Source organism: Chenopodium quinoa, unplaced genomic scaffold, assembly GCF_001683475.1.
Source record: "Chenopodium quinoa cultivar QQ74 unplaced genomic scaffold, ASM168347v1, whole genome shotgun sequence".
Classification (NCBI taxonomy): Eukaryota; Viridiplantae; Streptophyta; class Magnoliopsida; order Caryophyllales; family Amaranthaceae; genus Chenopodium; species Chenopodium quinoa.
Genome location: NW_018743331.1, coordinates 6,733,192 through 6,805,280, shown reverse-complemented (window position 1 = coordinate 6,805,280; position 72,089 = coordinate 6,733,192). Strand labels below are relative to the sequence as shown.

Here is a 72,089-nt window from a genome sequence, read left to right as displayed (position 1 = left end):
CTTTGCTACTGCATGAGCTTAAGCATAGGTGGTACTTCCTGCTTCATCATTAGGCTTTGAACACTTATTCACATAATGCCGATGGTCACCACAACCACTGCACCTATTTTGTTTTTTAGCTCTGTTCACATTTTTCTCAACATCTTCTTCTGGTTCCTTCACCCTTTTCTTGTTGCTGGGTCTTCCAACCATTTTCTTGCAATGTGGGGGCAAAGGAGCAGGGTATGGTGTCACATCCCATTGATTTTGACCTGGCATAGCTTTGAATGATGGTGCATAAGCCTTTGCATATGTCTCAACATGATATGCTGGATGAATGTAATCCTAATGGTTCAATCTGAGCATCCTAATACATGTTAAGGCATGCCAGCATGGAATACCCATCAATGTCCACCTGTAGCATCCACATTCATGCTTCTCCAAGTTGACTACAAAAGTGTCACCCTCATGGTCCACCTCAAATTCATATAAGTCGGCTTGATTAATTCTCATATTAAAGACCTCATCATACCCCCTGTTCACCATCTTCATCACAGAAGGCATTATAACACCCACATAGCCCCTTATTCATTCCTTCCTTTTTAGAATAAAATCTCTGCATTACATACCTCCTTATCCACTCCATTAGCTGCAGGATTGGTTTAGATCTTGTCTCCCTCAGTACATTATTGAAAGACTCACAACAGTTATTCAATAACATACCAAACTTAGATGATGAGCTGAACCCATGCCTAAACCAGCGACATGTTGGAATTGCTGCCAAGTATTCATATGCCTCAAAATTCAATTTCTTGATTTGTTCCATATGAGCATTAAAAATGATGTTGTAACATATTTGACAGTATACCAAAAAGAGATTATAATCCAGACAAGAGAACAATAAACATAATTGCATATGACAATTATAACACCAAATTACCTTTGTTGATGCTCTAGCAACCATCCAGAAGTGCTCCTTGAATATTACACCAGGGAATTTGTTTTTGAAGTTTGACCAAATATGCCTACAACAATACCTTGTTTCTGCACCTGACATTACTTGGTTGAATGCTTCAAGTAAACCCTACAAGTGTGTGATAGCAAATATGGGTAATGATGTAAATAAGTTTTGTATCAAATATTTGAGTAAGGGTAGTACCTTCTGTTTGTCAGACATATAGGTAAGCTCATCATCTTCATGGACCTAAGTGACAAAATCAGCAACATAAATGATATCATTCCTCAACAAATCTAAGAACCAGGACCATGTCTCTATGTTCTCAGTCTCTACAACTGCCCAAGCCACTAGGAAAATATTATTATTCCCAAACTTTCCCAGTGTAGTTAGAAAAATACCAAGGTAAGGGCCTTTAAGGTGTGCCCCATCAACACCAATAATGGGCATATAACCAGCTATGAAGCCCTCCTTGTAGGCTTGTAAACAGACATACAACCTCTGGAACAGGGGAGGTGGCTTCTTTATCCCATCAACCTTCACTACAGCAGTGCTACCAGGGTTGTATATGATAATTGCTGCAGCATAATCCCACACCTTCTTGTAGTCCTCATTGGCATCCCCAAAAATCATCTTCAAAGCCCTTGCTCTTGCATAATATGCCTTGTAGTATCCAATATCCACTTTCACCTCTCTTCTCACCCTTTTAATGAAGTGCTTCAACTTCCAATTGGGGTCATCTTTCCAATCCTCGAGATATCTCTCAGCCGCCAAGTACTGAGATGTCACTTTAGGGTTATAGTATTGATGTCCACAAATATGGTCAGGCCTATACTTCTTTATTTGCCAAGTCTCCTCATCCTTCAACTTCCTTGAATGAATTTTAAACCTGCACTTTTTCTTATCCCCACATTTACACATTAAAAACCTGCCTTTCTTCCATGGACAACTGCATCTTTTTGCACAAAAGACTGTCACCTTGCTCCTGTTGTTATGCAGAAAGTAGTAGTTGTACCCATTCTCTACAACATGGTGCCTTATAGCCTTCCTCGAAATGATGTTTGATGGAAATTTCAACCCCTTGCTCAAAACTATTTTCCCTTTGAAATTTACTTGAGGAGTAAATACAGGGTAATATACGCCTTCATCATCAGATCCCACTATGCTATCCAAATCATCATCTGAATCAATCAGATCTGCCTCATCCTCCAAATTTACATGATCCCCATCTTCTTATTCATCATCTCCCTAAACCACTACCATAAGAAGTTCCACTACCCCCACCTAGACTCCTTATAACCTTTTCACTTATATCATGATCCACATGTTCCCGGAAAATATCATCATCACTATCATCTTCAAAATCATCCTCACTTAGAAGCACATCACTGTCTTGACTGCCATCACTCTCAGAACCCTTACTCCCTCACCATCTTCACCATCCTCTTCAAACCCCCCTGAAGGTTCTTTACTATGTGCAGGAGAAGTGATTGTTTGGTCATGGGGACCAACTCTCTCTTTAGGTCTTTTCTTTGTGGCAGAGATGGTATGTAGTTTCTGCCTACCAGAATGTGAACTGATACAAGGTTGGTTTACTGTCTGATATTTAGGTGAGGTTATTGAGAGTGAATGGTTCTGATTTGGAGCTTCATTGTTTGAGGGAAAAGAAGGGGAAGGGGTGGGAAAGTTTTCGAGAGGTGAGTAATTTTTTGGATAGGAAAAGAAGCTAGAGGGGGTTTTAAATTTGGACTGAGATTCCAAAGGGATAACTTTATCTCCCTTTTCATATCAGATTGAGGCTTTTGACCACTTGTGCTGACTGTGTTAGTTTGTGGACCCCCGATTGAAGTGTGTGGCCCCCCATTACCCCCACTATTACTCCCCCTATCACTATATACAGATTCACTATCTGTATACCAAGTCACATGCTTCCTATAGACATTAGGATTCACCCTATCTTTCTCCTTCTCTGGATGCACTAAGTACAGATGGTACCAACCATCACTTTTAGGTGCATCTAAGAACTCATGTACATCAGCATCTCCCATAATTTGTTTCCTCCCATTAGCCAAGGTACAACCATGTCTCCTAAACCAGATTTCACCCACCTCTTTATAATTTTCACTCATTCTTAATCCAATCCACAAACTCAAAATAACAAACTTCCTCTACTATAGGATGCAAAGAAACACCAAAGTAATCACTACTCCCCCTTTCATATGTGGTTTTCTTATTTTTTGTTACAAACTACCCACCATAATACAATCTGATGTTTATAGCCTCCATCTGTTTTATCAAAGTGTATTTACCATTAAACCTAAAACAACAAATCAAAACAAAACATTCACTACCTTAAAATTAGGGTTTCACAGCAAATACACATAAACAATTCACAATTACCGACTTTAATCAATAAATTACAGTAAAGTACAGTACTTAGTCATCATCAACAGCATAATCAAGACAATTAATTAATTAAAATTACACATGCACTAAAACCAAACAACTACTTTTTTCCCCACAAATCGAGTTAAAAATTCATCAAATACAAGTGTATTGGTACTTGGGTTTGTCGATAATGTTGTAATTAGTGCCCTTCTTCTTCCTTCGTCTCAATGGAGCTGCTCGTTTTTTCTGTTTACCCATGGCAGAAGAAGAAAATTAAAATTAGAGGAAAACCTACCCAAAAAGGAAAGCTTTCCTCTTTCAAACAAAGAACAAATTGAATTCTTACTTGGTGGTTGACGGATTAATAAGGGCTTCAAGTCTCTGCCATTAATGAGGGAGCAAGGAATGACGTCTCTGCCATGAATTAATTGAAGAGCAGGGGAGAGAGAGAGAGAGAGAGAGAGAGAGAGAGAGAGAGAAGGAGTGTCAAAGAAGAAAGGGGTTTTTATGTGAAAAAATTGGAGGGAAAAGGGGTGCAATTAGGAGAAATGCGTGTCATGTGTAGCTCACGTGGGAGTCAACGCCGGATTCCGATGAGTCAATGCCTGAAAGTGTGGGTTGGTTGTCCTCAACAAAATTTTTTTTTATTAGGGTCTGACTTTGCCAAGAAAAAATTTACAAGGTTGTCCTGGACAAAAATTATCTTTTAAAAGGTTGTCTTAGACAAATTTTTCTGTATTTTATTTGTGTTATAATGTTGTTTGGAAGGTTATTTTTTTGATAATGTGGTATGTGCCAAGCATTATAATTATAAATGTATATATATATGCCTATTTTATTCTATTTTGTATTAGCAGATATGACTACAAGAAAAGGTCGTTTGTGGCTTAGAGGGACATCTACCCACATTGTTGATGATGAGTCTAATAATGAGAATCAAGAAATGGATACTGAAGAGCAATTTGAAGACCTAACGGAAGAACAGGAAAATGATCATAACTCGAATGATTCTCTTCCCACACTCGATCCTACAGCGCATTATGGTTAGTAATTATAAAATAATTCTTTTTTCAACCTACTGGTACCAAATAAATGTTGTAAATGTATGATGTCTCTAATTTAGAAATTTATAAAAAGGTTTGATCATCACACTCTCTCATATAACATCACAAAAATCATACAAAGCTTCTATGATGAACCATACACATGCTGGAGCAAGGCAAAAAAGCATGCTAAAGATTTCTAGTGGTTTCAATTTCAGGTTTGTCAAATTGGATTTCTTATTTCTACATGATTCTTTTATCATAAATCGAATGAGTATGATGTTTATGCATGTATCTTGTTTGCAATAAGATTAAAATGCACACATAAATTGGTTTTATTTTGTTTGTTGTATTGAAGTTCAATATGTCGTCCAGGGTTTAAAAAATAAAAAATAAAAAAAATCAATCGTCCTCAGTTGTGCATTTCTTAATCCTTAAAAATCAATTAGTACTCCCTCTAATCCTTTTGTTTGCTTAATTGGAGTAATGTCTAGGAAAGTCATCTAAGCTTTATTTTATAGGTACCATTTTATAGCATTTTTTGTGCTTTTCTTTGAAAATTAATTAGTACTCCTATTTTTTTAATTTTTTTTTTGCTCAATTGGAGTAATGTCTAGGAAGGTTATCTAAGAATGTAATTGGAGTAGTTGTTGATAGACTAAAAAGTGCAAATTTACAGACTCCATTACTCAAGTATCTTATATATGACACTGACATTAAATTTAATATGAAGAGCTTATAAAATACTAAGTTTTTTGAAAGCGTGTCAACTATAAATTGATATGGTTGCAATGTTTTTGTTACTATTACTTTGTAGTATTATTTCTTTTTTAATGTTGATGATTTGTTAATTCCTTTATGTCTATATGTGCAGCAAAGGTATAGGTGGGATAAGAAACATGCTTCATTAGTTGAGCAAGGCTTTAGGAAGATGAGCTGGTGGCATTATCAGAGACGCTGAGGGACTTTGTATGATGGGTAAAGTGTGGAAAACTAAAGCTAGGAACCCGGCCAAAGCGGAGCTCTTAGCAATAAGAGGAGGAATGCAAATGGCCTTTGATGCAAAGTTTGAGGGGCTATCATCGAAACTGATGCAAGTTCTCTCAAAAGCACAATAGAGGATGTAGGAAAGTATGATACAAGTGAATTGGTTGCCATTCTCAAGGACATGGAAGTTATACTTACCAAGGGCTGTCACTTTGAGTTTAGCTACGTTCAAGAGCGGCGAATGGTGTTGCTCGTTGTCTAGCCAACCTTGTAGTGGATAAGGATGCCATTGATGGAATGGGGAAATTGTATGACGCTCCTCCTTGCAGCATCAAAGACGCCTATGAAGGAGATCTTGCTGGGATTGTGGTGTAATGCAGGTTGCGACTTCATGGCAGTAATGTGTTATTTTCATATTAATTTGTATTTTGGCCTTGCGGCTTTACTTATGTATGGTATGGGAACTAGGAACTCCATATTGTTGTTTTTGTGGGATAAAAGCAGGTGGCTTCGTTTGTTATTTGCTTTGCTAGAATTTTGAACTAAGTTGTACTTGAACAAGTTATTTTAAGTTAATTTAATATCCTTTTCATTAAAAAAAAAAAAGGCTTTAGGAAGAAAGCTGATGTGTGTCTTAAAGCCTTAGCCTCTAGAGCCGGATTGACAAATGATAACAAAATTATTCCATGGTTATCTGAAGAAGTTAGGAGTGAGCTTAAAATTTTACATACGGAATACCGAAGATTTTAAAAAGAAATCAGACCAATCTACTCTGAATAGGTTGGAAGGAGAAAAGAAAGGTATAAATTAATGTCTTTTATTATGTCAAATTTTTTTGAACTATCATTTTATCTAATAAATTATATGTACATATAAATAAATTGTGTAGATGAAAAAGACTGGAAAGATCATTTCTGCTCCTGATCTTTATTTAAAGAATCATACAAAAAAGGATAATACTATGACTAGTCCAGAGGCACAAAAAATATGGGTATGTTTTTTTTTATTTTTTATTTATTTAGAAAGTTCAATTACATATATATATATATATTATTTTTATTTAAATTGAACGACATTTGTTGTGGTAGGATGATTTTCAATCTTGAAAAGTTGCTGCACAAGCAAGTGGGTCAACTAAGGGAGATGAAAAGCTTTTTTATGAAGCAGCAGGTGGATATACAAAGAAAGGAACATTCTTTGGATTGGGAAAAAGTGTTGAAAACTATTTTAAAAGGCCAAGAAAGTCAATAACAATTGCAAGTTCAACAACATCTTCATTAAGCATTGTCTCTCAACTCCAAGGTCAACTAGAATCTACAACTATTGAGCTCAATGAAGCAAAACAAAAACTTTCAGATGCTTTGAACAAGATAGGTATTATATAAAAAATGCAGGTTATATGGAATAGTAAATCATGAATGTTTCGGATGAAAACAATCGAATCTCGGAAGATCCTTTTATCTTGAGGGAACTTGGTCTCGGTCCGAACGACGCAGGAGCCGAGGGTTTCCTGCACAACAAATACACGTAAACTAGCCTCGGGGGGGACGCCGAGGAAGGCCCCTCCGATGCTTAAGTCAGTATATTAGAGAGAGAAAGCTGTGCAAGAGTTTAGTTGCTTGAGGCTTTATTGTCTTTGTCTTCCACTTCTTTGTTCTTTTTCTTACTCTTACCAAGAATTGACCAAATTGTTGGCTTTTATACCTTGGCTAATGAAGGAGGCGGATTGGGCCCGGAAATCAGTTGGGCTGGGCCAAGCTGATTGGGCCGTTGACTGACCTTGACATGGCTTTGAGGATGTTGATTTTTGACTTTAGCATATTTGGAGAGTTGAACCTTTGCCTTGGGCTTTTAATTGGATCATTCAGTGACCAGGCCCAATTGGACTAAATTGGACCCAAACAACTTGCCCCCCAGACCCGATTTGGAAGGATGACGGGTCGGGTTTGATTTAACCAGAAAAGGAGGGAAGTGAATGATTTGCTGATCCAAAAATGTGAATTTAAACCGTAATTAACCCATGATTAATGAGATAACAACAGTTAATGTGGATGATTGCGGAAGTTGGACGGGTAGTGGGCGATTTAACTGCAAGGTTGTGTGTTTAACGGTTACTTAGTGGGGTGCTTGAGAGAAATTGAAACGCAGACTCCTTGAATTCCCATTTCTGGAGATATAAATAGAGGCGCGTCTTCTCTCCCCACTCACTCATCAACACAAACCCAGAATTCTCAAGAACGCTCAAGAGCCCGCATCAAAACTTCGCAAATTCCCCGAGCATTAAGCTTAGAAGCTGAGACTTGTCACTACCAATTCGTAAATCGGCGGCTTTTGCTTCAGATCAAGGTAAATTCCTTTGATTTTATTTCATTTTTCCTCGACTTTGCACTCTTTCCCCTTTTTCGACTTTTTCCTTCGAAATTCGTCGATGGTGAGGGGAGTTAGAGGTGGAGCCCGTGCTCCAAGAAGAGCAAGGCTAATCCCCAATCCCAGGGACAGGATTGGGACCTGGAATGGACGAAGGACAGAGTCTGACCCTGCTGAAGGGGTTAGGGCGACTCCCATTTCTTCGGCTCCTCCTCAGAGGGCTGAGGGGGTGAGAGCTTCAGGACGGGATGATGAAGTTCCCGCTGTCCTTTGGGATATCCTCCCAGGGTTTTCAGAGTGGGAGGATGCCGAAGTAGCTTCGGCCATGATAAAGAACCGTCCCTACTCATGGTGGGTAGAGAACGCCGATCAATATCGATTTGCTGAGCAAATTGAGTTGCACTACGGCATTTTTGAAGCTGATGGATATTGGTGCCGAATGCCCTCAGCATCCGATAGAATCCATCGTCCACCCCCGGGGTATGTGGGGGTGTACACGAGACAGCTTCAGTATGGGCTGAGGTTCCCTTTGGACGTATTCGTCCGAGACTTGCTGATCCATTACAACATTTCCCTGTGCCAGCTGACCCCCACCAGCATCCGAAGGGTAATGACGTACTTATGGGTCTGCAAATTCTTCAGATACGTGCCGAACCTGCACTGCTTCAGAAAGCTCCATCGGCTAGTGCCAAATATTCAGAGTGGGCACGGAAGCCATGGTTCTGGGTGGTATCGGATTGAGTCTCGGCCCCCGTTCCTAACCATGTGGCCGAACGACTCTTCAGACAAGGACTGGAGAGGTCAATGGATTTGGGTTAGGGCGCCCACGGAGCCGAGCCATCCTTATGTTTTCAGCGCTCCCCGGTATCTTGCCGAGCCGGATCCTGATATGGGAAGTTTAGGTCCTCCCGAAGATAGCGGGCCAGACCCGAACCTTAATCAGCAGAACATCTTCGGCAAGCTGCCGAACCGGGGAGGCAGCGGCCGAATGCAGCATATCCCGGAGACTTGGCTCCCCGATACGCACTATGTTTTCCAAGAGAATATGCTGGCAGCTGTCGGCCTCAGCCGAAAGTTTAGGGATGGTAATCTTCTTCGGCTGGGGCCGAGGCCTTTTAATTATCTCTTTTCTTCTTTCATTTTGCTTTCTTGTGATGTGCCGAACTAACTGAATTGACTTCTCCCCTTTTCTTTTTCAGAACGGGACGAGACCAACGTCGGCATTGATTACGCTCGCCTTGGCGTCAACCGAGAACGAGTCGTAACTGATCGGGCTCCCCCTATCACTGAACCAAGGCGCCGAGAGGTTCACCTAGACTCTTCCCACTTCCAAATTGAGGCTGTTGCTCTGTATCAGAGGCAGAAGCCTTGGTGGAAGAAGAGGGATCCCTTGTTTCAGCTGCTGGAAGAAGAAGCTGAAGCTGCCCGTACAGCCGAAGAGGTTGCACGGGTTATTGAAGCTTGTGAAGGAGGAGAAGGGTCCTCCAGAGCTGCTGAAGCCGAAGCTGCAGCTAGAGCAGCTGAAGAAGACGAGGCTTTGCTGAAGACCTCGGTGAGTTTTTAGACAACTTTTTTCTTTCTTTTTTTTTTTTTTTTTTTTACTCACACTCTTACTCTTCTTCCCCCCTGTCTGTTACAGTCTGAAGAGAGTAACAGACACAGAGAAGGCAAAGCTCCTGTTCGTCCCGAAGATCAAATACAAGAGTCTTCAGACTCAGATATGGACGAGCAGCCCCTTCTGAAAAGGCGCCGAAGGATGGCCATCATCGGCCCTCATGATTTTCAGCAGAGGCCGATGACCATCGGCGTCGCAATAAGGGAACCTGAGGAAGGCAATGGATCGCCGAGGGTTCCCCAGCCAACACCCCAATCTCCTCAAAAGACCCCTCCACCACCTCCTGAGATGGAGGTGGATCAGAGAACTCCCGGACCTAAGGGAGGGGTCCAAGAAGAAATCAAGGAGAGTGCTGCTGAGCACGGAAATAAAGATGCCGTGATGTCAAGTGCTGAAGGCTTCACGGCAGATATCGCAAGAGAGGTTGAGGCTTTCGTCCTCACCCCTGAAGAAGAGGAGGTCATAGTACTTGACTCCTCTGAGAAGGACGATGCTGAGACAACCAAAGCTAATCAAGCTCCATCGTCGTCCTTCCCTTCTTTCCAGACTCTGCATTCTGGAGAAATGGGTTTCTCGGCCCCCCGAATTCCAATCCCAGATCACATCTGGGACCTCATATGGGGTCAAAACCGAGAAGGAGCTGCAGCCTACTTCGGCAATTTTGCTGGCATGTCCGAAGTAGACAGGGCAAGGATCTGGTCGCTGAAGGCCACTGCTGGGATGGGCGAATCCAGTAGATCAGTTCCTGACCCAGCCAGGTCTAACCAACTGCTGATGATGCAGGTAATTTTCCTTGCCTTGATTTCTTTCTGAACTCAACCTTTCAGCTATTATTTTTTACTTTTTAACTTGTGCCCCTGTTTTCAGTTCGTGCACAATCAGACTCTCACTGTAGAGCTGATAGATTCCCTACAAGATAGGGTGGACGCTGCCGAGCACGATCAAAGGGTAGCCGAGGAAGAGCTAAAGCTTGCTAAGCTGAAGCAGGCAGCAGCTGAAGAGAAGCAGCAGGAGGTTGAGGAGTACGGTAAAAAAGCTGCCGAAGCTCTGAAAACCTTCTGTGATGCTATGGAGATGGAGGTTTTTCCCCCACTGATGGAAGGGGAAAAATTCCTCCAAGAGCACCTGGGGGTGGACATCTCCAAGTTCAAGGCTGCTATCGAGAGCCGAATCCAAGGAGCTGCTGCACAGGCTGAGGTGCAGCATCAGCTAGAATCTCTTGAAGCCAGCAGAATGGCTGCTGAAGAGATGCTCCAAGCTAGGGATGTCCAACTCTCAAGGGCTGCTGCTGCTGCTGAAGCTCAAAGAGCTAAGCTACAAGAGGCTGAGGATCAGCTCACTGCCAAGAAGGAAGAAATGGTCCAAGTTCAGGCCGAGGCTTCCCAGGTTCAGCAAGAGTTTACCGAGCTGAAAGGCTCCTCCTCCAAGCTCGTCGATGAGCTGAAGAGATCCGAGGAAGACTTGGAGGAGACGAAGAAGAAGTTGGCCGATGCTGAGGCTCTACTCAAAGTCCGTATCTATACCCAAGAAGAGTATGAAATGGGTTTTAGAAACGGGTTCAGAGTGTGCCGAAGGGTCTGCCTTCATGCTGAGCCGAAGCTGGACTGGTCCAAATGTGCTGAATGGGTCCAAGATCCCGAAGACCCTCACATGAAGTATGCCACTCCAATCGAAGCTGAAATCCTTAAGGCTGAGGAAGCCGAGGAAGAAGCTGAGAGGATGGAGTTGGAGGCTGAGCAGAGGGAAAGGGAGGCTCGGCAGAGTGCAAAGCCTGCTTCTTCTGCTGCTGGAGCTGAGACCACCATTGGGCCCAATGAAGCTGATCAGTCTGATCCTCAGGCTGAAGCATAGGAACTCGGGCAGTCGTCTTCAGAATCTTGCGGTTCATCATGCGTTCAACTTTAGACTTGCCGCTTTCTGAATTTTTGCCTTTTGTTTTTTTTGCTTCAGCTTGCCTTATCGTACAACAGCTTATTATATTTTTATTTTGCCTGTACGTATTTCGGCAGCTGTTACTTTCCGCTTGTGGGCGGCTGCCGACTATTTTTGTAATTCAACATTTTTATTTCAAAGAAGTTCACTTTCTCAGCTTTCTTGTGTATTTTTTTTTTTTTCTTCGCTTTACCAGTCTTCGCACTTTACTGCTTTCTTTGAATGATCTTTCAAATATTTGCTAAGTGCAGAACTTCGGCTAGCGAGAATCATTTCTGCTGAGACTTCTTTTTGCCGTTTGTACTCGGATGTTTTCAACTTGTGAAAAAACTGACATAAGTATCAAACTTCGGCTGAGCTGAAGGGTATTAGATCAGTTGTGCCATTTCTCTATTTCCCTCTGCCCCCCCAGAAATCTGAAGATGAGGTCTTCTGAATTCTGGAATGGCTGATAATTTTTCTCGGCTAAGCCGAGGATCTTTGAACACCTTGCTTTATTTTCTACATCTGTTTTTAAAGTACTGATTTCCCACCTGAGAGTTTTCACTCTAGAGATGGTACTCTTGTGACACTTTCTTCAATTCATCCAAGGGAACAACTATCCGAAACACCATGCCGGGGCAGCAGTTTATCTGAAGTACGAGGCATCATCATGCAATACTTCAGAGTTGCAACTACCACCCGGAACTGATTCATCCGAAGTACAAGGCATCACTATGCAATACTTCGGGGCTTTATCAGTTCCTATTTTTTAGGCTATGTTTCGGATAAGTCTATGGCCTTTTTGCCCAAAGGAACAGATTCTCCGAAGTACAAGGCATCACTATGCAATACTTCGGGCTTGTATCCTTTTTTGGCAGGTTTTACGGCTTGCCGAGGTACAAGGCATCATTATGCAATACCCCGGACAGCGCCGAATGAAACCTTGAATTTTTGAAAAACCGTAGAAAGCATAAAGACTTAAAGAATACACGCAATCTGAATGAATACTGGCTCGATGGCCTTTTTGTAAACAAAATCAGTGTACTTACATAGATTGTACTATCCGAAGGATTTACACATAGTATTTTTTGAGCACATCGGCATTCCAATGGTTTTTCAGCTCGGTGCCATCCATTTGTTTGAGTCTGAAAGTACCGGGCTGAAGCTCTTGATAAATTTCATAAGGTCCCTCCCAAGATGCTGAGAGTTTGCCATGAATGCGACTTTTTTGAACAGCTGCAGCATTCCTCAGAACTAAATCCCCAACTCTGAGAGGTCGTTGATAGACTCTTCGGTTGTAGGACTTACTCATTCTGAGCTTGTGTGCAGCCATCCTTTCTCGGGCTAGATCTCTAATCTCGTCAAGGAAGTCGAGGGACTCTTTCATGAGCTGCTCATTTTCCTCGGCTGAGAAGAGATTCACTCGTAGGCTTTCTGAGCCCACTTCCACTGGAAGCACTGCTTCGGATCCATACACCAGCTGAAAAGGTGAATGCCCCGTTGCCTCCTTCTCGGTTGTCCGGAGTGACCAGAGGGTTCCCGGAAGTTCCTCTACCCACTTGGACTTTTGATCCTCTACTCTTTTTCTGAGAGCGTTAAGGATCTGTTTATTTGCGGCTTCGGCTTGGCCATTACTCTGAGGGTGGCAAACCGCGGAGTAAGCCAATTTTATCCCGAATTGATCAGTGTATCGGCGCAAGGGCAGGTTGTCAAACTGTCTGCCGTGGTCGAACACAAAAACTTTTGGGATGCCGAACCGAGTTATTATGTTCTGCCAGATGAACTGTCTGACAGTTTGCTCAGATATGCTTGAAGCAGCTTCCGCTTCAATCCATTTGCTGAAATAGTCGATTCCGACTATCAGCCACTTTCTTCTGTATGGGGCCTCGGGAAAGGGTCCCAGAATATCCAACCCCCATTGTGCAAATGGAAGAGGATTAAGAATTGGCTGGAGATCTAGGCATGGCCGATGGATTACCGGTGCAAATTTTTGGCATTTCTCGCATTTTCTGACCATGTTCTTTGCATCCGAGATCATTGTAGGCCAAAAATACCCTGCCCTGAGAGCTTTGTGGGCTAAGGTTCTCCCTCCTATGTGGTTTCCGCAGATGCCGAGGTGAATCTCTCGGAGAATATAGTCGGCATCCGTTGGACCCACGCATTTCAATAATGGAGCGGAGAAGGATTTTCTGAGGAGTTGGCCGCCGAAGACGAGGAATCGTGAACTGATCCGCTTTATCTTGGAGGCCGAATTCCTATCCTCGGGGAGCTCGTCCCTGAGTTTATAAGCCAGGATGTCATCCATCCAGCTCGGCTCGAGTGCAGCGCAGCAGATTGATATTGCTTCGGCTACACTCTTTTCTCGGCGCACCTCCACATAGACAGAACGGCTTAACTCAGTCAGAGTTGAGCTTGCAAGTTTGGAGAGTGCGTCTGCTTGAGCATTTTGACCCCTTGGGATCAGCTCTACTTCGAAAGATCTCAGCTTCGCAATTGTCGATTTGATCCTTGTGAGGTAAGCTGCCATTGAAGGCTCTTTAGCCTCATACTCCCCCCGGATCTGATTGGCGACCAGCTGAGAATCTGTCTTGAGGTAGACATGCTCGGCTTCCAACGATATGCACAGGTCTAAGCCAGCAATGGCTGCTTCATATTCGGCCTCGTTGTTAGAGGCTTTGAATGAAAATTTTAGTGCATACTCGAAGGTTTTGCCTTCGGGAGAGGTAATGACGACCCCTGCCCCCGAACCGTTCACGGTGGAGGACCCATCCGTGAAGACGGTCCAGATTTTCCTCCTTGCATCCAGAGTCTCCTGATAGGAGCACTCGGCCAAGAAGTCTGCCAAGGCTTGCGCCTTGATGGCTGTTCTCGGCTGATATCCGATACTGAACTCGGTGAGCTCGAAAGCCCACTTTGCTAGTCTACCGGATTTTTTCAACCTTGCCGAGGACTTTCTCTAACGGCTGATCAGTTAGAACCGCTATTTGATGAGAATCAAAATAGGGTCGCAACTTCCGAGCAGCCACCACCACTGCATAAGCCACTTTTTCTAACAATGGGTAGCGCGTCTCGGCATCCGTCAGGGTGTGGCTGACGAAATAGATCGGCTGTTGAACTTTTTCTTCTTCCCTTAGCAGCACCGCGCTTACCGTGGCTGGACTGACCGCCACGTATAAGTATAGGATGTCTCCTACGACTGGCCTTGCCAGTGTTGGGAGTTGAGCCAGGTGTTCACGGAGCTGCTGAAAGGCTGACTTTTGTTCGTCTCCCCATTCAATGCCTTTTGAATTTTGGAGCTTCAGCGCCTTGAAGAAAGGGAGCCCTTTGTCTGAGGCTCGTGAGATGAACCTGGACAAGGCAGCCATTCTCCCGGCTAGACGCTGAATATCCCTTTTTGTCTTCGGCTCGGGGAGGTCTAAAGCAGCTTGTACTTTGGCGGGGTTTGCATCGATCCCCCTCTTGCTGACCATGAAGCCGAGGAACTTGCCTGACTTCACGCCGAAGACACATTTCTTCGGATTCAGCTTCATTTTGTATTTTCTGAGGGTGGCGAAGGTTTCGGCTAGGTCCGTGACATGATCTTTTTCTTTTATGCTTTTGACGATTGAGTCGTCAACATAAACCTCCATGTTTCGGCCTTTTTGCTCGGCGAAAACCTGATCAACCAACCTCTGATATGTTGCCCCCGCATTTTTCAATCCGAAGGGCATCATTCTGTAATTGTACAACCCGGAACTTGTTATGAACGCTGTTTTAGCTCGGTCCTCGGGGTGCATGAAGATCTGATGGTATCCCGAGAATGCGTCCATGAAACTGAGCAGAGCATGCCCGCTTGTCGAGTCGACCAGTTGGTCGATCCTCGGCAGCGGATAGGAGTCCTTGGGACATGCCCTATTCAGGTCCGTGAAGTCAACGCACATCCTCCAGTTACCATTTGCCTTCTGAACCATTACAACATTGGCCAGCCACTCCGGATACTGACAGGGTTCAATGAACCCAGCATCTAGGAGCTTATCGACCTCAGCTGCGATGTTCTGGTTCTTTTCGGCGGAGTAGTTCCGCTTTTTCTGCTTAATGGGTCGACTGGAGGGGTCGACATTAAGCCTATGGGAGACGAAGTCCGGATCAATCCCGGGCATTTCTGCGGCTGAGAAGGCGAACACGTCTCCACTGGCCCGTAGGAGTTGGACGAGTGCCGCACGGGTGTTTGGCTCCAGTGACGACCCGATGCTAACACATCTGTTCGGATCTCCTACGGTCAGCTCTATTGACTCGGTCAGGTCATCCGTCTCCATGCTCTTAGAGTTGGATTCCTCGAATTCCGGCCTGCTATCAATATTAGCAGACTTTCCTGACCGCGGCTGGCCATCAGAGTCGTTCGGCTCTGAGGCGGAGTCAGCCTTTTGGCCCCCATCAGATTTCTCGTTGTCTGGGGCTTCATTAGCCGAAACGTCTGAGCCTCTCGGCTTTTTGGCGTTTCGGTCCCGGTGCTTTTCCTCCCCGTCGCCACGGTCGCCTCGGCGAGACGTGGATGGCTTGAGGTGATTGCATCGGCGGGCTTCTTTTTGACTGCCCTTTATTTTCTCGGAGCGTCCCTCGTCTGAAACGTATATCATGATTTGATGATACGTGGAGACGACTCCTTGAATGCCGTGAATGAGGGGTCTCCCCATGATCACGTTGTATGCAGATGGAGCATCTACGACCAAAAATTCGGCCATGATATTCCTAGCTGCTCGGCCTTCGCCGATGGTGACAGGAAGTGTAATCTTCCCGTCAGGATACGATGAAGAGCCGTTGAATCCAGACACCGGGTAGGGTGCGGGGTCCAGGTGCTCGGCTCCCATCCTCAGCTGGTCGAACGCTCCTCGGAAGAGGATGTTCGCCCCGCTACCGCCGTCGACGAGGGTCCGCCAGACGTTGCGGTTGGCGATGCCCAGAATGATTACTAGTGGGTCATCGTGGGGGTATACCACCCCCTCACAGTCTTCGGCTGTGAACAGGATGTTCGGCGCCGGTGACTGGGACTGCCGAAGCTCAGCCTGATGAATCTGATGGGTTAGACCCCTCAGTTGGCGTTTGGCTGTGCCTCGCGAGATTCCCCCGGAAATAACTAGGATGTCGAGGGACTCCTTGCCCTGAGGTCCCTTATCCTTCTTCCGAGCGAAGTTGAGGTCCTGCCGAGAATCTTTTTCAGCTTTTTTCTCCTCGCGCCTGTCCGCGAGGTATTGGCTCAGGTACCCCTTGCGGACCAGATCCTCAATCTGGTCCTTCAGCTGGACGCAGTCCTCGGTGCGATGTCCGGGTGAGTCATGGAACTCGCACCACTGGTCCTTTCCCCTCGTCTGATGCCAGGGAGGCAACGGACGAGGTTTTTTGAATCTCCCCTCGTCCTTCGTCGTGCTGAAAATCTTAGCACGGGGAAGGGAGAGTGGAGTGTATGAATCGTACCTTCCCGTGTAGGGAAAGTGTCTTTCCTTCTTCGGCTCGGCAGCAGAGGACGGTTCTGAGGCCTTAGCCTTCCCTTTCCTCTGCGCCGAGACTTCGGGCTGCTGCCCTTTCGGCTTGTCAATTCTCGGACGAGACTGAGACCTGGATCTGTTCCACTCCTCGGCTCGGATGAACCTATCCGATGCTTCCAAGGCTTCCTCCAGGGTCTGCGGGGGATGCATGACCATGAAGTCCAGGAACTTTCCAGCTTGGAGGCCGTTCCGTAGCGCGAACACGGCCAGGCCTTGATCCAGGCTTGTGATTCCGGATGACTCGTTGCTGAAACGAGTCAGATAGTCGCGGAGGCTCTCGTCCTCCGCCTGCTGCAGACTCATTAGCTCTGCAGTGGTCTTCTCTCGGCGGTTGGCCGTAGAGAATTTGCTCTTGAACTTGTTGGAGAGGTCGCTCCAACCGGTTATGGAGCCTTCCTTGAGCCCTTTGGTGATCCAGGATTGGGCAACACCTTTGAGGGTCGTAGGAAAGTATTTACACCAGGTAGCCTCAGACCTCGGGTTCAGATACATGTGCCCCTCGTAAGAGGCAATGTGATCCTTAGGATCTGAGGTACCATCGTAAGTAATATGTGCCGGGATTTTGACCGTTGGCACATGCTCTTCCAGAATCCACTTCTGGAAGGGCGAGTTCGATGGAACCATGACCGCCTTCCCCTTGTACCCGGCCTCAGGGACCTCGCTCCCTCCTCTCTCAGAGGTGGAAGTGGTTTTCGTCCCCGGCTGAGACAAGGTTGGGTGGGGTCCGGTATCCTCTGGGAAGGTGAGGCGGCTATGCACACTCACCTCCCTCGAACCCAAGCGTTCGTGAATGCTTCGGCGGGCGAATTCCGGGTCCTTGGAGGGCCCCATAGAATTCTGAGCTTCAGAGTGGTCAGAGGGTTGAGGGTTCCTCCTCCTCTCCTTACTGGAGTTTCGGGTGTCCCCTCGCCACCTCTGGCCGAGCTGTCTATGTGGTGGAACTTGTCCACCATCATCCTGACCGATCCTCCTTTTCAGGTTTCTCGGCTGGTGATCATCAGGCATCTGGATTGGAGCCCCTTGAGCTTTAAGGAACTCCATGCAGATGGCCACTGCTCTGGCCACTTCCTCGGTGGAGGGTCCGGAGGGAGGAGTCTCCTGCGGATGTGACCTGGATTGCACGCTATGGCGCGGCGGGGAGTTCCTCGCACCTGAGCCACTCGGTCTCGGGGATGGCCCCGGCTGCCGAGTGTGGTGCGAGGTGTTCTCCTCCTGGAGGCTAGGACCTCTTGAGGCTCCCCTTTCCGGAGAAATGGGGGCCTCCGATTCGGAAGAGGCTTGCTCCGGGGAGGGATAAACCGGCTGGCGTTCCCTCACCGTAATCCGGCCTCCTCCCTTCTTAGCCTTCTTGGAACTCTTTCCACTCTTAGTCATGGCGACTGCCGGAGTGTTTGATGACTGACGCGAAATTTAGTAGCGTTCCCCACAGACGGCGCCAAATTGTTTCGGATGAAAACAATCGAATCTCGGAAGATCCTTTTATCTTGAGGGAACTTGGTCTCGGTCCGAACGACGCAGGAGCCGAGGGTTTCCTGCACAACAAATACACGTAAACTAGCCTCGGGGGGGACGCCGAGGAAGGCCCCTCCGATGCTTAAGTCAGTATATTAGAGAGAGAAAGCTGTGCAAGAGTTTAGTTGCTTGAGGCTTTATTGTCTTTGTCTTCCACTTCTTTGTTCTTTTTCTTACTCTTACCAAGAATTGACCAAATTGTTGGCTTTTATACCTTGGCTAATGAAGGAGGCGGATTGGGCCCGGAAATCAGTTGGGCTGGGCCAAGCTGATTGGGCCGTTGACTGACCTTGACATGGCTTTGAGGATGTTGATTTTTGACTTTAGCATATTTGGAGAGTTGAACCTTTGCCTTGGGCTTTTAATTGGATCATTCAGTGACCAGGCCCAATTGGACTAAATTGGACCCAAACAATGAATATTATATAAATTAATTAATTTATAGCAATGCATTGCTAATATTACATAAAGTCACCAATTTGTGACTAATGTGCTTTTTGTCGCAACAAATGGATTGACATATTAGTAGTTATTTAGCGATTGAAATCTCTCTGTCACTAAGTTAAGACGGAACAAAAGAATTGCCTTAGTAGCAAATTTGTAACCAAAATCATTTAGTCACTAATGAGCTACAAAATTTTCCTATAACAATATAGTGACCACTTAATGTCAGTATCGAATTGGTAACTAAATGCTTTAGTCACTAATTTGCAACGAAATTATCAGTTACAACTTAGGGACAATTAAATTGTTAGTCATTGCTTAGTAATTGAACAAACCAGTCGCTAAATGGTGATGACTACTAATCCATTACAAGTTAGTGACTAAAATTCGCCAGTCTATAAATTGCGATATTTACTAATCCGTTACCAGTTAGTGACTAAAATTTCCCAGTCGCAAAATATTGACGATTTAAAATTTGCAACCAGGTCTATAGTGACGGATCCAATCAGTCACTGATCCGTTGCTAAAGTCCATTTGTGACCGAATTTTTATGTCTAGTGACAGAAATTTCCGTCCCTAATGGGTCTTTTCCTTGTAGTAAATTTTGGATCTTGAAATACAACTACATCGTGATGAACTGAACCAGCTAGAAACCTTATCAATTCACTATTTCTAGCGGATCACACTTAGCCATAACTAAACAGATGTCTTTTAATGGCATTCTCAACGGCTCAATGACAAAGGGTGAAACTAGGGTCGTTAGGCTAGCCTTCTCAATTCAACCAAATTTATTAACCAAACCTACTCCTAGTATAGGGGTAAGTTCAAGTTGATCCACAAGGAATGGGGGGTCAATTACTATATTCTATGCGTTAAGCTACCTCGAAGCGAGTGTGTGAATTCTAGTGAAGTAAGCTAATCAAACAAAGCAGGTAATAGAGGAAAAATCAATCACAAAGATGCTAGTGATTAAATTCCACGTGTAATCATGATAGAAGTGCCAAATTGGGGGTGAATCGAAGCAATATATATGTGTTGCAAGGACTAATGACAATTGCATTCAACGAGTTTGAAAGGCTATCTAGACTAATTGTCAAGTTAGGTTTCCACTATGGATGACAAAATTAGTAGAATCACAACTCATACAAGTTGAAAATTAACAATCTCAAATCAAGTGGTCATGTCACCAAGATCATCAATATTTGCAATCAAGTTTATAACTCTAGGTTGATCAATCCTATTATGCTAAACACATGCATAAATTCGTTAATCAATTTAATTACAACAATCTATTGATCAAAATCCCTAAATTAGTAACAAACTGCCAATCAAACATGCTTCCCCAACACCTTAGCTAAGAAATCTACTCACTAATCATTATGAATTGAAGAAACAAAACAAAGCTAATCATGATCATCATCATATTCAACCAATCAAAGAGAAAATCAAATGATTAAGCAACTAATCAAGAAATTGAACTAAATCAAACAATTATCCAATATCAATACTAGAATTAAACCAAAAGAGAAGAATTAAAGGAAGGAAATCTCACAAATTACCATTGATTAACGGGACATCCAAGCTTGAATGATGTAATTTGAAGTACAAATCAAGTATCTAAGTGTTTCTCTCTCTACTTTCTCTCTCTACTAAATTTGGAAAATGCTAAAATGTACTAGCAAAAACGTCATGCCCCAAAAATAGAAAGGACTAGGCTATATATAGGAAGCAAAGCACTCAAGCTCGGCTAGGGTCTACAAGCACGCACCACAAGGTATGTGACCATCATGGTCACCCTACTCACTCACGCACCCCTCACATAGCATAGCACACACACACACACATGACCCTTGCTTTGGTTCTTGCACACACAAGCATGCCCTGGCCCTCACCGACACTCTCACATGATGCTCACGAGGGGGGCAGCCTTCAAATCTTCATTTTTGCGTGTTCATGACCAAGACCTGCGATGAGAGCATTGCATGAGAGCACTAAGCCATGAGTAGGAGATTGCTTCTTAGCTTGATCTTTAGGCAACCAAATGATATGAGATCTCGTTCCGAGCATGCAAAAGACTTGGAGAATCTTCTAAATTTTATCCTGAGCCCCAAACAAGACCTACAATAAAAGAAAGTAAAGCGAGTAGAGTAGAAAATATGAAAGTACCCTTAAATCACAAGAAAACACAAAATAAGGGAAACGAAGGAACTAAAACATAAATGAACGAAACTAAGGCATTATTTGAAGAGAAAAGCTATAAAAGAGAAGGAAAACGTCCTAAAATGATACCACATGAGTGCCATAAATGAACTCAACGCTACTAACGTTGCCCTTTCTAAAAGTGTAGCAACAGAGATCGTTTAATTTGTTGCCTAGAACCATTCGTATAACCAACTTAATGACAAGTTGCTTAGAATGATGGAAAATCAAGGTAAGGTCACAAGTTATAGACAAACTAATGAAAGACTCTGTATAGGTTAAAGAACTTAGGAGACCATGTCAAAATTTGAATACACAAGTAGGAACACAAAATGCTTTGTGTAGTTAGGGCCTGTTGATTTACTGAACTGAGCTGAACTGAACTAAATTAAAGTGAACTGAACTGTTTATGAGAGAAGGAAACTAATAACTTAAATGAATTGAAATTAAGCCGAAGAGAACAGGTCCTTAGCCTAGAACTTCAAGCAAGTCTATTCCACTTGCCAATGATGAAGGCTTAGGGATGAATCAAAGAGATGAAAGTTTTAGTGTCGGCTTCAAAACAGGCTGGAACCAGAACGATCGCCAAAATGCATTTGCTATACCAATAATATTACCAGTGGGTGTGCCATATTCGACATCTAATTGTCCCAATGGGAAGGGGCTGGGTTAAGAGACTAATCCATAAAATCCCTCAATGGAAGTTGTTCCTCCTAAACCAAATGGTGGTAGGGCATCGCCTACTTAATATCCCTTCGGAAAACCAATAACTAATAAACCAATAATATATTACAAATGAACCGCAACAGATCAAATTCTAATCGAATCCTACGGGGCAAAATTAAATATGATGTTCCAAGATCAATCCATGAACCCAGCAATGGAAGTGATGGGACCTAGACCACATATGCATGCACCTACAAGTGATGACATGTATTAGACTCTAAATATGGGGAACAACATGACTGAAGACCATAATGTGAATTATAGAATTGGAAATCATGGAGATTACAATCCTGGCCATACCTACCCATTAAACCAAAATCTAAATAATCCACAAAACTATGAAAATATCAACCAGGATCCTTGGTTAAGGTAGGTTTTTGAAGATATGATTCAAATTAAAGAGCGGATATTGTCAACATGGGGATCTAAGAAGAGCTTTAGGAAACCTTATTCATATTGGATTGATAGCCGATTCTTATTCGCAAGTTACAAATTCCCTGATTTTATTTCATTGTTCTCTAGTGATAATAACATGACCGCATGAGAACATTTTGCTAGATTCACATGCCAGAAGCTGCTGATAATGACTTTCTAAAACTTAAGACTTCCTTAGCTCACTAATTAGTACAACCTTCAAATGGTTCTTTCACAAAATTCCATTCAATCATGGAGCGATATGGAATGGTAGTTTGAATATCATTTCATTAGGCACAAAGATGAAATTACCATGGCAAACTTGGCCAAAATAACCTAGCATGAGGAGAGCTAGTAGAAGACTAAGTTATCTAGCTAGGTTCAAAAAGAGAGAAATTTAATAAATGTCAACTAAAAAAAAAAAAAAACAAAGAAAACTAACTATAGTTAAACACTTTAACATTTAATAAAAAGTTATCATTAATGTTATAAATAAGTTAAAATAATAATTCATGATTACCAAAGATAATTAATATATTTGCAATTCACCAAAGCTAAAAATTAAAAGTAGTGGGTTACAAAAGAGAATTGAAAATTTTGCCAATTACAACATGTAAGAGTATTCACTTTGCGGGTTACAACCATTAACGTTTATTATTTTTGCAAAGTACAACCAAAAAAGTCATCCAACATTCTAAACTACAACCAAATTTCGACCACTTTACCGTAATATGACGTCATTATATCAATAAATGATCCAAACTAGTACTGGTTAGGGGTTAGTTTTTATATCATTGAATGATTAATGACGTCATATTTCAGTAAAAGTGGCCGAAAATTGAATTTTGATTGCGTGTCTTTTTTTTGTTGTTGTAATTTGCAAAAATATAATAAAATGTTTGTAACCCGCAAATTAGATACTCCACTTTTAGTGGTAATTGACAAATTTTCCAAGAGAAATACCTATAACTTTTTGAGCCTTTTTTAATCGAGATTGGAACCCGAACCCAACCACGAACCTAAATCGGCTGAACTTGAATTGGGGGGTTTTATTTATCTCCCCTATCTTCAAAATCCTAGTTTCATTACCTTGCGAGTGTGCACCATTGAGTGTCATCTTATCCAATTCTTGGCCCCTTCATTCTCTCTCTGAGCTCCAGAGACACATACAACAATGGCGGCAATGGCCTGCGCTTCATCCCTAACATTTCCATCAACACAAACCCAGAAATCCATCTTCGGAACCCAGTTAAAGCAAACTCCAGTTTTCAGATTTCCTGGCTTAACGAAGACAACAGCAATTGTCAGCCCACAAGCATCCACTAAGTCATGTACTGAGCAATGGCGTCAACTCAAAAAGGAAGTGAAAAAAGAGCTTGCTATACCTCATGTTCCTTTAGCCGAGCGCTGGATGTTTACTCTTGATGAAGCTGCTGGCCCTGTAACTAACTTTCTCTCTCCTCCTTTCAATTTCTGCAATGTCTTTTTGTTTATTTTCATATGAGTAATTTCTCAATTATTGATTTTATTGGTCTTGATATATGCAAACGCGAGAGCTAACTATATTTACTAATGGGGTTTTAGTTTCGGAATGTATGACAAAATCACGCATTGACCGTTGTTATTTATGTTTTGTTAATGAATAAATTGAATCTGTTTGTGGTTTGATAAACTCCTATTATGCTTGTTTTTGGTGTAGTGGGAGTCATATTTTAGGCAATTCTGTTGTGGGTTGTTGAAGATTGAGGCTAATTATTGACTGGAACTGTAACTAGCTTAATAAGGCTTTTTTGGTGACATTTGGGCATGAATTTGGGCTAAAAATATGTTGATTATGTTTTGAGTTGGCATTTTGGGTTGTTGAGTATAATTCTGCAATGGATTGAGTGGTTGGAGCTGTTTTAAGTGTTTAATTACAATGCCACGAAACCGATTTACGCGAATTTGTTTTGCTGTTGGGAAAGCCAACAAAAATGAGTATAGAAAAAGCTGGAAATAAAACTGAGTGTGGAAATCATTAACCCAATGTCGATAGTTACATCAATCATATTGTAAGCTGTTTGTGTAGGTAGTGTTATTGGATACTCATGTCAGGGAATTTTTGTGGTGTAATTATGGCATTAGATTTTACTAGGAAGATTTAGGTTTTTCATTCTTATTAATACAAATGGTTTTAATTTCTGCACATGTTCCATTTAGATGGTGTTTGCCTTGGGATGTTCCTTCATCGGCAAAATTGTTAACGAATTATAAAGTTGATTTCTTTGAAGTAGCTATTCCTACTTGAGTAATTGCGATTATTATTCAGTCACGAAGAATGACAGAATAATATTTTTCTGAAGAATCAGGCCTTTGAATTGAAATTGCAGCTTGCCAAACCCAGAAAGAACTGTGTTGTTTTTCCCTTTGTTAAGATTGAACTTGTATTGAAGCCTTGGTGGAGTGTGAATGTGCATACCCCTTGTTTTTCCTCCTCTTTGTGCTTATCTAAATTACTTCAAGGTCTAGGCAGCTAATGAATATGGTCTCCATCAAAAGTCATGTTCGCACATTATATATTTATTGATATCTCCTTAAATTCACCACATTTAGCACATAATAATTTTATGTGGAGAAATGTCTAACTTGTACCTTGTCCTCACAATCAAGCAATACTATTTTTTATGTGGCTGATAATCTTGTTATTTGGTTAAAAAAATTTGTGAATCAATTTGTTTGACTCATGCTTATTATTTTTTATTCCCTCTGCTTCCAGGATATTTGGAATAAAACTTGGTATCCTAAAGCTGCCGATCATGTCCCTACCGACAAGACATGGTATGTTGTTGATGCCACGGATCTGATTCTTGGGAGGTTGGCCTCGATTATAGCAGTACATATTCGTGGGAAGAATGTGGCTTCCTTTACTCCAAGTGTTGACATGGGAGCCTTTGTAATTGTGGTATGCTATTTGTCAGATGTTTAGGCTTATAAACCATGTGACCTTGTCTCTTGCATCCTCCTTTTCATAGCTATGTTACATGCGTTCATTAGTTCCTCTCATACCTGCGGGGCTGGCCAGTGTTACAATTTAAAAGAAAAGAAGGCAAAACCTCAAATTTTAAAAATTGTTGTCTATTTTCCATACCGTAGGAAACCAGCAGAAAGTTTGTGATACATCATATAGCTTGTTTTCACTTGAGAATTAAAGCTTCAAGATGAGAGTTCATGGATGTCAAATTTGTTGTTATATAGTACTATAGCTTTTCTCCGATACTCGAATGTTGACAGTATTTTCATCTGCGTGCAATAACAATTCCTTCACTCTTTATTAGTGCTTTTAGAAATGAATGGAGATGTTCAGGAAAATTACTTTTTTACTAACAGGAGATTGGGAGAGCTAAGATAAGTGTGGGGTACACCGGAAATATGGTACTTTTTGTTCTTTTGATATGCCCTGGCAAACTTTCTTAATTTGATTGAGTGGATCTTGGCTCTTCAAAACTGTTATTAGCCAGTTAAACAGCTTTGTTCCTTACTTATGGATTCTTAGTGAATAGTGAGACAGCAAGGGACCCTGTGTAAAAGCTTGCCTTACCTTGCCGATGCATAATAGGCTCAAGGTGCATCATGGTGATGGGGGGTTTTTCTGAGCCTTAGGCGTGCCTTATTGAAGTGAGGTGCAGTTAAAGATAGATATTTTTTTTTTTTGTGTAAAAAATTTGCTCACCTCATCAAAATTGCCTCTCTCACAAAAAATAAAAAATAAAAAATTAAAAATTAAAAAAATTAAAAAAAATAAAAAAAAATAAAAAAAATAAAAAAAAAAAGAAAAAGAAAAAGAAGAGGATCATTGCTCTTCTCAGCGCCTAGGCACACCTGCTCCCTGCCTAGCAAAATGTTGATAATATAGAGGGCAGTGAAATTCTGATATTTTTCTTTGTAATAAATGACTAGGTATTGTTTTAATGTGCATAACTTTCACCCTGCATATCTATAACAATAAGCTTGAACTATTGGGAATTCGGGTGCTTTCAAGATATTGAAGTGCAAAAAACTCTTTTTATCAGGCAATTTATACTTAGACAATAGTCAAACCACAGGCGAATAAGTCATATGATAGTGTGGACGAGAGATCATTATTTCCAGATGCTGATTCAGGTCATTTGTGCTATTCTCACCACTATTTGCATACTAGATCTGGTCATATTAAGGCTCATATAGGTTTTGCTACTCACATACATGCAGTATAGGCATGAAGTATCTACCAGCTAATTGGCTTTCGCTGTACTTGAAAAACTACAGGTAAATGCTGATAAGATTGCTGTATCGGGTAAAAAGAGGACACAGAAATTATACAGGAGGCATTCAGGAAGGCCAGGTGGTATGAAAGAGGAAACTTTTGACCAACTTCAGAAAAGAATTCCTGAAAGGATTGTTGAGCATGCTGTTCGTGGCATGCTTCCTAAAGGAAGGGTAAGTGATTTCGGCTGTATCTTCTTTTATTTATGATAAAGTTTAATTCTTCCTGGCTAATAATCCGCAGCTCACAAAACACTAGGTAATTGGATATAATGGTTTAAATAAACTGAACCATACAACTTTTACGGTTTTACCCAACATGCATGTAATGATATAGATATACCACCACCTCTATGAAAATTGCATATGTTTCTTTGACCTATGTTATTCAGACTCTTTATATGAAAAAACACCTTGTAGGATCCTTGACACCTCGGTATGTTGAAAATATCCAAATTTATCTTTCAAAAAAGAAAATATCCAAATTTATGACTTGGATGTTGAAAGTGTACCTATGTCTAACACCAATAGCCAAGTAAAGGCGTGATATGTATTAATGCTGTTTTTCTGGAGAGCAGCTGAATGTGTGTGTGTGTGTGACATGAAGGAAAACGTGTTGCATATTGATTGACTACAGAAAATATTGTGTATTTTCTGTGCAATGACCTAGGCAATGTTTTCTAATTATGAATGATCTAAATACATCCTGTTCCGTGATTCTGCCACATCAAGGATGCATTATTTTTTTTTAGTAGATTTAAATGAGATGTTGTGGTGGGTGGAAAAATGAGCTTTTTAACAAGAAGAGAGACCTCAACCTATATGAGCACTGTGAACCTGCCCCAATCTGAGGAATCCTTCATTGCCTTAGTACTCGAATTATAACCTATTGTAGAAGCTCTGATTGTCTGGATATTTGTTTTTGCTTTAAACAACAGTAAACCACCAGACTTGAAATTGCCAGGAGGTTTCAGATTCTGGGAATTTTAATTTTATCTTGCATGTTCCCCCCTCAATTTATTTAGAAATCCTTTTCGTCACTGTAATTAATTTCCTCCAACTAGGCCACATTAGATGTTTCTGCAAGTCACTGCATTTGACTTCCCAAAAACGAGAAAAACCCTTTAAAAATTAGGATATTTTAGAAAATAACACCACAAAAAAACACAAATATTAATTATAACACCACCAAAAAAACAAAAAAACTTTTATTATAACACCACAAAAAAACTCACAAATTTAGGGCCCCTAATTTGACACGTGTCAAAAGCTTATAGGTTTAAAAAATTGAATTAATAAAAAGAAAAAAAAAATTAAAAAAAAAAGATAATCCCTTAACCCAACTAGCCCCACCATCGGCGCTACTTTGCCTCAGCCGCCAACACCGTAACCCAGGCCGCCGACACCCATCTCCCCCACCAAAACTGGCAAAACCACCCCACGCCGCCGAATTTTGCCTTCCCCCTCCCCGAAAACCACCCACGTCGCCGAAATCCTCTCCCACAACCCAAAAACCACCCACGTCGCCGAAATCCTCTCCCACACCATCATTGTCGCCGAAATCCTCTCCCCTACCCAGAGTCGTCGTCGAAACCCAACCCACACCAACCCAAAAACCGCCCTCACCTGAACCCTAACCCGTTTCCAGAAACCGAATTAAATCGGGGCTAAGGCTGAGTTGGATACGGCGTTTAAGGGTTAGGGTGGTGCGTCGTTCAGGTGGTCAGTCGAGGGTGGTGGGCTGGGGAAACCAGCAGTGGCGGTGGGCGGGGGAAACCGACGCCGGTGGTGAGTACGGTGGCTGGGTTAGGATTTTAGGGTTTTTCATGTTTTTTTAATCCAATATATAACTGACACGTATACTATGTGGGGCCCACTAACGGTTTTTTGGATGGCGTTAGTAAGTGGTGGTGAAATTGAAATTTTTTGGTTTTTTTGTGGTGTTATAATAAAAGTTTTAATTTTGTGGTGTTATAATCAAAATTTGTGTTTTTTTGTGATGTTATTTTCTATAATTTCCTAAAAATTATTCTTAAAAGCGATATTTAACATGCTACATCAGCAAGTTAAAACTTAGTTTCCAGCCTCATGGTTTCTGAATATGATTCAATTTTTTTTATCAAAGTTCTTGGAAACCTGAGCCTTGAACTATTTACGCAAAGTGCACAATAGACTATCATTAATAAAAGAAGTACAAAAAATGCACAATATTCTTAGACACCGTATCTTTTTTACTTGTCTCACGACCTTGAGCCGCCTCCCACACAGCTGAAGAGTCTATACGTTGTCTCACTTCAGCCCATGTGTTAGGGCTTCCGTGCATACATTAAGAAAGTACAATTCTACACCCACATTGACCCTTGGGAAAATAAAATAGAGCAAGAAAACAAAGGAAGTGTTAGTCCATGTGGATCTCTGAATGAAATTTCTTCTGTTTCTATGCTTTCTGATTGATGGAGTCGCCTATTTAATTGTTACCCCCTTTTAATTTAAGATAAATATTATTTACAGCTTGGCCGGTATCTGTTCAATCACCTCAAAGTGTACAAAGGACCAGACCATCCTCACCAAGCTCAGCAACCGATTGCTCTTCCTCTCCGAGACAAGAGAATCCGTGTGGCGAAATAAATTTGTTAAGCAACTCATTGATCTTGCCAAAGTTTTAACAGAATTATGAATCTTGTTTTGTAGATTGAAAATCAAGTTCTTTCAGTAGGTTATAGCTGGTAGATAATTTTACCATTTTGTATTTCAGTTCTGTAAACAAACTCACATTTGTTAGACAAGATGAGAATCTCTGTATCTTTTGAAGGTGTATTAATGTTGTTTCCGAAGCGGCTCTTCAGCTCCTGTGTTTAATATATTTTCTGGTAAAGAAAAAAATCAACAAAAAGTGACAGTTGCTGTTTAAAAAATAAAATTCATTGTTTTTGTTTGTTGAATTCATTGTCGGAACAAAATTGAATACAAAAGTTGGTTCCAAGTATCAGGAACACCAGGAAGACACCAATGACTACAATCAAGTAATTTAGGACCACCACCAGCGTAAATTGCAGGGTGTCCATCTTTTCTCAACTGAGTGAGAAGGGTTATGTCGAGCAAATGAACAGGCTTCTTCATTCTACTCAAAACCTTCCTCACAATCACTTCACCCGGATGACTACCACCTGGATACACTGATCCTAACACCGGTCGAGTTTCTTTGCGACAAAACTTTGCTCTTGGCTCTCCCCATTCGCTTCCACTGGACCCGCAAAAGCCAAGATAAACGACAACAGAACAGGAAAAAAAGAGTTTGTGAGCATCAGGTGTATCGAACTAAGCTAATTAGCAAGCACGGTGTATTGAAAAGTACTTACTTAATATGAGCAGCTGAAACTCCTTGGAAGAAAACTTGAGTCTTTCTAGAGTCGATGTTATCATCAACCCATTTAGCCCATGTTCTCAATGCAATATTGTACGCTTTCATATGGTCGATGTTTTTGATAATCTTGCCTCCCACCATGAAGTATTCCCATCTGCATCATATCAAATGTTGTACACTTATAAAGTCATTGACATATAGTTTAAAAAATATATTGCATTTCTGCAACGCCGTAACAAGTACTTTGCCTTTTATCTTACGGAGTAGTTTTCAGTAAGCCGTAATAAATATAGTACTAGCAGTAATAATAATAATAATAATAATAATATACCTGTGACTCCACCAGTGGTAGGAATTGAAAATAAGTACATCAGCCCATAACCAAGTAGAGCCGGAACTAATAGAATCCAGCTTGAGTACTCGTCCAAATTTTTCAGTCACAACATCCACCAAAAATCCATTTTTCAACATCATGATTGAAGTATCATATTCCTATTCCAAAAAATAAACAAATTTAATTTTAATAAAGTCATGTATAACTGTATAAGTCTATAGTTATAAAGCACGTACAAGAACAAAAAGTGTTAAGAGCATTATAATACTTAATGATCATCGAATTATATGCAATTTTAAGTTTCGTACAGTTGTCTAGAAAAAATGTACTCCGTAACACATAATCAACCCCACATATATATAATTTTGAACAAATACAAAATAACTTCGTACTAACAAATTGAGTATTACCACCAAGCAAATGGGCCGTAAGTGTTATGAAATGTGTGTTAATGGACAATGATGAGATAGCTTACCGGAAAAGAGAAAACAGAGAGAGAACCTCTAGTGACAATGGTGTACTTGGATAGAGGCACCGCGCTATGAAGCATGCACGTAAGTGATTCCCATTGATTGAAGCTTAATGATTCTCCAACAAACATTATCGTTTTGCCCCTCCATTTCTCTAATAAAGCTCGTCCATCGAACCTGTTCACAAAAATATTTCCAATATATTCACAAATTTTCCACATTGCAGTAAATTAAATATCTCTAGTTTTTTTTTTTCTTTTTTTTTCTTTTTTTTTATTTTTGTCTTTTATTTTATTTAGATAGTTACACATTCCTTATAAAATACCCCCATTTCATTAAAATAATACGGAGTATCAAGTTAAGTTTGGTCTAGTGGTAAGGATTGTACCTTCCAACCTTGAGGTTGGGAGTTCAATCCCCACTAGAGGCACTTTGAGGGTGGGGGATTCCGTACCCTTCCCCCCTCACTCTCAAAATGTCTGACCCGTAAAAAAAATGATACAGAGTACATATGGTTGATTAAAATGTTACGGAGTATATATGGTTGGTAACCTAGGAAGTCGAGTAGCAAAATTCATATGACACAATCAATGTAATTTTTTTAGCAAAATAATATCAAATTATTATTATTTGTTATTTTCAAATACCTAAAAATGCTAATACACCTGACAAGTAACCACAGAAAAATACTACTTACGCCGTATCATATAAAATACGGAGTGTCAATGAATTATTACGGACCGTACTTAATAGTCTCTCAAACTAGCAAACGTTAAATACTCATTTGACTAAATAAAGCCATGAATATATTCGACAAAGTTGACACTCCCATTATTCCTCAATATTTGACTCATTTCGCAGAAAAATAAAAATTCTTTAATCTAATGATATCTAATTATTTATTGTAAATGGATTTAGAAACTCATACCACATTAAGGTGTTGTTTGGTTGACACGAAAAATGAGTTTCCATAGGAAATTATATTTCATGGGAAGTAATTTCCTTTGTCCATTTCGTAGGAATTAACTTAAGTTTGTTTGGTTAATAAAATAGGAACTTTGATTTCCTATTTCCAAATTTGGAGAGAGAAAGAAAGAGATTAAATTATTAGTGATAATAATGCAAGTAGGCCCCACAATAATCATAGGAAATGTGACTTACCAAGGGAGGGTTTGGTAAGTTATTTCCTATGTTTTTCCCTTGGAATTTCCATTTCTTCACTTTGATAAATTTGTGTCAACCAAACAACACATGTTTTTTTCATTTCCTAGGAAATAAAATTTCCCATGCTATTTACCTCCAACCAAACAACACCTAACGCAAACGGACCTCAATAACTACCGACATTTAATAATTCCTTAATAATCTCTATCTAAATAAAACTTCATGAACATTTAACATGAAACATCAAGTTCAGCTATGTTATGCTCCTTCAAAATAAAGGAGCAATTTATATTATCTCTTATAAACAAAAGATCAATAAATAGTGAACGACAATATGAAAATAAAACTCAATCAAAGAAAATATTACTTCGTAGCTTATAGATTAAACGTATATCTATTGATTTTTTATAATGACTCGGCGCATTAACGAAGCCTAAATACTATTTACTCGTATAATTAAAACAAACACACTAGTTGTATCATTCATCTTTCACCAAAGCACGATATGGGTGCTGGCTCCCAAAAAACAGCTACTAAAACCTTGAAATGGGGTGAATGTGTTGGTATTCACGTGTAGGGCCCACTATTAACTCCATTAATCTTTCCGTTTACCTTAAGACGGTTGTTTTATTATTTTATTTTTAATTTTATTTTTTATTATATTTAGGTACAACGGTCATATTTCTCGACACCAACAAACCCACTCTGTCCACGGTCTACACCGATCTCATATCTCATATTCTCTCCATCCGAAATCAATAATCACAATTTGTCGATTATATATTACCTACTTAAATGGAAGGTACCGTAGATGTGAACAAATTGAACAATGTATGTGACTATAAATTCCGAACAAAACGTTTCAAGTAATAATCGACTTTATCACCAAACTTAGTATAACGGGTACATTATAACTAACTAAAATGTCATGTAAATTGTGTTTTATAAACTAACAACATTGACAATATAATTAATTATTAAGAAAAAAAAAATGAATGAAGGGAAGTTAATTAAATTACCTTTGAAGATTACAACCATAAGGCTGCCATCTATACTTAAGATAATCTTTATCAGGTCTTCCATTCTTTTGGCAATTAAATCCATCTCCAATAAATGGACAACTATTTGTATCATACAATGGGTATGATCTATCATAAACCCAACTTCCTTTGAAGATGTTACAGCCGTTTCTCCGCCCTCTTCTCTTCGGCTTGCGATTCCTGTGTTGTACCGCACTCGATAACTCCTCGTCGCACGCGTTCGTTACGAGTATAACAACATTTGCCACAAGAAGGAGAAGAAGAATACTTGAAATGAAGTTACTCTTCATTTTGTAGAGAGAGGGGATAGAGAGTGAAAGAGTGAAGGAAAGGGGGTGTTTGTATTTATAATAAAGGGGAGGTAAGGAAACAGATATGTGTGAACGACTTTGATTTATTAGACGTCGAGATGTCAACTATCTTAATTGATTTTAAAGTACTAATCGTATAAAATACTCCCTTCGTTTTTTTTAAATATATCATTTTTCTTTTATGAGTGTTTTTTTTTAATGCATCATTTCTTTATTTGTTAACTTTATACAATATTTTATCATTTCTCTCTCATACTTTAAACTCCACTTAAATTATTTTATCATTTCTCTCTTCTCTATGATCCCCACTTATATAATAAAAATATTATAATAAAAATATTTACTCTCCCTCACATTCTTTTTCTTTCATAGTCCCCATCTAACTTTTACAATAATAAATTATTCGTCTACTCACAATATTATATTACTCTTCTAAAACTCCGCGCATCACTAAATGATGCAAAAAAAAAACACCAAAAAAAAAAAAAAACCAGAGGGAGTAAATATCAACGACTATCTTAAATAAATATCAGCTACTCTCTTAGTTGAATTTAAAGTACTAATGGTATAAAATAAGTATCAACGACTATATTGTTGATTTACAAGTACTAACAGTATAAAATAAAAAAGTATCAGCAACTCTCTTAGTTGATTTTAAAGTACTAATGGTATAAAATAAGTATCAACGACTATCTTAGTTGATTTAAAAGTATTGATGGTATAAAATAAGTATCAATAACTATCTTAGTTGATTCTAATGTACTAATGGTATAAAATAAGCATAAACGACAATCTTAGTTGGTTTTAAAGTACTAATGGTATACAATAAGCATCAACGACTATCTTAATTGGTTTAAGTTTATTAGTAGTGTTTAAAACAAAATTTGTGACTGTATCTCATTTGATACAATGATTTTTAAGGATCTTTTCTGTTAGGCCGTATAATGTATCTAGTAATGTATTGTATAGTTGGCTCTTTGGGCTATGTGTATTTATAAGCCCGATTTTTTGTATATATACTCTTGTTTACCGTAATACAAACCACGAAAAATTAATTAATTTCTGACATTAATCCATTAAAAAAAATTAATATTCGTACAAATTTAATTGAAGCAAAAACGACAGGTTAATGAGATTAATTAAATTGAGTGTTTTGAATTGGTTAGATACGTATGGGGATCTACATGTGAGCAATAAATAGGGATGAATATAATTTGGTAAATGGGAAATTGGTTTGTCTTTGTCTAAACTCTAAAGTAACGTACTAATTTGTTCAACAAATCTCTTCAGATCTAAACAAATATATAAAAATTATGTTCCATATTTCAAAATTTATAATAATTTTAAGTTGTTAAATGAATAAATGTATGTTTTTGCCCACACTCTTTAAACTCCACTTGCATTTTAATTTTTTGGGTTTATATATATATATGAAAAATTGTAAGAGAGAATTTGCAAGAGGAGAGATAATACGAAGGAGGAGAGAGAAAATGTAATGAAGAGAGAGAAAGTGAAAATGAAAACTAAGAAAATTGAGGGTAGTCATTTAAGCTGTGAAATTACACATTTAACCTTAATGAGGCGGGTTGATAAGAGCCGTTAGATGATCTCAATTCAAAGGTCTAGATTTGTTCTCACATAAGTAGGGGTTTTCACATAAGGGATGTGCCCTCACACGATCTCAATTCTATATATATATAAACAAACAAACTACAAAAAGTTACTAAAGGACGATAAACTATTATTTGTCGTAATTGCAAGAATAATGTGCGCTGGATGAACCCTGTCTATCTCGCTGCACCGTATGAATACTGCACCAATCAAAGGCCTTATGAAATAAACTAGCATTTTGATCCATACAATACATGAGTTGTTATAAATGACAACAATATATGTTGTATTTTATGTTTTTCATAATGGAAGATTGAAATTATTTCTAAGATAATAGAGAACGAAAATAGCATGAACCGTAATTAAAAATTATTTCAGGTCTCTTATTTCCTCCTAGTATATGATAAATGATTATAGGGCATACTTTGACTCCTCCCTCAGAACTGCCGGCTTTCAAGCCGCTTTGTTTCACTTCCACATCTGGCGCCTGGTTAGATGTTTCACTAATCGGCACCCTGTGGGAGGAGCCGTTTGAGTTTGAGATCCTGGCAGTCTTTTTTGTTTTGGCCATCATGCTCTGCATAGACACAGATACAGTCGGACTTTGTATAAAGGGCAAAGATGGGTCCAGAAAAGGGCAGGCGGCACTCCTAGTCCTAGATTCAGCCGTCCCCGGTGACCGGCTGATCACTAACCTAGGTCGTGTCGTGTGCTTCTGTGGTGCCATTTCAAAAAAGAATAAAGTAAAGAGAAAATTAAGAGTAAGAGAACCGACGGTTACCTGAACGAGTGACGATTGATGAAGTTCTGAAAATCCTTTGCAGTCGGCTTGTCAGAGCAGGCGGTAGGCAGAAAGGGTCCAAAATGTCAGAGCAAGTTCAGGGGTCCGAATGTTCTCTCACAAAGTTTTCAAGTGTGAAAATGACCGAAGTCAACACTCCTTTATATAGGCGAAGTGAGAAGGCGAAGGGTCACTTCCAGAATTCAAAATTTTGGCGGGAGAATCTCTCGGCCTCTCGCCGAGTGACACCTGTAGCAGGCCGTCGCCTGTTACAGGGCGATACCTGTCACAGGTAACACGTGACCAGTCACGTGCCACCTGTGAGGGGCAAATGATTAGGGGATTTTGCTCCCACCAATCGGAATGCGCCACATGGGCCAATCAGGTCCTGCCAAGTGTCCCCCAGTTGGACATCTCAGGGCTTGCCACGTGGCACACGCTTATTCGTCCACCCTGGACTTATTATGTCATGACACTTGGGATACTCCATGCCTAATGGAGAAGCCGGTCACCTAGGCCCAACTTCCGAGGGAAGCCCAATCAGCCCAAGGTTAACCTAAACCTAGTTTGGCACGTTTCCCGAGGTTATAAATACCTCCCTTAATCCTCATTAAGGGAGGGGACGCGAACAACGCAGATTACACACATTAAACACTCTCACCTAGAGAGACCCAATCAATTTAATTTCCGCATTAATTACTCCTTAATCAAGTACTAACTTCACTGTCGGAGGCGGATCTCCAACCATCCGGAGCATCCGTTTGTTTTGCAGGTACAGGCGTCCGGTTCCAATCTCGGAATTGTAACTCTCCCGCAGGACATCAGAAAACCCCAAAACATTTTGGCGCCGTCTGTGGGGAAAGTACTTCTGAGATGGCACCCACGTTTGTACCGGCTCCTGAAGAGAGACGTTCCCTGGACGATCCTCTAGTTCAGTCGGACCATGATATTGAGAATGAATTTGAAGTTGAAGCTCACACAGCTTCAGACGGGACCCTAAGGGCCCGACGTACCCGTCATACCGAAAGGAGGGAACGGGAACATCTTCAAACTGGAAGCGAGCCAGCAGGCGCACCGCCTGTTCGGCAGCAGCCGACTGATGGGTCTGCTCCCATCACAAGGAACGAACTCATGACCTTCATGAGGGACTTCAAGGGAGAAATTCAAGAGTTGATCAACAAGAAGCCGCCTGCTCTGGACAAGGAGCAGTCGGCTAAGAAACCCTCCACTTCACGGAAGAGGAAGCCAGTTCAAGGGCGAGAGGCGACCCCTCATCCTAAATCTAGGAAGTGGGAGCCACCTGCCCTTGATTTCACAAAATACCGTTTTCCTACTCCAGGAAATAGGAAACCTGTTCGTCATATTCAGGCGGACGGGTCGAGGAAAACATACACAGACGCTCGGCTACTGCTAGAGCAGAAGAAGAGTGACCGATTGTCAGAGTCGGCCTCTACTTCATACTTCCAAGACAGTCTGCGAAATACCTCGATGAGGCATACTCAGTCGTATCATGAGAGTCAGTCAGGCGGCACCTCCCGTCAGTCCGGCTTTCATAGCGGCCAGGCGGTACCAAACTTACCGTTTGTACCGCAACAATAGTATTTTTTACAGCCACCTCCGTTTGGTGGACATGCAGCAAAAAATGTCCAACCTATGGACTGGCAGCTACGGTTGCTTAGACTTGGTGAACAGCCGTCGGCCTTCTCCAAGGAAATTACTGAAGCCGCTCAGCCGGCAAAAGTGAAAAATGTATTAGTAGGCGCCTATGACGGCACTACTAACCCAGAAGACCATCTGATGGCATTCACCAACCTGATGTACCTTCAAGGGTTGGATGATCCCACTTGGTGCAAGTGTTTCCCAGCGACTCTCAAAGGAATCGCACAACAATGGTTCGGCAACCTGCCGACTGGTTGTGTAAATAACTTCAAGACGCTTGCTTACTTATTCACCTCCAACTTCGCCATGAACATCCCTGCGAAGAAGACGACCCTTGATTTAGGAACAATTCAACAGGGCGAGAAGGAGGGGCTTCGTTCTTACATCAGGCGGTTTAACCTGATGAGAATACAGATTCAAGGGTTACCGGATGAAGTAGCCTATACTGAATTTTTCAGAGGTCTCAAAGACGGGTCGACCTTCAAATTTGATTTGGTCCGAAAGAGGGTGGCGACTCTTCAAGAGGCCTTGATTGAAGCGGAAGCCTATATACAGGCGACTGATCTTTGTAGTACGGTAAAACAGTCAGACGGGAGAAGGTCCGACAAAAGAGAAGGATGACAGAAACAGTCGTCAAACAAAGACGAGAAGAGAAAAGAGGTCTGGGCGGCTGATTCCTCTGAACAGCCGGCCCAGAAGAAGAAAAAAGAATTCAAACCATACTCCCCAAAGTATGCGTTTAACAAGGATAGCCAATTTATCCTAAAGGAAATCAAGGGACGGATCTCAATTGAGAAGCCGGTCCCCATGAAGGGTCCTGCAAACAACCGGAACCAAGAAAAATTCTGTGATTATCATGAAGATGTTGGTCATCACACCAATGAATGCATCAGTCTCATGCAGTATCTGGACCGCCTGGCTGAGCAAGGTGATCTTGACACTTATGTCAAGAAATCTACGGGGAACACTTCCTCGAAAAAGCAGGCGGCCAAAAAGAATCAACAGGCCGACAGCTCCGATACAGATGAGGCAGTCGTCTACACCATTGCAGGCGGCTTCTCAGGAGGCGGCCCCACTATTAGGGGCAACAAAGACAATATCAGACGGTTAGATGTAAATTCCGTTCACCAAGAACGGCCCTCCAAATATTCATTTCCTGAGATTGTCATCACTGAAGAAGATCTAGGAGGGGTAAGAGGGTCGCATGACGACCCTATCGTTATTGAATGTAAAGTGGCCAACCAGAGATTTGGCCGAATCCTCATAGATACCGGAAGCTCCTCAGATCTCATCACTAGCAAATGTCTGTCGAAACTAAAATATCAGACTGATTGCATACATCCGGCATCCCACCCTTTAGTAGGGTTTGGAGGAGGAGTCGTCCACCCAGTGGGACGAGTGGATTTACCCATCCGCCTGGGCGAAAAAGGGGAAGGACGACACATGGTAGTCCGGTTCCTGGTAGTAGAAGAACTCTCGGCCTACAACATGATTCTGGGACGACCAACCCTGAATAATTTCAAGGCTGTTATAATCCCATCTCTTATGTTGCTCAAGTTTCAGAGGGATAATGGAACAGTCGGGTCCCTAAGGGGAGATCAGAGGATGGCCCGAGAGTGCTATCTCTCGGATGTCAAGCCCACTGTTATGGCCACTGGGTCGAGTGGTGGAAAAATAGACCTTGACAATGTCAAGGAGAGTGCGCCTGTTCAAGAAGCAGGCGGCAAGAAGAGAAAGGCATCCCAGACAGGGGCCGCAAGAAAAGACAGAAAATAGCAATCATTGGCAGAGGAGCGGTCGGATGAATTCCGCCCTCAGCCGGCTGGTGAGCATACGGACCTGATCTTAGATAACTCGCGTCCTGACAGAGCAATCAAGGTTGGGACGACTGCTCTAAGGGACCTGGGTGACGACTTTCACAAACTATTGAAAGAATACAAGGAAATCTTTGCATTCGAAGTCCATGAAATGCCAAGCATTAGTCTTGATCTGGCGGTACATAAACTGGTCGTGGATCCGAAAAAGAAGCCGGTACGGCAGAAGAAGCGGAACCATGGCGAAGAAAGAAGTCAGGCGGCAGCCGCCAAAGTTAAAAAATTACTTGATGTAGGGTTCATTCGGCAATGTTACTTCCCAGACTGGGTTGCAAATGTGGTGCTTGTTAAAAAGCCGAATGGCACCTGGCGAATGTGTGTAGACTACACAGACTTAAACAAGGCGTGCCCCAAAGACAGTTACCCTCTGCCTAAAATTGATAACCTGGTCGACTCAACAGCCGGCCATGCTTTGATGAGCTTTATGGACGCCTACTCTGGTTTCCATCAAATTCCTTTATGGAAGAAAGATCAGGAGAAGACGGACTTCGTCACTGATCAGGGGTTATACTGTTACACGGTCATACCGTTTGGTCTTAAGAATGCCCTGGCCACTTTCCAGCGAATGATAAACATTGTGTTCTTTGATCAGATTGGGAGAAATGTCGAGGCATATATTGATGATATGATTGTCAAGTCTAAACTTCAGAAAGATCATATGTCGGACCTCCGAGAAACTTTCGCCACACTCAGGCGGCACCATGTCATGCTCAATCCCAGGAAATGTTTCTTTGGAGTTGAGTCTGGGAAATTTCTCGGATTCCTTATCAATCAGAGAGGAATAAAGGCGAACCCTGAGAAGGTGCAGGCGGTCATCGACATGCAGTCGCCTCGTACCATCCGAGAGGTTCAGAAGTTAACAGGTTGTCTGGCGGCCTTGGGAATATTTCTAAGCCGATCAGGCGACAAATGCCTATACTTTTTCCAGGCAATTAAGAAAAAGGCAAGGTTTGAATGGGGATCGGATGCTGAGGTGGCCTTCCAGAAATTGAAAGTTCACTTGCATTCCTTGCCGAGGCTGGTCAGCCCTTTGCCCAAACAAGTACTCTACATGTACCTGGCCGTCTCTGATCATGCGTTAAGCGCTGTTCTCCTTGCTGAAAGAGACGGCTGTCAGCTCCCGGTCTACTTTGTCAGTCACGTACTGAAAACTGCCGAGTTGAGGTACCCCTTAGTGGAGAAATTTGGTCTTGCACTCTTCATGGCTGTTAAAAAATTGAAGCCCTACTTTTTGGCACATGCAGTCGTCGTGTATACAGACCAACCTATCAAGCGGCCACTGACCATCATGGAGTCGTCAGGCCGAATGATCAAATGGGCCATAGAAATACAAAGCCTCGAAGTTACCTTCGAGCCTAGAAAAGCAGTGAAGGGGCAAGCCTTTGCTGACTTTATTGTTGAGATGACTCGTCCTCCTGACTCTCAAGTTCCAGACCAAGTCTGGAAGGTATATGTGGATGGAAGCTCTACTTCAAATGGTTGTGGAGCAGGCGTCATATGTCAGTCGCCAGAGGGCGATAGGTACGAGTATGCTCTACGCTTCAGTTTTCAGGCCTCAAACAATGAGGCAGAATATGAAGCTTTACTAGCTGGAATCCGCATGTGCAAGGCGGCAGGGGCAAGAAAAATAAACGCCTGTTCCGATTCACAATTGATAATGAGTCAGTACAATGGCGAATACGAAGCAACCCATCCGGCCATGATCAAGTATTTACAGGCGGTCCGACAAGCAGTCGGCTCCCTTGAGGATTTCCATCTTACCCAAGTGCCGAGATCAGAAAACAACCAGGCGGATGCACTTTCAAAATTAGCATCATCCGCCTCCTGTGATACTCCTCGAACTGTTTTATGGGAAGTAATGGAGAAGAGAAGCATCGAGGAAGACCCTATTGGAATCCTAGACAGAAGCTCAACCTGGATGGATCCAATCAGGGCATATCTGACAAACGGTACCCTACCAAATGATCATCAACAGGCGGCAGCTTTGAAAAAACGAGCAACCAGTTTTGAAATAATAAAGGGAGAACTTCACAAAAGGGGGTACCTTCAACCCTTCTTAAAGTGTGTTACTCCAGAAAAGGGACGAGAGATATTAGACGATCTTCACTCTGGTTACTGTGCTTCTCATATAGGCGGTAGGACGCTTGCTCAACGGGCAAGGCGACATGGCTACTTTTGGCCTACTTTAGAAGCAGATGAAATGGAGATGGTGAAAAAATGTGACAAGTGCCAAAGGTTTGGCAAGCTAATTCACCGTCCGGCTACTGACCTCACTACCATTCATAGCCCACTACCGTTTGCTAAGTGGGGCATGGATATTCTGGGTCCATATACGCCTGCTACAGGCGGAAGGAGGTACATACTTGTTGCCGTCGACTACTTCACTAAATGGGTAGAGGCGGAGGCTGTAAAGGGAATCAAGACGAAGGATGTAATTTCATTCATTTGGAAAAATGTCATCACTCGGTTCGGGGTTCCCATGTCTATGGTTTTTGATAATGGTCCCCAATTTGAGACGCCTGTTCTCAAAAGCTGGTTGGGTGACCAAGAAATTGCACACTACTTTGCATCTATCGGCCGTCCACAAGCAAACGGCCAGGTAGAAGCCTTTAATAAAATCATCTCAGACGGTCTCAAGAAAAAGATTGAACGAGCAGGCGACCTATGGGCGGATGAATTACCACATGTTCTCTGGGCCATTAGGACGACTGAAAAAGGGGCGACTGGAGAAACTCCATTCCTCCTAACTTATGGTGCGGAAGCTGTTCTTCCAATAGAACACTACGAGCCGACTCTTCGAGTAATGCTATATGACGAAGAGGCAAACTAGGAAGCCATGCGCCTGGCATTAGACTCACTTCCTGAAAGGAGGGGCAATGCTGTCTTGCGCCATGAAATTTACCGCCTGAGAATGACTAGATCATACAACAAAAAAGTACACAGGCGTCCACTCAAAGTGGGGGACTTTGTACTTAGAAAAATGGAAGCAGTTGGAAGGGTTAATGAGTCTGGCAAACTAACTCCCAACTGGGAAGGACCCTACCGAATCTGTGAAGAGGTCAGGGACGGTACCTACCGTCTGGAAACACCAGACGGCCAACCGTTGCCTCGAACTTGGAATGCAGATAATCTTAAGAAATATTTCTTTTGAATGATATAAATAGTCAAGGGTTACTTAATAAAAGTTTGCATACTTAATATTCAATTTTGTACTAAGAGGGGCACGCCTACTAACAAACAGTCGGCTACTCTCCATGTTTAATTTTTATTCTTACTTAAGAGGGGCAGGCCACCTATACATTTACAGTCGCCTACTCTCCATTGAGTATTTTACTCTATCTTCAAAGCATGCCGTCTGTACCTTTACAGTCGGCTACTCTCCATTGAGTATTTTACTCTATCTTCAGAGGGGCATGCCGCCTGTACCTTTACAGTCGGCTACTCTCCATTGAATATTTTACTCTATCACCATAGGGGCATGCCGTCTGGATATATAGTCGGCTATTCTCCATAGAAGAGGGCCGACTGGTTCCAAAGCACACAGCCACCCCCCTTATACTTAGCAAAAAATGATCAGGGCCTGGCCGACCCTGTGCCTAAACAGGCGGCTACACTCCTCTTACTTAGCACCTTCGTTCACCAAGAACAAACCAAGGCCACAAGCCGAATGATCAATCCAGGCGCCAAGCCAACTGATCCAATCTTTAAACTAATACGACCTGTCCCAACATCATAGCAGGCGTCCGGCAGCATCCCTCCGGATGAAATTCGTCGCAGAGAGCAGCTCCCTTTTGGGTGGAACATTGCTCTATAAACTAATTACACGGCACCTATACGACTGTCCCCAAGGGCAACCACGTAGCCGTTTTTGAGACAAGGATAACTCTATCACTAACCAAACCAGTGGTAGCAGTTGACATCTGAGTCAGATGACCGCCTGTATTACTTGGGATAAATGCAGGGGGTACCTCTTGAGTTAATAGCCAATAAACATTGGCGAATCAAAAGGTTCAGCCGGCCTCCGCCGCCTGGTACCTTTACTACTCAAGCAGGAGTGACGGCGACTGAGTAACACCAAAGTTAACTCATAGTCACTCTCTCAAACTTAGTATGGAGCCTAAAAGGTATGAGTCGTCCGCCTGTTTTTAGCAAACAGGGGCTCTCAACCACTACTCCTGCTAGGTTAACAACCTATGAGTTAAAAGCCAACAAACATTGGCGAATAAAGGGGAACAACCGGTACCCACCGCTTGATACCTCTACTACTCAGTTACTTGGTCACTCCTTAAAAATTTAGTATGAAACTAAAAAGGTGTTCATACAGCACCTGTTCACACTAGATTAAATATGGCGGGGAATAGTCGGCCTAGACGGCCTAAAGTCTCTAGCCTAAAAGCTAGTCGGCCTAGTCGGCCTAAAACCACTTTCCTACTTGGTTAATTTTACAAATGACAGGACCGCCTGCCTAAAGGGGATCCAGTCTTTAAAATGTTTCGAATACCGATTGGATAAATGGCCGACTGATCGTCTAGCCTGAAAACAGACAACCAGTTGTCCAGGGGCATAGGCGGCGTGACTAACTATCCGTACCTGTCTGCAACTATCGGCCATGTAAAACAGTCGGTATAGTGTACAATTGGATATTAGAATATTCAATACTTAAACAAATTTGAAGCAAAACAAAAATATTCATTAAAAAGAAGCCGGTCATTAAAGACCGGCAAAATATTCAGAGCCCCGGCCCCCTGGCCGGGTAAATACAAACAAACGGCACGCAGGCCGGGGAAAGAAGACATAAAGCTTATGAAGGGGGCAGATCTTCAATATTAGCAGCTGCCGCCTGGTCAGCACTCTTTTTGCTGGACTCGGCTTCAGCTGCATTCTTCTTTTATGTATTACCCCCAAGCGGCACAAGCGCCACCACCGGCTGCTCCTCCTCCTCCAGTGCCTCTTCCTCAGCAGCCGCCAGGATCTCTTGATTATATCTATCAGAACACTGGCGGTACGTTTTTTCCCAGGAGGCAAAGTCGGCATTGGGGAAGAGGCGGCCCCAAGTCATGCGCTGGATTTGAGCAGAGTCTTCCGTCATCTCCCGGACCAGCTCTTTCTTTTCTTGCTCGGCCTTTTCCGAGAGCTCCTGAGTAAGACTCTTCTCTTGGGTCACCAGGCGTACCTTTACGCTCGCCAAGGATTTCTCCAAGGTTTCGTATGAGGACATCTTTTGGCGAAGAGGTCTCAGCTCGGCCTTGAGGTTGTTGATGGTCGCCTCCAGCTCGCTATTCCTCTTCTGGGCCGCCTCTAACTGAGCTCGGATAGCGGTGGTAGCTTGCGCCTGATAATAAAGAATATCAATGGTCAGAACTTCATTTTGGGCAATTTGAAACATTGCCTTATCACAGTCAGAGGCGGCCATAGCTTTTGCAGCCTTTACCTCTTTGTTCTTCCGGTCAAGCGACTTGCGAAGGCCGTTCACTCGGAGCAGGGCCTAAGTAAAAAGGGGAACAGGCGTCAGTTTCCAAACAAAAAAGAAAACAGGCGTCCTGGAATTCAAATACTCAAAAATATGCTAAGTATACCTCAGCAAGGACCCCTGCAATCCCGTCTAGGTCAAGGGTGCCGACACCCCTGACCGCCTCCCTTTCAGCTGGAGGAACGACTTTGATCATAGACTTGGCCACTTCGACCAAGTTAGGCTCCCCGGCTGCATCAAGCATAAACAAACGGTTTAGACCTAGTAAAGGAGGGAGCAAGTCTAAAATTTACAAGGACAATTTCATACTTCTAGGTGGCCCAGTTGGAGTTTTAGAAGAAGTGGCCGACTGTTTCTCAGCCGCCACATGTTTCCTGGCAGAACCAGGAGAGCTCGCAACAGTCGTCCTCCGGGCCTTGGGGTCCGGCTGTTGGGAAGAAGAAGCTCTTGGAGTGCCCGTCTAAAAAAGAAGAAAAGAGTCAGTATATGCATAAACACAACTCCAAAAAGAGGGTGAAAGGTTCGAAGCCCACCAAGGGTGCCCCCTTGTTGGGGGAGTCGGTTGAAGACTGTTGCATGATGGAGGCCCGCAACATGGCCGCCGCAGTCTTGGAGGCGGTAATTTTGCTCATGGCGTCGCTGCAAAAACAAATAGCAAAGTTAATAAAAGTCATAACAAGAAATGCATGGAACAACAGAGTATTCGACAGGCCGGCTACCTCTTGAGCACCGACTGCTGAGGCCACAGGCGGCCAAAAAGTACTCGTCGTAGAGCCATTTGAAGCTCGGGACGCAGTGTAGGGGTACTTGCTCTCGTACCCCTGAAGTAGAGTTCACCTTCGACTCTACTTTGAAGAGTCCTTTATCTAGGATCTCTTTCTTAGCCTTGGGGGGAACAGGCGGCATGCTGCGGCCGCCTGCAAGAAGGGGCGGATTCCTGTTCCACCTGTTGAAGCGCTTGTTCAGCTCTGTGTCTGAACTCTCAATGATAAGGAAGGTGCTCCGCCAGTCCTTCCATTTGTTTTCTTTACCTCTCGTCATGAGGTAGCCCCTGTGGCTCGTCAATTGATACCAGCCGGTATCGCCTGCCTTAGGGGTCCGGCTGAGGTAGTTCATGTGGGCGAAAGCCTCGAAGTTCGGCTCCACCCCGTGCAGTTCCCACCCGGCCACATAGCCGAGTACGTTGACCCAGGAGTTCGGGGCTAACTGCCATAACCCCAACTCATACCCATCCAAGATCCGCTGAACAGCCGGATGTAGTGGGAAGCGCAGCCCAGCCTTGATGGCCGCCTCGTAGCAGCCAAAGCAAGCGCCATCGTAACTAGTACTAGCCGGCCAAACGACTATGTCTTCTGGATCTGGTACGAACACTAAAAAGCCGGGGCCCATTGTGTGGTTTGCGATAAAGCTCTCCACTTTCTCTTGCATGGCCGTGATCCGGCCCCGAGGTACCGTGCAGTAGTAGGGGGTATTTTGCTCTCGGTGAGAGGCGGATGGCTCCGCCCAATCGTCCCCCTTCTCAACTGCGTGAGAAAGCCTCGCCTCTTGTAGGCGACTGTTTTTCTCTTCTGTGTCCAGAGAAGCATGGCCAGAAGAGCTAGACTCGGAATCGTCCTCTTACGAGTTCGAAGAGGACGACTTCTCCCCTCTCCCGGAGGGGCCCGCCTCCTCTCCTTTAAAAGGAGCAGGAGAGAATGTAGAATTGTCAACTGTAAAATGGGAAGGGGTCACTTTGACTCCTCCCTCAGAACTGCCGACTTTCAAGCCGCTTTGTTTCACTTCCACATCTGGCGCCTGGTCAGATGTTTCACTAATCGGCACCCTGTGGGAGGAGCCGTTTGAGTTTGAGATCCTCGCAGTCTTTTTTGTTTTGGCCATCATGCTCTGCATAGACACAGATACAGTCGGACTTTGTATAAAGGGCAAAGATGGGTCCAGAAAAGGGCAGGCGGCACTCCTAGTCCTAGATTCAGCCGTCCCCGGTGACCGGCTGATCACTAACCTAGGTCGTGTCGTGTGCTTCCGTGGTGCCATTTCAAAAAAGAATAAAGTAAAGAGAAAATTAAGAGTAAGAGAACCGACGGTTACCTGAACGAGTGACGATTGATGAAGTTCTGAAAATCCTTTGCAGTCAGCTTGTCAGAGCAGGCGGTAGGCAGAAAGGGTCCAAAATGTCAGAGCAAGTTCAAGGGTCCGAATGTTCTCTCACAAAGTTTTCAAGTGTGAAAATGACCGAAGTCAACACTCCTTTATATAGGCGAAGTGAGAAGGCGAAGGGTCACTTCCAGAATTCAAAATTTTGGCGGGAGAATCTCTCGGCCTCTCGCCGAGTGACACCTGTAGCAGGCCGTCACCTGTTACAGGGCGATACCTGTCACAGGTAACACGTGACCAGTCACGTGCCACCTGTGAGGGGCAAATGATTAGGGGATTTTGCTCCCACCAATCAGAATGCGCCACATGGGCCAATCAGGTCCTGCCAAGTGTCCCCCAGTTGGACATCTCAGGGCTTGCCACGTGGCACACGCTTATTCGTCCACCCTGGACTTATTATGTCATGACACGTGGCATACTCCATGCCTAATGGAGAAGCCGGTCACCTAGGCCCAACTTCCGAGGGAAGCCCAATCAGCCCAAGGTTAACCTAAACCTAGTTTGGCACGTTTCCCGAGGTTATAAATACCTCCCTTAATCCTCATTAAGGGAGGGGACGCGAACAACGTAGATTACACACATTAAACACTCTCACCTAGAGAGACCCAATCACTTTAATTTCCGCATTAATTACTCCTTAATCAAGTACTAACTTCACTGTCGGAGGCGGATCTCCAACCATCCGGAGCATCCGTTTGTTTTGCAGGTACAGGCGTCCGGTTCCAATCTCGGAATTGTAACTCTCCCGCAGGACATCAGAAAACCCCGAAATAGGAGGTACAATTAACTTCACATATATAAAAACAAAAACAATAAGATAATTTAATTTACTACTATTATCCTTGTGTAGAGGTGTCCACCGTGCGAGTCGTGCGAGCTGGGTTAGGGTTAGGTGGGTCGCGGGTTGGGGTTTCATGACACACGGCACGACACACGTAGGGTAGGGTGGGCCGGGTCGTGGGTTGGTTCGGAGAAGTTGGACACACCAGGGTTAGGTTCGTGGGTTAGACGAGTCGTGGGTGGGTCGAGCTGGGTTTGTGGGTTAGACGGATCGTGGGTGGGTCGAGCTGGGTTTGTGGGTTAGACGGGTCATGGGTGGGTCGAGCTAGGTTCGTGGGTTAGACGGGTCAAGGTGGGTTAGTGAGTTAGGGTGGGTCGAAGGGTGGGTTAGTGGGTTAGGGTCGGGTGGGTTTGTGGGTTAGGTGGGTTAGGGTCGGGTGGGTTAGTGGGTTAGGGTCGGGTGGGTTTGTGGGTTAGGTGGGTTAGGGTCGGGTGGGTTTGTGGGTTAGGGGGTCGGGTGGGTTCGTGGGTTAGGGTCGGGTGGGTTGTGTGGTGTTTTAATTTTTACAAAATTAACAATTTGATGGCTTGCTCTTAATTAAGATGCCTACGTATCCTTATATTATAAAATAAGGAATCAAAGCCAGCGTAGTTCTTATATTGTACTTCTTTTGAAATTTGGGGGGGGGGGGCTTGGACCTATCTTTAGAAAACTAAAATTTAATTTTGCAATTAAATTGTAATTTTCGAAAAATAAGTTGCCTACGTATCCCGAAAGAATCAAAGCCCACGTAGTTCTTAGCGTACCTGATTTAGACTTTTCTAGCCACCCATGTTTGTTGCATCATCATCCCCGGAAGCTGCATCATCCGTTGACGACTCCAATATCATCACAGGATCATCTTCATCGTCTTCGTCTTCCTTTAAACCTTGAGTTCTTCTTTCAGCTTGATCCCAATCTTTCTTACAAACACAAATTTGAATGCTTTCCGGAGTTAAGCGAGATCTTTTTTCATCTAACACTCTTCTACCTGCACTAAAAGCAGACTCGGAAGCAACAGATGAAGCGGGAACTGCAAGTATATCTTTTGCAATTCTCGCCAATATAGGAAAACTTTTTTTATGTTCTTGCCACCATTTTATAATTTGAAAGTTGTTGTTGGTCTCATGTTGATATGACAAATAATCATTAATAGCAAGTGTTGAAGAAGATGATGATGAGAATGATGTAGATGCTTTGTGTTTTTTTTTCATAACTTTATCAAGAAAACCAAATCTAGAATCGGAAGTGCTAGTAGTAGTTGGTGTTGCCAAATCAAAACCATAAATAGATGCATAATGATCATAAAGGTCTCCCAAAACAGATTTGCATTTGTTAATATATTCACTAACATCATAATCGATACTTAAACTTGTATAATAAAATTCTAAAAGATTTTCCAAACCTTCAGCTTTGACACCGGGGTCAAGAATAGCAGCAATTCCATAAATGATTGGAAATTCACTAAAATAAGTATGCCACTTACGTTTCATGCTATCAAGAACGGGACGAAGTCCATCAATCTTCATATGCTCTTCGATGGTGTGAACAACTTTAACACACTCAATTATGACTAAATGAACGTTAGGCTCATAAATATAAGAGAAAATATGAGTTGCACTATCAAAAGCATTTAAAACATCACGAACAAAAGAAGCATTAGTCCAATGACTTTCGGTTATTAACTCAGTAGGATCAACACGAGTCTCATTGGTAAAGTTGGGTCAAAATATCACGATACTTTATAGCATCACTCAACAACTTGAAAGTAGAATTCCAACGGGTAGGGGTATCAATAGACCATTGTCTTTTCTTAAGACCTCTCTCTTTACACATAGCTATGTACTTTCTTCTAACTGACTGAGTAATCCTAATCCATTTTATAACTGTTCTAATTGGGTTTAGCAATGGTTGCAACTCAGCGAGACCCTCTTGAACAGACAAATTCAAAATATGAGCACAACATCTAACATGCAAGAGACTACCACCCAACAACAAATTCAACTCGGAGTCATTTTTCAAATAGTTAATACACTTTGTGTTTGCAGTTGCATTATCAAGAGACAAAGAAAAAACTTTATTATTCAAGTGAAATTCTTTTAAACAATCCAAAATACGAACTTTGATGTTAAAACCGGTATGCCTTTCTTCCATAGCTTGAAAACATAGTATACGTTTTTGAATAAACCAATCATCATCCACCCAATGAGCAGTAATGCAAAGAAAAGGTTCGCCAAAACTAGAAGTCCATGTATCACTTGTAAAACTAACACGACCATCAAAAGTACGAAATAATTCAATCAAACCACTCCTATACTTATAATAAGAAGTTTGTGTATAACGTCTTAGGGTATTTCGGGGGACACGAGTAAATGCAGGTTGTAATGCAACTTTATTAAAATGCTCAACGTTTGCATTTTCACCGTAACTAAAAGGGTATTCATTAGCAATAACTAAAGTACTCATTTCATCAATCATTCTATCTTTATTATAAATGAAAGGTGTACCTCCGCCGGGTTGGTTCATGTATCCACCCAATTGTGTTTGGACGCCACCCCCCGAAGGACGGGGGCCATTTTCGAACAAGTCGTGTTTATTTTGCAAATGCCGACTCAAGGTTCCGGTTCCATCTCCCGTTTTCCAATTATATGACTTGACATTTGCACCTAGCGCCTTGCAAACTAGGCATGTACACGTGAACTTCTTTGGTTGACCAGGTTGCCATCCCGGGGGTGTGACCTCAACTCGTTCAAAATGTTTCCACACCCAAGAAAAATGTGCTCGACCTCTACTTTCACCGCCACCACCTTTCATAAATCAAATTATTAAAATTAATTTTTAAATGCTATTCATGAAAATAAGCTTTTAAATTTTAAATATTTTAATTATACTTATTTAAACGCATTTTTCATGGTAATTAACTAATTGTAAATCATAGAAAATTGGAAACTAAACTAACTTTATAATCATTAATAATAGTTTTTTTAAATATTCATAACAATAAAAATTTAATTAGAAATTACCTTGAGATGAAGGTTGAGATGTTGGTTGCGATGGAGGTGGCATAGTTGAACTTGATGATTGGTGGGACTCGTGGGAGAAATGTTGTGGTGGAGACGTTTAAATATTTTGCCTATCTCCTAAACCATAATCTCCATATTCATTGACAAATTGGTTTAAATTTTCCGTATTAATTTCATACGAAAAATTTGCACCACCACTCCTTTGGCTACCACTTCGACCACCACTTTGACTCCTTCCCATTCCTCCTCTTGAGCTCATTTTTTTTTTTGTATGATTACTAATTATAATATGGAGAAGAACTTTTTTTTTTTAGAATCTTAAGAATACTAATAATAATATTAAGGAGATTTTTTTTAACAAAAATATAACTCTATATAACACTTGAGAATTTGAGAACAATAAGAATTTTTAAGTAAGAGAGAAAGAAAGCTTGAATTTGTGTGGAAATTTGAGTGAAATGGAATTGGTATTTATAGGAAAAATAGAATGGATGATCATACACTTAAAAAACTAGCCGTTAGATACAAAAAACTAGCCGTTAGATACAAAAAACTAGCCGTTTTTTTTTTTAAAATGGATGTTAGGCCGTGCGGGCCGTGCGGGTCGTGCGAATTGTGCGGGCTGTGCGGGCCGTGCGGGTTGTGCGGGCCGTGCGGGTTGTGCCGGCCGTGCGGGTTGGGTGGGTCATGCGTGCGGGTTGGGTGGGTCATGCGTGCGGGTTAGGTGGGTTGGCTCGTGCGGGTTGGGTGGGTCATTCGTGCGGGTGGGCCGTGCGGGCTGGGTTGTGCCAGGTGGGTCGGGTTAGGTGGGTTCACGGGCTAGGTGTGTCGAATTAAATGAGTCAAAACGGGTTGTGCGATTTGGGTCGAATCAAACGGGTTAAACTGAGCTGGGTTGAAATGGGTTGTGTCGAAAATTTTGGACCCACGACACAACCCGGATTAAATCCGAGCTGTGCCGGGCTGTGCCGGATTGAAACCGGGTCGGACCCACGTGACCCACCAGCCGTGCGAGTTAGGGTGGGCTGGGTCCAACCCGGCCCACTGGCCACCTCTATCCTTGTGTGTCCCTTGATAAATCATATTTTTTTTAAGGAAAAAAAAAAGGCCTAAAAAATTGTAAAGAAGCATAAAGGGGCAAATTCCAAGTATGAGGAACACCAGCAAGACACCAATATGTGCAATCTCCACCAGTTTTCGAATCACCATGTTTTTGAGGATGTGCATCGGGCCTTAATTCAGACAATAATGAAATGTCCAAAAAGAAAGATGGATCCTTCATTTGGCCCAATATGTTCTTCACTATAACAATTCCTGGGCTTGGTGTTGCTGGGCTTTTTGACCCATTTATGGGTCGTTGCTCGTTTACACAATTTTGTGTTGCTGGTTTTCCAAAATCACTTCCACTGCCATTTCCATGGAAAAATGTCATTATTTAGAAAAAAGTGTTTATGAAGGATAAGAAAAATACTAGTAAATAAATTATCTTGCCGGAAGTGATCTGGTGAGATGCCTTGATAAAAAACTTTGGTTCTGGTATGTTCAACCTCAGAATCAACCCAATTAACCCAAGTTTTAAGAGCAATCTTAATGCATCTGTACAATTCATATCCTTCTTTGTTTCATTTCCCAATTGGATGAAATCCCATCTACAAATTCACTCATACATAGACGAACAACATTAAAAAAAAAAAAAGAAAAAAGAAAAAAAAGGCATTTATTAGTACTCCATCCGCCTCAGTTTAGTGTGTACTCCATTAATTAGGGGATATTGTAGGCGGAGTTTTGGAGTGTGATTATCAATTGATATTTTTGTACGATTGAATTTGAGAGTCTGTATACCTCTTAACTTTTAAATAAGAGGCTTCTACGAGAAACGAATTGAAAAAAGAAAGACGTCGAACACACTAAATTAAGGCAGTAGGAGTATTTATTCTGAAAGTTCCAAAAGTATATAAATTGAGTGAGACATACGGTTGATTGGGACCGTCGTGAAACCACCAATGCCAACTATCAAAGACAAGCAAGTCATAATACTTCCATGCATGACTACTGCTCTTGATGGATTCCAGCATCAAAACCCTGCCTATTGTTTCAACATCTATGTCGACCAGATATTGATGCCATTGCATATCAATTGTGAGATTATGCTCCTACAATTGCATATAAAAGTATATAATTTGTAAATAAGTTAGAAAAATGTTCAAGTGTAAATAACTAAATAAGTCTTTCTTAATAGTCATATAAGCTTGGGATTTGCTTACTCTCTACATTTTTTTATCTTTTCAATTACTATTAATTTAGTAAAACTTAGAAAAATTTACCGCATTTTTTTAATTCGTTTATAAAATTTTTTTTTTAAAAAAAAAAAAAAATTCTCATATAACATGTATATAAATTCGCCTATGTCTATATACGTAGTTTTATAATATCAACATTTTTGTAAGTTTTACAAATATATATGATACAAAATATTAAATGTTATTTTGCTAATGGTGAAAAAATTTAAAATGTACATTGAAAACTGCGTAAAATACAAATCTAAAGATAAAAAATAAAAAAATAAAAAATTAAAAAAATAACATATGGAGTACAATTTCGTTGACGTAGAATTAATTTTTTTTTTCTTTTTTCTAAGTAAATATTAGCAACTTAAAAACGATTTTAATACGGAGAAATAGATATATTAAGTGGAAGTGACTTAGAGGAAATTGAAAAGTGTACAAGGGAGATTGCTGGCTTTGCTGCGCCAAGTCGTAATTAGCAATAGGTCTACGACTGCCCGCATCAAGCATGCAAGTTAGGGATCCCATTGATTCACGCTTAGTGAATCTCCTTGTAGACACGGAAATTTTATGAGTGTTTTACATTAAATTAAATAAATTAATTTGGGTTAAAATAATATTAATAATCCATTTTAATTATTTTTGGTCCACCCAAATAAATAATCCAAATTAATCAAATACAATTCGGGTTATAAAATAAATCAAATGGACCAGGTTAAAAGACTTCTAAGTCATTAAATAGGTTAAGCCCAAACCTACTAAGTCCACTTAAAGGGATCTTATCTCCTATAAATACGTCATTCCTCTATCAATTGAGGGGGTCCAGAAATCATTATTCCAAGAGCTCATAAAACTCAAACGGAATTCTCTTTGAAGTAAGTCAATAAGCACATCAAATTCGTGCTGACTTGTTTAGATACACTCAAACACATTTGAACAGGATTAAGTTTCATAAGCCCTCGTTAAGATGTATTCAAACAAAACCCTTGAATACAGGTTGACATCATCAACGTCACCCTGCATTCGAACTCAAGTCGACATCATCAAACGTCACCCTACAGTTGTCGCACACGTGTCATCGTCAAGCTGCGGAATAGAACCAAAGGACTTAGTTTATTATATTATAAACTGTTATACTGAGATTGTACCCTATTCAAATTTTAATATAAATTCATTTGTTACTTTATTTCCCGTCTTTATTTATTTAGACTCGAAGTTTGTGTAAGCAAATTTTGGCACGCTCGGTGGGACCATCTCTGTCTCTCATCTCTGTTTCCGTACTTAAAAAAAAAATCCCTGCAATGGCCTCAAAGAACATTGTCGCTGAAAGGACCTCCGCTACAACTCGACAAAGGGCTGCTGAGTTGGCTGAAATGCTTAATAGCCAAACTGGGGGCATCTCTACTAGAGGGATGAAGAAAACTATTGTTGACTCTGCTGCAGCAAGCTTGCGTGTCGCGTCAATCCCAACCAAGACACGAAAAAGTCGTGCTCGTCCCTCTGCTTCACTGAGGTCTGCCACGTCCTCCACTCATTAGCCACATGTTAATCTTGTGTTTGGTTCGTTTGATCCTGTCATCCACACAAACCCACCCCTTTATCACTTTGATGAGGGATATGACACTGAGTTTAGTGTGAGCTCACATGAGCCTACTATTGTTGCCGTTATGATGACGCATACTAAGACAGACGAAGAACAACTGGCTGAAATGAGCAGCCTAGTTCAACAACTGAAGAAAGATGGGGAGGAAAAAGATGCTCAAATCAGACAGCAAAATGAACAAATTGCTGCTTTGACAAAGAAGCTTGAGAAACAATCGATTGAGACTGAAAGCGATGACAATTCATCTGGTAGTAGTAAATCGTTAGGATTAAAGCCAAATGGGCCACACACACTACTAGAATTAGGTCGATTTTCGACGGAAAGGTTCCGACGGACACATTATTTCGTCGGAAAATTCGGAATTTCCGATGGATTTTAATTCCGACGGAAAATAAGTCCGTTGGAATTAATGTACCATCCGACGGATTTTTCCTTCTGAAAGTACAATTTCCGACGGATTTTTCTTCCGTCGGAAATTCCGTCGGAATGTAATTAAAAAAAAGAAAAAAAAAGCTTTTAATTAAAAACCCTAACAATCCCGCCTTCCTTTTTCGCCTCTTTTCTTTCCTTTCCCCCTTCTCCTTCTCTATCCCTTTCCCCTTCTCCTTTTCTGTGCCGTTCTCCTTCTCTCTCCTCTTCTCTTTCCTCTTCTTTTCCTCGTTCTCGTTCTCCTTCTATCTCCTCTTCTTGTTCTCTTTCTATTCTATCTATCTCCTCTTCTTGTTCTCTTTCTATTCTATCTATCTCCTCGTTCTTGTTCTCCTTCTCTCATCTTCTTTCCCCCATCTTTCTAACTACCACCTACCTCCAGTCACTACCACCGCCAACACTAACCACCGCCGCAACAACACCACCAACTTCGACATGAACAGCAACACCAACACAGACATCAACATCAAGGCGCAAAACGAAGGTTTTTAGGTGAAATTCGACCATGAAAACTCTAGATCTAGAGTTTTCATGGTCAAATTTTGCCTCATAAACCCAATTTCGAGGTTTTGGAGGTGGAATAAGGTATGTATCTCTTTTTTTATAATTTTTGTTAGTTGTTTTTTCGATTTTTTAAATTTTTAATATTTACGATGGTTATGGTTGTTTTAGTGCCGTGGTGGGTGGCTTTAGGTGGGCCGTGGTGAGTGGTTCGCTTAGGATGGGTGTTATTAGATTTGGGTTTAGGTGGTCTGTGATGGGTGGTTTTAGATCTGGGTTTAGTTAGGGTTAGGTAGGGTGGTTAAGGTGGTTAGGTCCGGTTCGGTTAGGGTTAGGAGTGGGTTTGGTTCGGTTAGGGTGGTTGGAGGTGGTGAATGGTGATACGCAGTGCCGGTGATGGTGCGGCGTATTTTTTTTATTTGATTGCAGCCTTTTTCGACGGAATTTCCGTTGAAAATTTCCGGCGGAATTGAGTCCGTTGGAAGTTTCCGACGGACTTTTTCCGGGCCGGAAAATCTCTTCCGACGATATAATTCCGTCGGAAATGGTCATTTTTCCTACAAAACCTTTTCCAACAACCAGTTCCGACATAAATTCCGTCGAAATTGGGTTTTCTGACGGAAAACAGGGTGTTTCCGACGGATTTTTTTCCGTCGGAAATGACCTGTATTCTAGTAGTTACAATTCAATCACTGCTAAACAAGTTCAAGCTAAGATAGTCAATGCTGTCAAGAGCCAACTTGGAGGGGGAGTTTCGTATAATAGCCGACGTTATGTGAAGCCTTACACTAAGAGGATAGATGAGCTGAAAATGCCAATAAGGTAAAAAATGCTGGAGAACCTGCTGCGAAAGATGCCACAAAATGTGTGTCGTACAATGCGTCCTTAGCTTTCACAGACGATGACTTGTTGATGGGGTCAAAACCCCACAATAGACCCTTGTTTGTATCATGGTAAATCCGTGAACAAAAATTGAGTCGCATTTTAGTTGATGGTGGATCCACTATCAACATCATGCCAAAATCCACTATGACAGAGTTAGGAATCAAGATGGATGAACTATCTAACAGTCGCATAGTGATCCAAGGATTTAACCTTGACATTCAGCCTGCAACAGGCATAATACGCCTAGAACTCAAAATGGGAGAGTTAACTTCATCAACTCTCTTTTATGTGATAGACACAAAGACATGATACAATATGTTGGTAGGACGCCCTTGGTTGCATGAGAATGGTGTTGTCGCATCGACTTTCCATCAATGTCTCAAGTATTATTGTGGGGGTGAAGAGAAGATAAATGGGGATGTCAAACCCTTTAGCAAAGCAGATTCTTTTCCGACGCTAAGTTTTTTGAAGAGGAAGAGGCGTCAAGTGAGATACTACCTTCACAAGTCCTCTCAACTGGAAAAAGAGAAGCTAAGGGAAGCATTGCTTTAGCTTCAAATGCCAAAGAGACATCTCTAATTGAGGAGAAACCACAACAAAAGAAAGAAGCGGACAAAAAGACTCACTCTCAGCTTGTCATAAAAGCAAAGCCAAAGTTGTCAACTCCTATTTTGCGATATATCCCAAAGTCACGTCGCAAGGAGGGAGAATCACCTTTTAAGTGTCGAGAGGTTAACCTTGACACCAAGGTAGAAAAGCCAATTGATGACGCTACATACACTACAAAGATTGAAGAGTAAAACAATCGTGCCATTGGGTAAAGGAACTCAAAGCCAAATTTCTAAGTTATCAACAGAGTCATCTAAGGTAAAAGAGCTTAACAAAGCAAAGTTCGGCCAAAATGCATACAAGCTACCGGCAAAGTCAGGATATGACTTTGAAAATACAACACCGATGGTTAAGGTCATTGACATTAAACCCAATGGGCTCAATGATACTCAAAAGAAACTCCTTGTCAATGGCTCTAATTATCAAGAATCCAAAGCAGGCCTAGGGTTTCAACGCCCTAAACCAATCAAAATTGGTGTGTGGCTTAAAGTGGACACATTTTCCTCACAGTACATTACTACCGAGGAACTCAAGGAAGGTGAAGGTGAGAATGATATTCCCCCTCCCAAAACTTTTGTATTTGATCGACTTCGACCATCTACTACGAGGGATCATATATCAGTGTTCGATAGGCTTGGAGAATGTGACCATATGGTGAAAGAAACTTCAAGCTCTCAACCCTTAAGGCGAAAAGTATTTGTCTTTAACCGCATAGGCATGACAAATGCCTCTAGCAAAAAACAAAGACAGTCAGCTTTTAGTCGCATAAAGAAAAAGGAAGACAATGTCATGAAAAGTGACGAGCCAAAAAGTGTTGTTCCCTCTCGCATGAAGCGAACGCAAGACATAGACATCACTGAGCAACAACCTTTAAAGGCAAGAGTTCGCACTGTGGTTTTCACTAACCAAAATGAGTCGTCAGACCTTGCTATAGGGGAACACAAGGAGATTGTTTCCACGAATCATGTGGCGGCTGAAGAGGTCCAAATCTCAATGAGGATATAGAGACTGATGAAGCTTCCAAGACACTTGAAGACAGGGAGCAAGCCACGGTGGATGAGTTAAAAGAGTTAAATCTTGGTACTTTTGAAGACCCACGCCCTGTATACATCAGTGCTCTTCTCACTTAAGAAGAAGAACAAGAGTACTTCAAATTACTCTCTTAGTATAAAGATGTTTTTGCATAGAGTTATAAAGAAATGCAAGGCCTCAACCCAAAGGTCGCCGTCCATCGATTGGCAATCAAAAAGGAAGAAATCACAAAGGCGATTCAGGCTAGAGTTGATCCAGGAAATTGAATCTGAGGTGAACAAACTCATTGATGCAGGGTTCATTTGTGAAGTCAAATACCCTACACGGATAGCAAACATTGTCCCTATAAGGAAGAAAAATGGACAACGGCGAGTTTGCGTGGATTTCCGCAATTTTAATGACGCATGTCCCAAGGATGACTTCCCACTTCCAGTCACAGAAATCATGATCAATGCCACCACTGGACATGAGGCATTGTCATTCATGGATTGCACAGCTGGATACAATCAAATCCACATGGCACCTGAAGATCAAGAAGCCACGACATTTCGCACCCCAAAAGGGATATTTTGCTACAAAGTCATGCCATTCGGTTTGAAAAATGCCGGGGCTACGTATCGACGTGCAGATGTTTGAAGAAATGATGCATAAAACTGTAGAGTGTTATGTGGACGATCTAGTGGTCAAATCTAAAAAAAGGAAGGGTCACTTAGGTGACCTTCGCAAAATCTTTGAACGACTACGCAAATGTCAATTGAAAATGAACCATCTCAAATGTGCGTTCAGTGTTACCTCTTGCAAAATCTTTGAAAGGCATTGTAAGGCATAGGGGAATTGAAATTGACCAAACAAAAATTAAGGCAATTCAAGAAATGCCTGAACCACGAAATCTCAAAGAACTTCGCGGGCTCCAAGGGGGCCTTGCATATATTCGGAGGTTCATCTCCAATCTTGCAGGCAGATGTCACCCATTTATTCATCTCATGAAAAAGTACGCTCCATTCAAAAGGGATGAGTCATGTCGAAAGGCATTCGACAGTATAAAGAAGTATTTGTCTTCTCCGCCGGTTTTGGGGGCACTAGTCAAAGGAAAGCCTCTCATTCTCTACATTGCTGCCCAAGAAAAATCCCGGGGGGCAATGTGTGCTCAAGAAATAGAAGATCGCAAGGAGACAACTCTTTATTACTTGAGCCGAACGTTGGTGGGTGCCGAGCTTAACTATTCGCTAATTGAAAAAAAATGTCTTACATTAATTTTTGCCATCCAAAAATTGAGGCATTACATGCAAGTTCATACAGTCCATGTCGTCTCCAAAGCCGATCTAATCAAGTACATCCTTTCAAGACCAGTGCTGTCTGGAAGACTGGCGAAATGGGCTATACTCATCAAACAATAGGATATAGTGTTCGTACCACAAAAGTCTATCAAAGGAAAAGCCATTGTTGACTTCTTTACCGATCAACCAGTACCACCTAAATGGGAGAATTCCGTTGATTTGCCTGGAGAAGATGTGTTCAACATTAAAATACTCCCACCATGGGAAATGTATTTTGATGGGGTTGCTTGCCACGATGGTGCGAGAGTAGGGGTAGTCTTTGTATCTTCAGAAAAATATGTCTTACCTTACTCTTTTGTGTCAACACAACTATGCTCAAATAACATGGCTGAATATCAAGCTCTCATTTTGGGTCTTCAAGTGGCAGTCGAAATGGGAATTAAAGATCTTGGCGTCTATGGAGATTCATAACTTATGATAAAGCCAACTTCTAGGAGAATATGAAGTCAAGAAAGAGGATTTAATTCCTTATTACAAACATGCATCAAGATTGCTTGACAAATTTGACAATCAAGCTAAGCCATGTTCCAAGGAGTGCCAACAAGATGGCTGACGCGCTTGCCACTGTTGCAGCCACTTGGGCACTGGGGGCAGAGGAAACCATGCATGTCTGAGCCTATTTACAATCGTTGGATAGTTGCTCCCGAAGAATATGAAGTTGAAGATGAAGAGATCGCAGAAGTTGACATGATCACCGTCAACCAAATTGACAAAGAAGACTGACATCAACCAATCATCGATTATTTGGATCACCAAAATCTGCCTAATGATCCACGACATCGAAAAAAAATTCGTTGTCGAGCCTCTCATTTTATTCTTTTCAAAGGGACACTTTATAGACGATCTTAGGACAAGCTATGGTTGAGTTGTCTAGAAGATGAAGAGGCAGCTAAAACAATAAAGGAATTTCATTCAGGGATTTGTGGAGCTCATCAATCTGGTCCTAAGCTTCATGATCGTATTAAAAGGATGGGGTATTACTGGCCCTCAATGGTCCAAGATTGCATGGAGTTCGTTAAAAAGTGTGAAGCATGTCAATTTCATGCAAACTTCATTCACTAACCCCTAGTTACACTACATCCAATTGTGACATCATGGCCATTCGAAGGATGGGGTCTTGATGTTGTTGGTCCAATCACACCAAAGTCATCTGGTAGTCAAGCTCACATTCTAGCTGCCACTGATTACTTTTCTAAGTGGGCAGAAGGTATTCCCCTTCGTGAGGTTAAAAAAGAAAATGTTGTCGACTTCATTCGCACCCATATCATTTACAAGTATGGAATTCCTCAAAGAATCATCACTGGCAATGGAAAGTCATTCGTTAACAACTTGATGAACATCCTTTGCCAAAAGTTCAAGTTCATGCAACATAAGTCATCCATGTACAATGCTCCTGCAAATGGTCTAGTTGAAGCATTCAACAAAACACTTTGTAATTTGCTAAGGAAGGTCGTTGCAAAGTCTAAGCGTGATTGGCATAAAAAGATAGGGGAAGCACTTTGGGCATATAGGACGACATACAAGAATGCAACACAATCTATTCCATACGCGTTGGTGTACGGTGTTGAGCTTGAAGCGCTAGATGAGAAAAGATTACAAGCTCAACAAAAATTAAAATGCTATCAAGCTTAGCTCGCATGTCACACGCATTCAACAAGAAGGTTAGACCTCGCTCTTTTCAAGTGGGAAACATGGTCTTGGCAGTGAGAAGACCTATCATTACTTCGCGCAAAACAGGAAGTAAGTTCACATCAAAATGGGATGGTCCTTATGTGGTACGAGAAGTCTACACTAATGGAGCATACAAAATTGTTGATGCTGAGGGGTTGCGCGTAGGTCCATTTATTGGCAAGCTTTTGAAGCGTTACTATTCATGAAGTGAAAGCCTTGTAAACTCCTAAGCAAGAGGATAAACTGCTCACCAAAAAAAAAAGGCATTGTCTGAACTACGTAGGCTTGATCTTGCGAGATAACTTGTTTATATAGCAAGTACGTTGGCATCTTGAAAAAAAAAAATCATCATTGTAATACTCCTGGCCCGCAAGAGTATAAACTGTGTATAGTGAAATAAAAAATAAATTTTTTTTACTCCTGGCTCACAAGAGTATAAACTGTGTACAACAAAACAAAACAAAAAAATATTTAAACCTGGCTCACAAAAGTATAAACTGTGAATGGCAAAGCAAAGAAAGCAACAAAAAAAGGGAAAATTTGACATGGCACCTGTACAATAAGTCTATCATGGATTCTCGTATTGGAATTTTGAGTAGACCAGTCTTAAGATGTCAAGTTCATAACGACTAGGCATACATGATTTGACTTCTCTGATGGGTTCATAATAAAGTCCTAACCCATCGCGACATGGGCGACTCAAGTCTTCAGGTTATCAAACCTGTCTTAAGACGTCAAGTTCATAACGACTGACATACATGACTTGACGCCTCCAATGAGTTCATAACAAAGTCCTGATTCATTGCGACAAGGGCGACTTCAAATCTTCAAATTATCAGACATGTCTTAAAGACGCCAAGTTCATAACGACTGGCATACATGACTTGACGTTTTCGATGAGTTCATAACAAAGTCCTAACTCATCGCGACAAGGAGGACTTCAAATCTTCAAGTCATTTGACCAGTCTTAAGATATCAAGTTCATAACGAGTGGCATACATGACTTGACATCCCCGATAGGTTCATAACAAAATCCTGACCCGTCGCGACATGGATGACAATGTTTGGCTACCTTGTGAATATGTCATATGCACAACACTACAAAGAACAAACACATATACTGATATGCATATACAAATACTTCGTATATAAATAAAAAAAAGTGTATTTTTGTATGCTATAAACGTGCACATCACATACATGCAGGTAGTATCACATTTTAATTGTGGTTGACCTTGGTGGACACACGCAAACAAAAAATTGCATTTTCATATTAAACAAGGAGTAATCGTGGTTGATTGTGAATATATTGATATGAATATGAGTAATAAAGCGGCATAAATTTGGTACAATTACCTTTGGTTACTGATACAACTATGCGGCAACAATACATAGGAATATTCAAGAGTCCTTTAACGTGTGACGAGATCAATTAAGCCTATACAATCAGAAGGCCTGTGACGTTAGTTCTCGTAAACACAGGTGTAAATAAATTGGTAATTATGATTTTCTCAAAAAATAAATAAAATAAAAAAAATCAATTGCGAGATACATACTGTACGTGCTCTGGTTTATGATTTCTTACAGACTCGGGCACGTTAATTGGGGATCTAAGCAGCAGCGTCTTACTGTGATATAAACAAAAAAAACAAAAAAAAAAAAAGAAGGGCTGTCTCAGCAATTCATGAAGATTTGTAAAGAATCCAAATTGTTAAAGTTCACAAGAAGACAAAGCAATTCAGAAATCATCGTTAATGGACTAAGCATGTACATGTCAGAGGAATTTGCAAACACATAATTTAATTGTAGTACATGTTTGCGGCAAACCTGGTAGTTTCGAAAAAGGGGGCACCTAATTATGAAGAGCAAAAGCAGGGAAGATGCAATTGAGTTTACCGTAATGAAGAAATAAAGAGGGCTAAATTAATATATATTAGGAAAAATTGGTGGGAATAATCTCACTTATAGGGCGTTTTTTTTTTAAATAATTCCACCTTTGGGATTTTTTTTAATAATCCCACCTTTATACTCAATCCGCTCAAAATGGTTTCGGGTGATCAGTAACCGGTTGAAGAGGTAATTTTTTTTTTATTAAGTTTATTTTACAGGTGTCACAATTTGATTTGTCCAAAATTAAAATAAAAAAAAATATACCACACCACCAACTAAGTTTCAGCCGCCACCATCCCCACACACCACCCAAAACCAAGACCTCGGAACTACCACCCCATCCAGCCCTGAAACCATCGCCACCAAGAAACCACCACGGCACCGTAACAACTAGGATCGCACCCCAGCCAGCCCAACCCCTAAACCCCTTCCAAAAATCACAACCCACCAAACCAACCCCTTCGAAAATTCACAACCCACCAAACCAACTAGGAAACGGCGTGAATCGAGATCAGGGGTGGACGGAGCGATCGGAATGGGGGATAAGGAAGACCGACGCGGTCGGAAAAGGGATGGAGACAGGGAGGGGGCTGGGATCGGGACGGGAAAGGGGTTTTCGAAGGGAGGTGGCTGGGATCGGTACGGGATCGGAATGGGGTTTATCAGGGTGAGGGTCAGTCGCGACGCCGTGCCGGAGCTGTCATTGGGGGTTGGGTGGTCGGAGTCGCGGGGCTGGGGGTTGGGCTCAGGCGATAGTGGTGGTGGCTTGGGCATCTGGTGGGTAAAGGTGGGCAACGTGCCATGCCGGGCCGCCACGTGTCGTGCCTGGCGTGCCAAGGTCTCCGACGTGCCGTGCCGTGTCGTGCCACCCAAAATCGCAGGCCAACCCACGGTACGGCACGACCCACTTGCCAAGCGGGCTCGTGCCGGGCTGGCCTGTTGCTGGCCTAGTGGGCTGGCCTGGCGGGCCGCTGCTAGGCTGCTACCTTTCCTTTCCTCTTTTTTTTTTTTTTTTTTTTTTTATTATTTATTAATAGTTTATAACTTATAATCTTATATTATTATTTATCTAAAATAAATTAAGTTTAATATTTATGTTTTATTATTTTTTATATTTAATATTTATATTTATATATTTAGTTTATACTATTACTTTATAGTTTAATATTTATAATTTATTATATTTATTTTTGTATTATTAATTATTAATTATTATAATTTTTTTTGTTATTTAATTTACAAATTATAACTTAACGGGAAAAAAAAGAAAGTTGGACTTTGGATGTGAATAATGCATACTTCATACTGTATTATTATTACTTGAAAAAATCGTACAATGATAATAATGATAAAAATTGTACAAGGATATTAAACAAAAATTGGATAATGATAAAAATCGTACAATATACAAAATTGTCTATTCTTCTTCTTCTTCTTGTTCGTCTTCGTCTTAGTCTTTGGCTTCAAGGTCATCGGCTAGTTGCATAGATTGGGAACTAGCCAAACCCGAACGGTCGGAAGCGGAGGTTCCTCCATCGTTGTCGTTGTCGTCGTAAGAACGGTCTTGTGAGCGATTTTTAGCATCCAACCAATCTTTGAAACACACGCACATTTCAAGTGTTTCGGGTTTTAAACTTGTTCTTCTATCGTCTAAAACCCTCCCGGATGCACTGAAAGCTCGTTCGGAGGCAACGGAGGAGACTTGGATACCAAGAATGTCTCGTGCCATTGCCGCCAAAGTTGGATGCTTCGTGCTTTGTTGTTTCCACCATGCAAGGAGGTCGAGGTTGTTTATCTCATCGTCGTCCATACCCTTAGTGAAGTCGTAACTCAGGTACATTTGCAACTCCGAGACATCACTTTAAGTTCTCCTTATTGATGAATCCCCTGAAAACCTTGAAATCAAGTTAGTAGCTTGTGAAAATAAATGTTTTGCCTTCTTACTTACGTTTTTGGATGGTTGGGAAGGGCCTGAGTGGGAAATGGTGCCATATTTGGTTTCATAGACTCTATATAAAGCAAAAAGCTGATCCTTCACATTACTCTTATAGGTATCTACATCATCGTCAAGAAGCATGCATTGAAAATAAATGTCAACTAACATAAATGTATTTTCATACTTTTGCCAGGATCTAATATGAAGAAAAAATATAAATCAAAGGAATTTCACTATAATATTTACGCCACTTTGTTTCCATTGCTGGAAGATACTGATCATAATCACTTTGGTTGCGATGATCAGCGAAAAGTTGGGCGAGTAAACATGCATTTGAAAGAAATTTTTGAGCACAAGGATTATAAACAGAAGAAAAACAATACGTCATGTTATATAATAACTGTAAAAATTGAATATATCTTTCACATTAATACCAATCATCCTCATATATAGAATTGTTTTGAAATTTTTGGTTGTAAAAAATTGTCAACGGATTCTTGTACTCAATTGCCTTGGTTAACATGTCATAGGTGGATTCCCACCTAGTTAGGCAATTGGTTTTGATTTTTATTGCTCTTATCTTTTGTTGCTTTAGAAAACTCTTCCATTCTTGGTATCTCATGTTTGAGCTATTAATAGACATAATATCATCTTTAATTTTGTTGTAATATGGACCAATTGCTCTAACTCCATCCTGTACACATAAGTTAAAAACATGGCAAACACATCTAGTATGAAGTGCATCAGCATCTAATATTACATCGGTAAAGTTTTGTTTGACATAATTAGCAGTATATGTTATTAAGGTTGCATTGTCAAATGTCATAGACATGATTTTTTCTCGAAGGTTGTATTCATTTATTGCTTCCATTAAATGGTGAGCAATGTTAATACCGGTGTGGGGGTATTCCAACATTTTGAAATGGATTATTCGTTTTTGTAACAACCATTAATCATCTACCCAATGACAAGTCACACATAAATAGTGATATTTATAACCACTATCCCAAGAATCGGCTGTCAAAGACACTCTACAATTAAGTTTACTCAATTCGTCTTGTAACTGCATTTTGTACTCTACGAAGCTTTTCATAGCGGCGGAACGAACGGTTTTCCTAGAGATTCTTTTATGTTGGGGTTGTAATGCTTTGTTAATGTAAGTGTTAAATGGGTCACTTTCGGAGAAAAGAAAAGGTTGTTCGCCGTGTACTATCATTTTCCCTAGTTCATCCTTATCCTTCTCATAATTGTAGGTAAAGCCGTGTGGATGGAATTGGGAAATTTTTGGCTGGGTTGGATCACTAGCTGGTTTTGCACAACTTCTCATGTGTCTACTTAAGTGTCCCGTCCCGAACTTGGATTGTGTCGAGTATGTATGACCACATGTTTTATATTTTGCTCTTGTTTGTTCTTTATTTAGGAGGAAATAATGCCATACATCACTTTTGCGGTTTTGGATATTTACCATCTCACTTTCGGTTAACCGTTCCTCATGTGTGTTTGGGAATTGGGTGTTTGTAGAATCGGGGATTTGTTAGTTAGTAGTAGAACCAGAGGCATTTAGGGTATCTTGTTGGATACCTTGGCTAGAATAAAAATTTTATGGGTCAAAGAAATTAGGTGGGAATTGACCGAATTGTAGAAATTGGTTTGGTGGTGGAAATCCGGGCATATTATTCATGTTATAGGGTTGAAAACCGGAAGTACCATCGTGCCTAAATTGGTCAAAGCCTAGGGGGACGTTACCGGGGTCATTGGTTGGAATGGACGGACTCGGAATTTGGGGGCTCGTTGGATTAGGTGATTCCCTAGAACTATTACCACGGACAAGTCGGGCTTTCCTCCTAGATGACGGGTTGTTCGATGCCATAATTAACAATAATAATTTTAATAATAACTAATTAACAATAATAATAATTAATAACAACAATTTTAACAATAATAATAACAATAATAATAATTAATAACAACAATTATAACAATAATAATAACAACAATATTAATTAATAACAATAATTATAACAATAATAATAACAACAATAATAAATTAAAGATTAGTTTAGATCTTACAACCGTGCTTCAACGCTTTCCACTTATTACGATTACGAATTTTTAATTTTTTCGATATTAAGAGATAATAATTAGAGAATTTAAGAGAATTATTAGAGAATATAAGAGATTAAGGATTATTAGAAAATATAAGAAATTAAGAGAAGAGATTGTGAATTTGTGATTTGGGAAGTAAATGAAGTTTGGTATTTATAGGGAATTTGGGAAAAATTAGTCGTTAATGGCCGTTAGAAACAAAGGGGGGCAACGACATTATAGTCGTTTTAGAGTCGTTGGCACGCGGGCCGTGCCTAGCAGGCCAGCACGCGGGCTTGGCACCGTGCTCGTGCCATGTCGTGCTGGAAAAGCAAAACTCTTGACCGTGGCACGGCCCACGGCCCACAGGACGGCCACCGTGCCGTGCCGGGCCACCACCTCCGGTCGTGCTGTGCCCCGCCGAAAACCGTGTCGTGCCGGACCGCCCGCAGGCCAGCCCGGCCCGTGCCCACCTTTACTGGTGGGTGGTTTTTTAATTTTTTCTTTTAAAATATCTAACTTTTTTTAAAAATTTATTTTATTTTATTTTTATTTTTTTGACCAATCACAGGCCGCCACGTGTCATGTAACTTGTTATAACAGGTTACATGACCAGTTGGGACCATTAAAAAAGATCGGGGGGTAAAAGTGGAATTATTTAAAAAAATCCCAAAGGTGGGATTATTTAAAAAAAACCGCCCCAAAGGTGGGATTATTCCCAGCAATTTTTCCTATATATTATTAAAACTCATGGCAAGACATGCTATTTTGTCATGTGTCACTAATTTTTCCATTTGGTATATAATACCAGCCCATAATTAACGATTTGAAAACTCCAAGCATTAACCTCCATGTATTAATGTTTAGTTTAATTGAAAAACTCTTCATATATATGACTAAAAAAAATAATAATAAAAAAAAAACCTATTCATATGCATAACACCATATTTAAATTTTCCTTAGTATGTATCTCCTTAATAATTGCCTAATATTAAAATTTGTAAGAAATTAAACAGTACTCTATTTTTTTGTGCATTAATTCATAAATTTGTAATTATAAAGTAAAAGATTTTATTTTTTATATATTAATTAATACAATTGTAAATATAGAGTAATCTTTTTTTGTGCAATATGGAGTAGCATATATATATTGACATCAAATTTATAAAGATTTGATTTATCAATTTTTTTTTTCGGACAACGGCTTAATTTATCATTTACCCTATATATATATATATATATATATATATATATATATATATATATATATATTTATTTATTTATTTATTAATGCAAAAAATTATTCTAATATTCAAACCAACTCATACAGACAACAAACTATTTAAGCTCTCAGTGACAAATAAGCCAAAATATATATAGTTCAATTAAAGTAATATATTTATAATGACCCGAGCATCCCCCAGTCCAATAACTAGTTCCTAATTTATAAGTTACGATGGACGATGTTCTTGTGGAAGATTAAAACCTAGTGCAATTGGGAGTCTAACCTTGGTACCCAAGATTTCCCATATATCAAACTCAGTACTCCCCATATATCAAACTCAGTACTCCCTTCGTTCCATAATACTTGGGATGTTGGGGTGGACACGAGGTTTAAGAAACTACAAGTGGGTCTATTTAAAACATTTGTTTATTGTATAAAAGATTCTCTTTTGTATTTTTATATTAGAAGAAAACAACAAGTGGGGTGGGAGTGGGGTAGGTGAGGAGAAAGAAAATGTGGGAAAATATTTTTTTATTAGTGGTTTCATTCCATATTTAGTAACGTGTCAAGTATTATTGTACGGATGAAAATTGGGAATTGTGTCAAGTATTATGGGACGGAGGGAGTATAAAAAAACTACTAAGTACTAGTGACTCCCAAGTCAACCAAAAGAATCGAGACCTTGTCAGTTGTCATGCCAAACACTTCAAATCGTGTATGTGACACAGTCTCGAGGGGGCAATTTGTAGACACGGAAATTTTATGAGTGTTTTACATTAAATTAAAAAAATTAATTTGGGTTAAAATCATATTAATAATCCATTTTAATTATTTTTAGCCCACCCAAATAAATAATCCAAATTAATCAAATACAATTCGAGTTATAAATTAAAATAAATCAAATGGACCAGGTTAAAAGACTTCTAAGTCATTAAATGGGTCAAGCCTAAACCTACTAAGTCCACTCAAAGGGTTCTCATCTCCTATAAATACGTCATTCTTCCATCAGTTGAGGGGGTCCTGAAATCATTATTTCAAGAGCTCATAAAACTCAAACGGAATTCTCTTTGAAGTAAGTCAACAAGCACATCAAATTCGTGCCGACTTGTTCAGATACTCTCAAACACATTTGAATGGGATTAAGTTTCATTAGCCCTCGTTCAGGTGTATTCAAACAAAACCCTTGAATACAGGTTGACATCATCAATGTCACCCTGCATTCAAACTCAAGTCGACGTCATCAAACGTCACCCTACAGGTGTCACACACGTGTCATCGTCAAGTTGCGGAACAGAATCACAAGTCTTATTTTATTATATTATAAACAGTTATACAGAGATTGTATCCTATTCAAATATTAATATAAATTCATTTGTTACTTTATTTCCCGTCTTTATTTATTTAGACTCGAAATTTGTGTAAACACTCCTATAAACAATATTTTCTTTCCTTGAAATCTTGTAAAAAATTCATTTACATCTAACCTGCAATATGTAAGTAATAATTAAAATTTAAAAAAGTGTGTGATAAATTGGTCATTTGTTTACACCAACAAATAAGGGTATACACAATAAATATTGTACTTATTAGATTTTATTGGTAAATGTAGTATGTCTTTTTATTCGGCGCGTTTTGTGTGCGGCTGATTACACCATGTGACCGCTTGTAAAATAACAAAGTAACTCCTACATACAACAATGACTAAGTAACCCTCGTAATACTGATCGAGTAACACTTATAACAATGACCGAATAACCCATGTAATACTGATGACCCAATAATCTATATAACCTGGTCATACGGTGTGGCCAACCACATATATAATTTATTGAAAATAAAATGCTCTACATTTGTTTTAGGGCATTTCTATTGCTTATTAGGTTATTAATTTCCAGTGTTTCAAAAAACTAAAGGTTAATTAAATTTTAGTGGCCAGCCACATATAAAATTAATTGAAAAAAAAATGCGCGCCACCTGTTAAGTTCGACATTTTGATTTTTTTTTTTTTTTTTTGTTATTATAAATCGAAATGCAGTTTTTTTTTTTTTTGAACGACTTTTTTTTTAATCAAAATGTCTTTTTTTTTTTTTTTTTTTGTCGTACCCCATTTTTTGAATCTTTAATATCTCTTGGTAACAAGTTGGAATTAATTAGATTAGACACGAAGCATATAAGCACATAGTCATGTAGTCACATAACCACATAAAAGGAACCGTCAAAGCATACAATGCTATTCTAAGGTCAAGGCTTGAGTGTCCAAAAGGCACCATATCTTTGAGAAGCGATGCCCAAATCAATCACTCAACGTGTTGATTTGTGACTTGGTTCCCCAACATTTTGTTGGCGATATGGGTGGGATGGTTGTTATTGATTTTGGGATAGAAGCCTGGTGTTGGCGACCGTACCCCTAGTCAATGAGTCAATCCCCAATGGTTTGAAGGTGCTATGAATATGCATGATGCAATGTTGCTTGTTTGGCTTTTACTCTTGTGAAACAGGAAGGTTTATGCGTTTAAGTCCGCTCTCTAAATAGAGATTATCCAAGTTAGCCTTCGTTGCAATTCATAGGTACCTAAGTTGGAAACCTTGAACTATAACCAAAAGCTAATCTTGTAAACTCTAAGTCCCCAGTGGAGTCGCCACTGTGAGGAGGGTGTGCCCGTCGTAGGGATCCTTCTCCTCTATGCCCATGACCCTTTAAAAGCCTAGGACTTTACACTGTTTAAGGTGTGTTAGGATTTGAATTCCTGACTGTTTAGGGGACCTAGAATTAAAGTTGATCCAATCATTACGTTTTTTGTAAGAAACTAAAAGGAGTCGCCAATAAAGGTGGGCAACAGGCCGGGTCGTGCCATCGTGGGTCGTGCCTCCATTTCCACCAAGCCAGCCCACGTGCCGGGCGTGCCGTGCCGGGCTAGCCCACGTGCCTGGCACGTTGTTCAGAGTTTTTTTTTTATTAAAAAAAACAATACATAATTTTTTTATAATTAATTAATTAAGTTTACTTCTTATTATTATAAATTAATTAATTAAGTTTACTTCTTATTATTATAAATTAATTGATTAAGTTTATTATTATTTTATTAAGATGAAAATTTCAAATCTTAACGGCTAAAAAAAAGAGGAAATTGGACTTTGATCCTTTGAATGTGATTAATGCATACTTCATATTATTATTACTTGAAATATTACAAATAAATACATACATCTTAACGTTGGAAGATATAAATTTCAAAAAAAAAAAAAAAAAAAAAAAAGACTCAAGTATAAATGTTTGATATTAATCTAATAAGTAATGATGATAAAAAATGTACAATGATAATGATTTCGTACAAGGATATTATACAAAAATTGTCTATAATTAGAAGTATGTAATCTATTTATAGTTCTTCATCTATTCTTCTTCATCTTCTTCTTCTTCTCCGTCTCCGCGTTCAAGGTCATCGGCTAGTTGAATAGATTGGGAACTAGCCGAACCCGAACGGTCGAAAGCGGAGGTTTTATCATTGTTGTCGTTGTCGGCGTAAGTACGGTCTTGTGAGCATTTTCAGCATCCAACCAATCTTTGAATTGAAACACACGCACAATTCAAGTGTTTCAGGTTTTAGACCTGTTCTTCTATCATCTAAAACCCTCCCGGATGCACTGAAAGCTCGTTCGGAGGCAACGGAGGAGACTTGGATACCAAGAATGTCTCGTGCCATTGCCGCCAAAGTTGGATGCTTCGAGCTTTGTTATTTCCACCATACAAGGAGGTCAAGGCTGTTTATCTCATCGTCATCCATGCCCTTGGTGAAGTCGTAATTTAGGTACATTTGCAACTCCGAGACATCGCTTTGCGTTCTCCTTATTGATGAATCACCTGAAAACCTTGAAATCAAGTTAGTAGCTTGTGAAAATAAATGTTTGGCCTTTTTATTTACGTTTTTGGTTGGTTGATGAGGGCCAGAGCGAGGAACGGTGCCATATTTGGTTTCCTAAACTCTATATAAGGAAAAAAATTGATCCTTTACATTACTCTTATAGGTTTCTACACTATCGTCAATAAGCATGAATTGAAAATAAATGTCACCTAACATTAATGTATTTTCATACTTTTCCCTAGGATCTAATATGGACGCAAAAATATAAATTAAAGGAATTTCAGTATAATATTTACGCCAAATTATTTCCATTGCTG

The 72,089-nt window shown here is 40.9% G+C and overlaps 2 protein-coding genes and 1 pseudogene across 2 annotated transcripts; 1 reads left to right on the top strand and 2 right to left on the bottom strand.

The window, feature by feature from the left end:
- Positions 1-23,106: 23,106 nt before the first annotated feature.
- On the top strand, positions 23,107-29,180 carry LOC110737849 (50S ribosomal protein L13, chloroplastic-like). Its single transcript, XM_021918194.1, has 4 exons — positions 23,107-23,506; positions 24,821-25,006; positions 26,350-26,520; positions 28,858-29,180. Exons 1-4 carry the CDS (start codon positions 23,240-23,242, stop codon positions 28,972-28,974), a joined length of 741 nt encoding a protein of 246 aa, XP_021773886.1. The 5' UTR covers positions 23,107-23,239; the 3' UTR covers positions 28,975-29,180.
- Positions 29,181-29,250: 70 nt separating this feature from the next.
- On the bottom strand, positions 29,251-33,195 carry LOC110737848 (protein trichome birefringence-like 42). The gene is made up of 5 exons (XM_021918193.1): positions 32,698-33,195; positions 30,520-30,691; positions 30,042-30,202; positions 29,706-29,864; positions 29,251-29,590 (listed from the first exon to the last, which is right to left on the bottom strand). Exons 1-5 carry the CDS (start codon positions 33,006-33,008, stop codon positions 29,290-29,292), a joined length of 1,104 nt encoding a protein of 367 aa, XP_021773885.1. The 5' UTR covers positions 33,009-33,195; the 3' UTR covers positions 29,251-29,289.
- Positions 33,196-51,486: 18,291 nt separating this feature from the next.
- Positions 51,487-53,973, bottom strand: LOC110737587 (annotated as a pseudogene).
- Positions 53,974-72,089: the final 18,116 nt, after the last annotated feature.

What these genes read in the sequence shown, in the direction of transcription:
- LOC110737848 (XM_021918193.1), bottom strand. Translation starts at nt 33,008, where the DNA reads ATGAAGAGTAACTTCATTTCAAGTATTCTTCTTCTCCTTCTTGTGGCA. An exon ending in TATGGTTGTAATCTTCAAAG is followed by an intron (nt 30,692 to 32,697) that starts GTAATTTAATTA and finishes TTTTGTGAACAG; the next exon opens with GTTCGATGGACGAGCTTTAT. An exon ending in TACCACTGGTGGAGTCACAG is followed by an intron (nt 29,865 to 30,041) that starts GTATATTATTAT and finishes GATATGATGCAG; the next exon opens with ATGGGAATACTTCATGGTGG.
- LOC110737849 (XM_021918194.1), top strand. Translation starts at nt 23,240, where the DNA reads ATGGCGGCAATGGCCTGCGCTTCATCCCTAACATTTCCATCAACACAA. An exon ending in TTGATGAAGCTGCTGGCCCT is followed by an intron (nt 23,507 to 24,820) that starts GTAACTAACTTT and finishes CTCTGCTTCCAG; the next exon opens with GATATTTGGAATAAAACTTG. An exon ending in GCATGCTTCCTAAAGGAAGG is followed by an intron (nt 26,521 to 28,857) that starts GTAAGTGATTTC and finishes TATTATTTACAG; the next exon opens with CTTGGCCGGTATCTGTTCAA.